General features: G+C 41.8%; 2 protein-coding genes across 4 annotated transcripts; both read right to left on the reverse strand.

Annotated features, from left to right (window-relative positions):
* Positions 1–5,233: 5,233 nt before the first annotated feature.
* Positions 5,234–26,458, reverse strand: LOC311055926 (zinc-binding protein A33-like). Of its 3 annotated transcripts, XM_084072198.1 has the most exons (7): positions 26,360–26,458; positions 23,248–23,313; positions 22,086–22,134; positions 20,916–20,965; positions 15,767–15,836; positions 8,276–8,324; positions 5,234–7,017 (listed from the first exon to the last, which is right to left on the reverse strand). In XM_084072198.1, the coding sequence occupies exon 7, from the start codon at positions 6,942–6,944 to the stop codon at positions 5,529–5,531; it is 1,416 nt and encodes a 471-aa protein (XP_083928324.1). In that variant the 5' UTR covers positions 6,945–7,017; positions 8,276–8,324; positions 15,767–15,836; positions 20,916–20,965; positions 22,086–22,134; positions 23,248–23,313; positions 26,360–26,458; the 3' UTR covers positions 5,234–5,528. The 3 variants fall into 3 exon arrangements, with proteins under 3 accessions (XP_083928324.1, XP_083928325.1, XP_083928326.1); XM_084072199.1 differs by lacking the exon at positions 8,276–8,324; XM_084072200.1 differs by lacking the exons at positions 8,276–8,324; positions 15,767–15,836; positions 20,916–20,965; ... (1 more) ...; positions 23,248–23,313; positions 26,360–26,458 and adding an exon at positions 8,019–8,110.
* A 4,898-nt stretch (positions 26,459–31,356) lies between these two features.
* Positions 31,357–58,886, reverse strand: LOC311055805 (coiled-coil domain-containing protein 171-like; the record flags this gene model as incomplete). Its single annotated transcript, XM_084072074.1, has 24 exons — positions 31,357–31,403; positions 31,772–31,942; positions 32,981–33,139; positions 34,712–34,823; positions 37,244–37,358; positions 37,536–37,650; positions 38,515–38,678; positions 41,038–41,169; positions 43,140–43,250; positions 44,696–45,008; positions 46,311–46,499; positions 48,138–48,305; positions 48,652–48,768; positions 48,862–48,960; positions 49,595–49,684; positions 51,658–51,764; positions 52,378–52,480; positions 52,706–52,844; positions 53,710–53,849; positions 55,129–55,221; positions 56,686–56,832; positions 56,924–57,093; positions 57,927–58,077; positions 58,671–58,886. The coding sequence occupies 24 exons, from the start codon at positions 58,884–58,886 to the stop codon at positions 31,395–31,397; spliced, it is 3,330 nt and encodes a 1,109-aa protein (XP_083928200.1). The 3' UTR covers positions 31,357–31,394.
* Positions 58,887–59,431: the final 545 nt, after the last annotated feature.

The following is a 59,431-nucleotide window of genomic DNA, read 5'->3' on the forward strand; positions in this document are numbered from 1 at the left end:
TATATTAATTTGTAGCCTATTGTGTTAACAATAAGCGTGTCATATTAGTCAGATCCGGAATAGTATTATGAAACTTAAAGCCATTTAAAATATTTATACTATTGGTACACACCGGCTGCTCCCAAATAATTAATTACATCATGTTGCCACAACGCTCCTACAGGCACCCATGGACCTCCAGCTGGTCGACCACAGGGCTGGGCGGTGGTACACTGACATACAGTAGCACATGGGTATAATAAATGGGACAGTTTTAGGAAAGGTCTATATGTACTCACTTTGGCTGTTATTGTTCTATTTCCACCATTCTAATGGATTCCAGGGGTGTGTAAACAGGGGTGTGAAGTTGCTCCATAGTTTCCTCTGAAGTGACGCAGTTAAAGTTAACTTACATCCATATTGTCCCGTTATCTTTCATCATCCACCTTTGTTCAGTAATCCCGAACAGAGCTACACTTTAAGTTTACATCAATCATAGCCTCTCAAACCCAGACACATTGCTGCGAACCGCGGTTTGGGTGGGTTCGGGTCAATCAAATATAATTATTAAAGGGGCTACACCATGAATTTTAACTTTTTCTTCATTTTTGTGTGTTTTTGGTCTCCCCCACCTCTCTTCTGTTCCAACAAATACCCGACTTCGAGCATGCAGGCTTTTATAGGCTATCTGTGGTTTTTATGTAAATTGGTCTGAAAACAGTCCGTCAGATTTGTTCCCCCTGCCTACGTCACGTCTGGGAACAATTCCTCCCGTTTTTCAGTTCTAACCCAAAAAAAATAAATATATATATATATATGTATATATATATATATATATACATATATATATATATATATATATATATATATATATATATATATATATATATATATATATATATATATATATATATATATATATATATATATATAAGTACTCAAATTATTTATTTAAGTAAAAGTACCGATACTGCAATATAGAGATACTCTGTTACAAGTAAAAGTCCAGAATTCAAAATTTACTTGAGTAAAAGTACAAAAGTATTGGCATCAAAATGTACTTAAAGTATCAAAAGTAAAAGTACTAAAATATTTGAAAATAGCAGATCTACAAGCTCTCAACGCGTCGCGATGCGACCGTTGAGAGCTTGTAGATCGGCTATTTTCAAATAGCCTATGTATAAAATAGGGCTAAAGTGTTTAATGTATGTTTCATAATATAATCATTTATATTTGAAAAGTAACTAGTAACTAAAGTTTTCAAATAAATGTAGTGGAGTAAAAGTACAATATTTGCCTCTGAGATGTAGTGGAGTAGGCCTAGAAGTAAAAGTATTGGAAATTGTAAATACTCAAGTAAAGTACAAATACCTCAAAATTGTACTTAAGTACAGTACTTAATTAAATGTACTTAGTTACTTTCCACCACTGGTTGGATGCCTGTATGTTGGATGCCGCACAGAATGTTCAGCGCAGCACCGGTTTTAAAAAAAGAAAAAAGACGCACTGACATTTCCATAGGCTAAATCAATGCATTTTGTGCTCGCATCGCACAACTAATACTAAAACTAACGGGGAATACCAGAAAATAATAATATTTTGACATACGGGAAAAACGGTTAGTGCGGATGCGGATATTTAAATTGGATAATATAATTATTGCGGTTGGATAACGGGCGGATAATTAATTTGTACATTTGGATTCGGGTGACGTGAGAGGCCATCCGCGCATCTCTACTACCTACCCAAAATAACAGACATACAAGCTATCAACGCGCTGCGTCATGTCGTGTCAACAGCTTACAGATCTGTTATTTTGGACAGCGTAAACAATGAGACACGCGCGCCACGGAGTAGCCTAACACTAAACCAAAAATATTACATTACGTGGTCAACAACATAGACATGTAACTTGCTTGGAGCTTTTAATGCAGTGGTTCTCAACCTGTGGGTCGAGACCACAATGGAGCACCCAACGCCTGGTGAGCTTGTAGATCTGCTATTTTCACAATATTTATCTGTGGAACCGAGTCAAACAAAATGGGGGGTCCCCAGTTCAAATATGGTTATTTTGGGGGGTCGATGGCCTGAAAAGATTGAGAACCTTTAACAGTAAACATGAACGTAGCGTTTACGTGGGGAATATAATAATAATATAATATATATAATATATAATATAATATTCACCCGCAGCATGGGTTTAACGAGACAGCAGCCAAAATGAAAATCACACTAGATGATCCGATCATCTTATAAAAAATGTAAGTGCTTAAGATTTTAGCCCAAACCCAATGGGACCCGACCAGGCCCGTCGGCACCGGCTGGGCCGGGTCGACGTTTTTTTAAAATCCAAATAAATTCATATATTAATTAATTTGTAGTGTAAGGTAACATTGGATGTGATTTCTCGCAACTCTTTCCCATCAAACAAAGTAATCCAAACTGTTTTGTACTGCTTATTTTGCTTGCTAAAAGCATGATTTTATTAAGACATGACAGCAATATGGAAAAAACGAAAATATCTCAATTAAAAGTATATTTCGTATAATAACCGAATATCATTCTTAAAATGGTTATGGGGCAGTGTATATATTTATATAGCCCTATTTGCTCCAAGCTGTTTTTTAAATAAAATATAGACTGTTGGAATAGGGTGGAATGACTCCTGTTCTTAACGAATTACCAAGATATAATGAGAAAAAAGGCTGCATACCGCAATTAAGCTTGTTTAGAAAAATGACTGACTGGCTGGGCTGGGTCTAATTTGTCAATTATTAGTCGAGCCGGGCTAAAATATTTAGGGGATATGAAAGCTCTAGTTATAAGTGCTCATGTGCCCTTATAGTTGCTTCTTTTTGTTTTCATAGACCTGCGGTTGCTTATTTCTCGCCAAGGCTGCATGGCAACACGGCTCATGGTCCAACGCACAAAGCCATTGCAGTGTCTGTGTGCACTTGGCGGGTGGTTTGAGAAACAGGCGGGTGCTTTTAGAATCCACTACCCCCCCCCCCAAAGCCGTACCCATGTGTGTCTGCAGAATGGCAACTTAGGGGATATAGCAACAACACGCCCACGGGCACGCCTCCACGCGTAATAACGGAGTCTGCATAATGGGGGACGGGTAGCGCAGGTGCTAGAATAACATATTGGGGCAGCGCAGCTCCATTATCCGTATTTAACAGGTTTAGGGTAACGTTTAGGGGTTTAGCGGGCTGCAGAATAGGGCCCTATATACCTTGCCTTAAGGACCTTAATTGTCGTGCTAGTTTGTAATAGACAACAAACTGCCTCTAGTAAAGTAATTGTTCCTTTTTAAGGAGAGAGAGAGAGAGAGAGAGAGAGAGAGAGAGAGAGAGAGAGAGAGAGAGAGAGAGAGAGAGAGAGAGAGAGAGAGAGAGAATCAAGGCCCCTAAACTTTGTTACAATCAAACAACATCTTTGTGCAATACCGTACACAGTCATATAGAATTCAGTCTTCTCAGCACAACCTTATTAGTAAAATGATAGATATGTCCATATTATCAGTTATCACACATATTATGTAGCACCGTGGTCCCTGAGAAAGACACTTCACCCTAACTGCCCTGCCTGGTTTTAGAACCACTGCTTAAAGGGACACTTCACCCAAAACATTTCAATGGATTAGTCACCCCATAGAGACTTGAATTCATGGATATTGTTTTTGTTTTTTGTCTCATTTCTAAGACAATAATTTGATGCCTGGCAGTGGTTCTGGTAGGAGACACAACGACTCGCTGTGTCTCGTACCGGAACCGCTGCCTACCGGTCCGCTGGTCATCAAATTATTGTCTTAGGAATGAGACAAAAACTAAAAAATATCCATGAATTCAAGTCTATGGGGTGACTAATCCATTGAAACAAAGTTTTTTTTGGGTGAAGTGTCCCTTTAATATACATCTAATATTTATTATTCTATCCCCTACATCTTCAATGTAGGGGATAGAACTGTGTGGAAACAATTCAGAGAATGAATCAATGACATCTATAATGTTATCCTTGTGTGTCAGGCTTTATTTCTTTTTTTAGATCAATTTATTTTGTCAAAGTGGTCTATTCAATCACAAAGATGTCTGTAAATGTAAAAAACAATTTCTTCATATGGATTTGATCCATTTCACTCCAGAAACATGCAGGAAAGACCATTACACTAACTTCTGTCACAACATATTTCTGAAACAAGAACATCTGAAAAGCCTACGGCTGATTTTCAAACATGGCAAAAATAGCTGTATTTATTACTTGAGAGGTTTAAAACATTAAACTGCTCTCTTTTATCTTTCTTATTTGGTTGGGATGCCAGTCAGGTTTCTGTGATGGCATCATAGAGGTATAATATAACTAGAGGGCGGATTGCCCCGCCCCCAGCTATCATTTCAATGAATGTGCTCAGTGGCGTTTTGAAGCACCCGGAAGCCTGCCGGAAGTAGAATTATTGAGTCGTTTTTGGACACACCATAGAGTTATGAGCATGCGCACTAGTGTCCTTTTTGCGTCCTACGGCAGCCCGGTTGCCAAGGAATGAACGCGAGATATTTATTAAATACACTCGAGATGCCTATTTATATGTAAATGCATATGTATTTATGTATAATATGTTTACATATTTATATTTATATATATAAATATCTCTCAGTATGTTTTGCTCGTGCATGTATTTCTCCCCGCCTGCAGTTCCAGCTTTGGCCACTGGGGTGGAGGCTTCAATGTTTCTCAGCAACTCTGGGGGCTTGGTTGGCATGTAAGATTGGTCAGTATGTTTTGTTAAAACCCTACAAAATAACCTACTGTTAAAATGCACTCTACACACTGAATGGCCACATCCAATCCAATAAGAACCATACAAGCACAACAATCCAAACCAATAATAATAATCCTATATCCTGTTTAAAGATGTTTACAAAAACACATTCACATATTTAAATACCTTCGCAAAACAATTACCACAGTCCAAAATTCAATAGAACAAAAAATACATTCAAACTCTAAATTCAACTATGGGGTTTTTGCTTTGCTTTTTTTGTGAAGGTTTCTCAAAGACAAAAAAGCAAATCATGGTCAATTATTTTCAGAATTTTAATCAGTCATTCAGTCAGTCAGTCAGTCAGTCAGTCAGTGAGTGTGAGAATCCAGTCCAGGTGTTAGTGCTGGTAAACAGTGAGCAGAGTGGATATGAAGATGATTTGATCATAGTCACACTCTCACTGATGATTAATGAACACTTTGATAAAGTATTGTCTTACTTTATACAACATAATAACCTGCCACTGCTCTCCTGAAAATGAGAGTGTGTCATTAGTCTCCTGCACTAATGAGAGTGTTGCTCCACTCTCTACATAATATCTATATTCTTAGTTGACTGGAGTCTCAGGGGTCTGTATGTCATCCCCTCCTTTTGCTATGTACACCAAATAGCCGATCTACAAGCAAGCTTGGCCATTTTGGCTGAATGTTCATCCCCAGAATAGGGTTTCATGTGGTTAAAGTGTTGTATAATTGGGTGTTTCTGGGGGCGCACGCACGCACGCACATCACTGTATCTTCACAGAGAGAGATGTCTCTACTTGGCAGACTTTGATATCAATGGTTTTAGCATTACCAGCCTCTCCAATATAAAAATAAGGGTAGAGTTTCTCAGTGAAAGTGTCTTTATGAGTGCATATGTGAGTCATGTCTTCAGGGTCGTAGAAGGACACCTCACCCCTGTCATAGTCCAAATGGACTCTGATCCTCTGAGAATTCCTCTTCAATGGAAGGGTTTTTCCACGTCCATTAGTGTACTTCCCTCTTTTCTGATACAAACACCATATTCCATATTTTTGTTTTTGTGAGGCATATCTCTCTCCCTTCCTGTCAACTGACTCTTTAGCCAAACCTATAGTCCATTTAGGATGGTCTCCAACCTCTACCTCCCAGCTGTGTTTTCCTGAACTGAAACCCTCTGAACCCAGAACACTGGCATACTTAGTGAACCTCTCTGGGTTGTCAGGAAGCTGCTGAGTTTTGCCTGTATTCTTCACACTGGTCAGGTCTTCAGACAGACAGAGCCAGGGGGATGCTGTGTTTGGGTCCAGAATGACAGGAGTGAACTTGACCCTCTCCTTCATCTTCTCCCACACTCTGAAGGTCAGGTTTTCCAGGTGTTTGGCCACGTCTATCAGAGCTCCAGAGACCAGCTGTGGTTCTGACAGTTTACACTGGACTCTGGCACTGCTCTGAGTGTGTTTATAACTGCTGAGAAATGATACATTATGTTTCTGCAGTTCTTGATCTACAGCAGAGATACTGTCTGAGAGAGAGGATATCTGATCCTGAATGATCTTCATCTCTCTGCTGATAATCATCCCCTTCTGCTCCTCTTCCTCCCTCAGAGCTGCCAATCTGCCCTTCTCTTCCTCTCTCAGGAACTGGTGGATCTTTTCAAACTCGGCTCTGATCTGCTTCTCTGTGTTCACCACCTGCTTCCTGTTGTGTTGAACCACTTCACTGTATGTCTGTTCAACCTCTTTGTATTGGTTCCTCTTGTCCTGTAGAGACTTGAGGTCAGGCTTCAGTTGGTCCTTCAGGTTATTGACTGCTTGTCCAATAGGAAGCAGTGTGTGACCAGTGGGGTGAGGGAAGTCACATAAATGACACACAGCTCTCTGTTCTTCCTCACAGAACAGTTTAGGCTCCTCTTGATGTTTACTACACAACACCTTGACTTCCTTCTCAGGTGACACAGATTTATGTGTTTCAACAGAACAGTCAGCTAGTTTCTTCAATGTAAAGTCAATAAGTAGATCCTTTGATATTTTTCTCTTACAAATGGGACAGTTCTTGTTTTCAGTTTGTTCCCAGAATGTTTTCAGACAGTTATAACAGAAGCTGTGATGACAGCTTAGAGATACAGGATCTCTGAAAGTCTCTACACACAAGGAACATTCAAGAGAAATGTTCTCTGCCATTTCCTTTGGTTTGTAAAGACTCACCAGTTCACATCCAACTTCAACTCACTGATCAGTGAGTCTCCAAACAGTGCTGCCGAGAAAACAAATGTTCTGTTGTCAGGATTTGTTCTCAAGTATTAAAGAAGTTTGATTTTCTCTATTTTCTTCAGTATAAAAGTATTCTTCAATGACAAGATTAAACATTTATATTCCCCTCAATGTCGTATAAACCTGTATTGTTGTGTATAAATCTTACAGCTTATAATGGCAATACAGCCCATTTCAGCAATGAAAACATTTACGCATAGCAACACAATGCATTGAGAGCTATTTTCGGTGAAAGTAGCCTCCTGAGGGTCAAAGTGGTTAATGGGTAACCCATGCAATTATAATGAGTAGTTAATCATTATTGTTTGATATAAACATCTTTGTAGTCATATGCATGAGTGATATAATTTATAGTATTTCATTTTTTATTTTATTTTTAAGTTTAATGTTCAGAAATAACTAATTATTGTACCAGGTGTAAAAAAAGAAAAAAAAAGAGGGCCAGGGCAAGTAGGAAAAAAACTATTCTACTGTGGAAAAACAACTATAGCCCAATCTTTACAACAATATACATATGATCAAGGAGCAGCATTTAATTTTGTGTTAGCCGGGTGGTCGTGTTTTTACAACTGTCTAATAGTAAAGATCCATGGTTCTGTAGAAAGTTATTTAAATCATAACTATAACACCTAATGTCAGACATTCGGAATATCTCCACCCATATAAAAATAAAATTAACACAATCACAGAGCCATAATGATGTTTTCACAATTCATCATTACAAAGAACATGACTTCTTTCCAGGAACAAGTTTATTAAGTGATGGTGATTGATTATATGAGTGAATCAATGTGCATGTTCAGGGATGGATTATAAAGCTAACAAAACATAAGTATAATGTGTAAGGCAAAGAAATGAAATGTCTGGTTTTGTTTGGACTCATCCCCTCTAAATCCCCACTGGGATCTTCGCCAACAAACTGAACTAGTTGAATTCACACAAAAGGTTCTCAATGGTTACAGTCTTTCTACTTGTCTACACTACATTGTATTTCAACACACTGAACAATGGTCTTCAGTTAGTTTGATGTGTTCTTTACAGTAGTATTAATGTTGAGAGATTCCACTAGATGGCGATCATGTACAACCTGACAGAAAGAGAGTAATGACACAGATCTATGGAGGGGATAATGACAAAGTAGGAATATTATAATGAAAGTCTTTGAACACAGGGACATTCAAGAGAAGAATTCTCTCCCAATTCCTTTGTTTTGTAAAGTATCTTTAAATAGCAAGACTTACCAGTTCACATCCAACTTCAACTCAGTGATCAGTGAGTTTCCAAACAGTGCTGTAGAGAAAACAAATGTTCTGTGCTCAGGGTTTCTGCTCAAGTTTTCAAGTGTGATTTTCTCCATCAGTATAAAAACTATCCTTCAATGACAAGATTAAACCATTTATATTCTCGTCAATGTCCTGTACACATGTATTGTTGTGTACACATACAACTTCAGATTGCATCACAGCAAAGTTTAACAATGATAATACTGTCAATTATCTTAAACACTTAAATCCTGTACTTCCCATGTACTACACTAAATATCTTCGGATAAAATAGCCGATCTACAGGCTCACAATGTGTCGCAAAACATTGTGAGCTTGTAGATCAGTTATTTTTGGATAGGGATAGGGATGCAAGGTTCACGTGGGTTAGGGGTTAATTATTAATTAACAATTAGATTTAATTGTTAATCATTACTGTTTGATACCATGATGATGACATCATTGTAATGATGGTACCTTACAGAAGTCATAGCCTATTATTGTATTAGGATTCTTATACTGATTTATATACCTCATATTTATATTATGTATGAATTATGTATAAATGATATAAACATTTGGAAGAACTGCTTTCCATGAAATGAAAGCAGACAAATAAAGTAAAGCTATAAAGAGTTATGTCTCCTGTAATAACATGTAAACATAATGAGTAGGAGGAGCAACAGTTCTACACAGCTGTAAAGACCAACACAAACTCTGGAAACACTGAACCAGGGGCGGATTAACCCTTCGTGGTGCCCGGTGCTTGGACCCGGTTCGGTGTCCCCCGGGAGCGTTTTGTCAACGGGGGGTGATGCGCGCTTTTCGCCGTTTATTATTTTTTTCACGCCGTCTGGTGCACCCCCCCCCCCCCCCCCCCCCCGAGGTTGGTGCCCTGTGCTTCAGCACCTCAAGCCCGTTGGATAAGCCACCACTGCACTGAACATAATTAATAGAACCGTGTTTGAATTTTGTATTGTTTCTTGTAAACGTACAGTACACATGGACAGTGTGCGCGCTTGCGTGCGTGTGCGTTGTCACAGCTGATATCTGTCATGTCAGGCAAGAAGAATATGAAACTATTTCAATGTCTTGGTTTGATCGTCTACAGTGTAGTCCTATGTATTGAATACATACTGTAGGAAACAAGTCTTTTTAGTGTTTTCCTTTTAGCCTTTAAATGCTTTAGTACGGTAACCAGACACTTCGCCCTAAAACCATTTCGCCCCCGTTTTTGAGCGGACATTTCGCCCACCCCCAGACATTTCGCCCGGACATTTCGCCCTCCCCAGACGTTTTTCCCAGACATTTCGCCCACCCCCAGACATTTCGCCCGCCCACCTCCAGACACTTCGCCCAGACATTTCGCCCTGCAATTATATTGTGCATAGCTCCGTTTACAACTTGTTCTACTGTTTGATTGATGGCAGTTTGCATAGGAAAAGGTACAAACGCCTTAACTGATCACCAGCTATCTGTGTACTTTAATTGCTTTAATTGGCGGCAGATGGCCCATTCCGCACCTCCTGGATCTAGGTCTATTGAAATTTCAAGACAAAGGAATGGAATGTGACCTGCCTCTGTGATGCATCTGTACTGTAATGACAATAACAGAATAGCAGAATAAAAAGTATTGCAAATGTAAATGTTCCTTTTCTCCTGTCTTAGCGTGTGTGTGTGTATGACTCCTGGCAAACCTGTTCACCGCTTGGCTTGTTTTACAAATAGGCCTAAAACATGTCTACAACCCAGTCCAGAACTGACAGAATACAAACATTTAGATTCTGCTGGATCTTCGTCTGAGGAATCAAGCATGACACGTAAATCAATCAAACAATGCACTGAAAAACAGGCCACTGAGTCGATAATATAATCTATCCCCAGCCTAAATTGTTGTAATTGTTAGATTTGGCTTGAATCATTCTTTCTGAATGATTACACTTGAAAACAAATTAGATTTAGGAATGTTATTCCTAAAGGCTTCAGAAATTAATAAAAAACATAATGATGCATGGACAGTTTAGCTATATCCTGTCTTTTGATTGGCATTTTTGTTTTTTATTTGCTCCGCAGTCACAGCGGTATATGGAGAACGGGGTAAGATGAACCACTTTTTACTTATGTTGACCTCTAGGCAAGGAAAAATTAGATGGAAGTAAAATCTAAACATTTACTAAAACTTCAAGATGTTTTCTATCAATTGAAATCATGAGTGTGCATCTATGACAAATGGTTGTAAAAATATGGGTTCTTAAAAAAAAATGGTAATGTGGTTCAACTTGCCCCAGGTAAGGGGTAAGTTGATCCTAGTCAAGGGGTAAATTTACCCATATGATATTTTGCATTTTGAATTTTTGAACTTCAACAAATAATGTATTCACGTATCAACAATAATTTAATAACACATTTCCCTTTTGCAAATAGTCTTATTTATTGTCTTAATGGTATTTAAACAATATAAAACCAATTAAATAATGTTTGTTATTCAGAACCTTTAATATTTGCAAGTGTTAATACAATATTGAAAACTTACTCTTAAATGAGTGTATTCCTCCAAATGAAAGGTCATACAGCATCATTTGAGAAGCAAATACATAATAAAAAAATATGAATAGTGATTAACATCAGGTCAATTTACCCCAAGGCATTTGGTTCATCTTCCCCCATGGCCACCATTTTGACCTAACCTGGCTAAATTAATGCTTCAGGCTTTTCTTTAGCTAAATGATTCACATGGTTTTATACATTGGAATATCACCAACATGCATGATATATAAGTTTCAACCTGGGTACATTTGCTTTAAAATAAAAAACATTATACCAGAAAAGTAAAACATTAACTTTGACCAGCAAAAAACACTTTTTTTGTGTAGAAATATGCTCATCACTTTGCCCATGTGTCTCTCAACTTCACAGCCAGGTGGAAATGATGGGTGTGTCCTGATTTTAAGGTCACATGACAACTCATGTGTATAGTTTTAAAGATACAGGGGGTGGTTCAACTTACCCAGAGGTTCATCTTACCCCGTTCTCCCCTATCTGTTATTTGTGTGCAATTTGATAAGTCTGACTGCAGCACCCAGTCAGGTTTACACAATAAAATCCAGAGTTTTGATTTAACTCTGGGAGTGTAAAAGACCCTCAAAGCTAGCTTCTTCTCTCTGAGGTCACCAGCCTCAGCACCTGTTTGATGTCCTCGCCGTCAATTTGCAGCAATCATTGCAGACTTGATTGGCCCATCTCAATGGCTGGGCTTGAATAACTGGAGGAGGTGTGAGCTTGTAGACCGTGTGGGGAGGGGGGGTCGGTCAAGTGGTCATTAGAGGTGTTGGTAAGTGTTGGGAGGGGGGTTCTTCTGATACTTTAGTAGGGGGTTCTGATACTTTAGTAGAGATCAATGAATGAGAGAGAATGTAGTGGGTTATGCTATGATATTGTGCCCCCACTTCTGGTTAGTACTGTAGTTACTTCAAAACAAACTAATTCTCCTTTTTTTGTCCTCTTGTTTTACAAATAGGCCTAAAACATGTCTACAACCCAGTCCAGAACTGACAGAATACAAACATTTAGATTCTGCTGGATCTTCGTCTGAGGAATCAAGCATGACACGTAAATCAATCAAACAATGCACTGAAAAACAGGCCACTGAGTCGATAATATAATCTATCCCCAGCCTAAATTGTTGTAATTGTTAGATTTGGCTTGAATCATTCTTTCTGAATGATTACACTTGAAAACAAATTAGATTTAGGAATTTTATTCCTAAAGGCTTCAGAAATGAATAAAAAACATAATGATGCATGGACAGTTTAGCTATATCCTGTCTTTTGATTGGCATTTTTGTTTTTTATTTGCTCCGCAGTCACAGCGGTATATATTATCTGTTATTTGTGTGCAATTTGATAAGTCTGACTGCAGCACCCAGTCAGGTTTACACAATAAAATCCAGAGTTTTGATTTAACTCTGGGAGTGTAAAAGACCCTCAAAGCTAGCTTCTTCTCTCTGAGGTCACCAGCCTCAGCACCTGTTTGATGTCCTCGCCGTCAATTTGCAGCAATCATTGCAGACTTGATTGGCCCATCTCAATGGCTGGGCTTGAATAACTGGAGGAGGTGTGAGCTTGTAGATCGTGTGGGGAGGGGGTCGGTCAAGTGGTCATTAGAGGTGTTGGTAGGTGTTGGGAGGGGGGTTCTTCTGATACTTTAGTAGGGGGTTCTGATACTTTAGTAGAGATCAATGAATGAGAGAGAATGTAGTGGGTTATGCTATGATATTGTGCCCCCACTTCTGGTTAGTACTGTAGTTACTTCAAAACAAACTAATTCTCCTTTTTTTGTCCTCTTGTTTTACAAATAGGCCTAAAACATGTCTACAACCCAGTCCAGAACTGACAGAATACAAATGCCCCTGTATTGCTGATTGTTCAAGATAATTTCAGTAACTGTTGAAAACGGTGTTCAAAACAGTGTTAATGTATAATATAATACAATATAATACATGTGAAAAATTGTAGTTTTTTAAGAGAGGACTGTATGGTTATAGGGGTTGAGGCTATGTCCACCACAGGTTATAGAGCATGTATTCAAAGATCACACTTGATGGCAGTTTATGGGTTTTATGTAGAATGGTAGTTGGCAGGTAGCCTACAAACATACACACACACAGATCAATTCTGATACAATGAACTGTTACCACATGAACTAATATTGCACTATAAAGACATAAACTATAAACTCACTTCGTCAAGAACGCATTCTTAGGTGCATATGTTTGTGTGCACCTATATAATTCAATGTGATTGTCAGCAGTGAGAACTGATGATTAATGTTGCTAGATTTTGCAAGAGAAATAAGCAACTAAACAAGGTATATGAAAACTAGCCCCAAAAGAGGCCACATGAGTGCTAAAGCCTGTATATTGGTAGGTGTTGTGATCTTGTAGATCTGCTATTTTCGAGAAAATGAATATATGTGGAAATATATATATATAATACAATACAATATAATATAATAGCAAAACGCATCACATTCTCTCTCATTCATTGATCTCTACTAAGTCAATATCACCATAAGGTACATTTGGGACTTAGCTTCTTTTTTTTTTTAAACTGTGCTTTTCCATTTAACTTTTTACTCATTGTATTAAGTGGATGTTGTACTGTTAGAAATGCATGTTGGTCAAGCTACCACACCTTTTATGAATTAACTGCAAGCAGACAATATACATGCAAACAGTAAAATATGTCCAAATTCAAAGGGTGGACAATGACAGGGTCAGTTTTAGGATTTAATTGGCACATGTTGGACCTTCTGTTAGCAACTTAGCTCAGTTAGCAATACTTTTTTAACAGATATATTTCAAATTTCAGAAAAGTTTTTATATTCATTGATATTTCAGTATGACAGAGTGGACATGCTAAGCTTGTACTGGATTGACCACTTGACCCCCCCCCCCCCCCACACACTTCAGTAAGTGGTCCCCTGCCACTTCCTGGCCCAAGGTGTGAAATGGGTGTGTCTTGAAATGCCCTTTAAAAGGCAGTCCACCACCAGCACCAGTACAACAGTACAGTGAAGACAGTACAGTGAAGAAAGATGCCACGACAACAGAGAGCTACCAAGACGCCAGCTCGCTTCTCTGACTTTGTTCAGCCTTCGACACAGCAGCGGAAAGCCAACAGACAACAGAGAGCTACCAAGACGGCAACTCGCTTCGCTGACTCTGCTGGGCCGGGGCCAGCCGTGCCTGCCACAGTACCAGAAGCTGTGCTGGCCACGGTACTGGAACCAGAAGCTGTGCCTGCCGCAGTACCAGAAGCTGTGCTGGCCACGGTACTGGAACCAGAAGCTGTGCCTGCCGCAGTAGCTGAACCCGAGGAAGCTGAAGTAACTGAAGCTGAAGCTGAACCAGCCATTGTACCAGAGCCTGCAGGAGCACAAGCGGATGAACTTCAGTATACCATCATAGAGGGCGGTACAACGCGTGGTGGCGTGCTGCTGGTTGACAGCGATGGTTTCCGATACGTCTGTAAGAGCAAAGGAATCGGGAAAACATCCTGGCGCTGCCATGTACGAGGAAAGACGAAGTCGAAGCAATGCCCTGCTACAGTTAAGCAAGTTGGAAACGTTTACACACCAGGACCACATGACCACAACCATGAGGGAACCCCTGGCGTTGAAACTAAGATCAACATCTTCAAAAAGGTCAAGGAACTCTCTCTGGAGAATGTCTACAGATCAGCTGAAGTCATCGTGGAGGGTGTGGTGAGGCAGGACTTGGACGAAGATGCGATGTGTTGTGTCAATCAAATTCATATGGCCAGAAATGCGAATAGACACCGCCAGAAACACAGGCCTGCAGATCCAATCAGCTCCGACTTTGAATTGGAAGAAGCTCACATACCAGAAGGATTTCTGCAGAAGGACATCACCGTTGAAGGGGCACGCCATCTCATATTCGCCACAACCAAGCAACTGAGGCTCCTCCAGACTGTAAAGCAGGTGTTCCTGGACGGCACATTCAAAGTGGTGAAAAAACCTTTCACTCAGCTTTTTAGCTTTCACGGGTTTCTGACGGATGAGGATGAAAAGTCTGTCAAGCAAGTGCCTCTGGTTTACATCCTAATGTCACGCATGCGCAAGCGTGACTACGTTGCAGTGTTCCAGGCCATCAAGGACCTGGCCCCTAACCTGAACGACGACGGCATGGAGATGGTGACAGACTTTGAGAGAGCTATTTGGAGCGCTGCACGCAAGGTGTTTCCTGGCATGGTTGGCCACGGATGTAGTTTTCATTGGGCTCAGGCTGTCTGGCGTAATATCCAGCACCTGGGCTTGGCAGTGCCCTACAAAACCAACCCAGATGTCAGGACACTTAGTACCCCTGTGCTGTTTATATTTTGACTAATAAAGTGTTCACTCAATCAGGTAATATGTGTATGTGTGATATAATATATTCAGTTTAATGTTCAGAAATAATTGATGTTCCAGGTAAAAAAGAAAAGAAGTAAAAAAGAAAAGAGATTTCCGAAAATATTGTTATAAATTATTTTAAGCCTGAAACCAAGCCATCCAGGCTCCTGGTGAATCATGACCATAACATATTTGATTTTGTATCAAAGCATATTTGAATATTAATTATATTATATACTATATTTAATAAATACATTTTTTTGCCAGGATGGCTTGGTTCCAGGCTTAAAACAATTCATATCAATATTTCTGGGGGGGGGGGGGGGGGGGGGTCGAATTATGGGATTTCTATCTGTGGCAACACAAAATTTCCACCACTGATATGCCGTATAGAAAAACTATTCTACTATTTCTGGAAAAAGTTAACTTAGCTCAATCTTTACAAAATATAAATCTGATCTGATTCGACTTACAGTGAAAATATACAGTGTATTTCAACACACTAAAACACTGGCCTTCAGTAAGTTTGTTTTGATCATTCTGTTGTCATAAACGTACCATGTGATGTGTTCTTTACAGTAGTTGTAATGTTGAGAGATTCCACTAGATGGCAGTCATTATTAGCCTCCTGAGACAAAGAGAGAGAGACACAAGAATGGATGAACACAGTGTGAGAAATACAAAGTTACACACAATATGACACATAACTCTGTACACAATATAAATCTGTGTGGTTTCTGGTTCAGGCCTTACTTGTCAGGACCACCCAGGACCCCAATAGAAACAAGCCCCTATAGGGCTTTTTGTGTTATTCTTTTAACAATCATTGTAAAAATCGTACCACTGTACTGTTAACAAAATGTAAATAAAGTATTCAATCAATCAATCGAAAGGAGTCCTGTGTGTTCATGGTCCTTGTCTGTAGACTAAAGGGCCATTCACACTGAGCACTATTGTTCTAAGTCAAGTGGATGACAGAGTTCACACCAAATATAAAATAAAATACAACGGTGAACAATTTACAATTTAGTGTTTAGCAGACGCTCTTAATCCAGAGCAATTTACAGTAAGCAAGGACAACACAACAGGGGCGGACTGGCCATTTGGCGTACCGGGCATATGGTTGTGGGCCGGTTTGGAACCACCACCAGAGACCAGAGAGAGAGAGAGAGAGAGAGAGAGAGAGAGAGAGAGAGAGAGAGAGAGAGAGAGAGAGAGAGAGAGAGAGAGAGAGAGAGAGAGAGGGAACATTGCTTATGAACCATCCATTTAATGCATAATACAGAGTCACCAATGGATTAACATGATTTATTATTTTCATACTTCTAAGAATAATGTCAAATTCACGATGATGAAAGTCACTACGTTTTGTTGTAAAAGGTATAGACTAAGTGTCTCCCTGTCTCATTCAGGATTGAATAGTCCTGATACTCACACATGCATAAACATACATGCCCCTCTCTACCTATAAGAACTCATTACGCCACAAACATCCATCCACACCCTCACATCTGTGAACAGCTTCCTCCTCCATTACCAAGCTCTGCACCATGGCTGACCAGGCCTTCTGCTCAGCTGCACCACACCAGTGGAACAGCCTTACTAACAGCTTAAGGGGACCCTGCACTCTTTTAAGACTAAAATCCTTTTTATCCAGGAAGACCTTTACGCAGAAAGGTGTCAACTCCTCCTGGCTATACAAAGCTTAACATGTAGAGGCTCATTGTTTTAAGTTATATTAAATCAAATAGATGAATAATGGAATGATGGCTGGACCTCAAATGTAAAAGAAAGACTCATGGTGTAACGTCTTCTGTAGGCCTACTTTTTAGTGACTGACCATATTTGTCTCATTATGTTTTATTTCTGCTTGACTGAACATTTCTCAGAATAAACTGAGATCATAGGTCTGGTCAGGAAAGAGAGGAGAACGTGAGTGCATGAACCAGGATCAGCTGAGAAGTACTTCATTGTTGTGGTATGTGGTCAGTGATCCACCAGGGCGCCCCATCCTACTATAATTCTAGTAACCCGGACGGTGGACGGTGGTAGCTGCCTTGGGTCGACTCTTGATCAAACTGCGCATGCGTCGTTGCCAGGTTTCGCGAGAGAAACAAGCAGCAAGGTCTATGAAAACAAGGCCAAACGAAACGAACCCTACAAGCAACGAGGTCTATGAAAAGAAGGCCAAACGAAGCGCCTTCACACGTATACCTTGCCTCTTGGAAAACAGCCGATCTACAAGCTCACAACGCGTCCCCACACCCACCTGCACTTTCACAACCAACGCCAAAACACAATACCACCAATATTGCCCCTAAACCGCTTACAATAGTCCTACATGGCAACTTAGCCTGCTTCCGCACCATAGACCCCGCCCACTCTCTGAGTACAATTCTTACTGTGGAAAGTAAACACACCAGACTTTTTTCGCACACACACGCACACACGATGCACATACGCACACGCGCACTTTTAGACCCAGTCCTATTTTAAAAGTCTGCGTATGTGCGACTCGCGTATCCGCGCGCCTGGTGTAGCCGCTATCATTGATAATCACTTGAATCTAAACAAAAGCGCTGTACGCACACGCTCGATTTGAAAAGCCTGGTGTCGATCGGCCGTTACGGATCTGTGTATGTGTGTGTATGTATGTGTGTGTGTGTGTGTGTGTGTGTGTGTGTGTGTGTGTGTGTGTGTGTGTGTGTGTGTGTGTGTGTGTGTGTGTGTGTGTGTGTGTGTGTGTGTGTGTGTGTGTTTGCAACGGGACCCGGGGCGGGGGGGGGGGCGGTCGAGTAACATGCCTACGCCATTCTCCGTGCTGTGTGTGTGGGTGGGGGGGAGATGAATCTGATCGCACCACAAATTGGGTCCGCGGCCGTGTATGCGTGGACACGCACGTGCGCATGCACGTTAGGGAGCCACGTGTCACAATGTACATTATTTGTGTTTGCGCGACGCCCGTGTGTGTGTTCGCGACGGGAGGATGTACCGTGGTGTGTGTGTGTGTGTGTGTGTGTGTGTGTGTGTGTGTGTGTGTGTGTCTGTGTTTGTGCACGTGTTTGTGTTCTGTGCCTCCACGACGGGATGTGCGTGTGTGTGTACACACGACTACACCATTGGTTCTCAAAGTGGGGTCCGGGGACCCCCAGGGGTCCTTGAGGGAGTTCTAGGGGGTCCCCAGCTAAATGATAGATTAGGCACCAAATGGACCCTTATGGGTCTGTAACTCTGAGAGTCTACAAATGGAACCAAATGGACTCTAAGGGGTCCATTTGGTTCCATTTGTACACTCTCAGAGTTAAATACACATAGACTTTACTATACACTCTCAGAGTTAAATACATATAGACTTTACTATATAAATTGGGGTCCAAGACATAGAAATGCCATTAAATGGGGGTCCATAGCCCTAATGCATGTCAAACTGGGGGTCCTTGAAATTAAAATGGTTGAGATTCACTGCTAGAGCCGTAAAAAAAAAAAGTCTCTTATGGGGGTCCCTGGCATATCTTTTCAAATGGGGGTCTGCGGGCTAACAAGTGTCAATTTGGGGGTCCTTGACATAAAAACGTTTGAGAACCACTGCACTACACAGTACAAACTCACTTTCGATCCCTGATAAACTGTCTGTTCTCAGCGCATAAACCAAACTGCACACTTTGGGTGCTCATATTCCCCTACGGGTATGGTCTAGTAAGTATTTATTTTTTACAAGTTATGTAACAGTATGGCATTACAGTAAGTTGCACAGTAGCTGTTAACTGGGGAAACAAATATATGTTTAAATAAAAAGACAGTAATATATAGTCTCTGTCTGCATCACAGCATTTATATGAATGAGTTTGGAATATTGTATCATTACACACTTGCTTTCTCTGCTGAATGTGTGGATTATTAATGTCACAGTACAGCAGCATTAGATTGTTCTCTGTCATACAGTAGTTACACCATGGCTGATGACAAACACTATAGAGCACCCATGATGTATAAACTACCACACCAGTACTAATGCCCCTTCCTCTATAAACTACCACCAGCACACATTCTAATGCCCTTTCTTCTATAAACTACCACACTAACACACATTCTAATGCCCCTTCCTCTATAAGGAAAAATCAGTTGTTCAATCCTGTTACTTTCAGTTGAGGAAGCCATTCCTGTCAGCCCCCGATCTCGAAAAGGTCATTCATGCTCTCATATTATCACACCTTGACTACTGCAACTCCCTCTACTCTGGTCTTAGCAAGAAAGTCACATCCCGCCTGCAAATGATACAGAACTCTGCTGCTAGATTACTTACGAATACAAAAAAACAAGACCATATCACACCCATACTATCCGCCCTTTACTGACTGCCTGTGAGCTCCAGGAGTGATTTTAAAATGTTACCTATTACTTATAAAGCCCTGCGTGGGCTGGCCCCTATTTATATCTTTGATATGCTGTCCCCTCTTAAGTCTGAGCGCATTCTTAGATCCTCAGATAAGGCCCTCCTGTAGGTACCAAATACTAACCTAGTAACCCAGGGTGACCGGGCCTTCGCCGCCCGGACACCTATAGGCTGTGGAACACACTGCCGGTGCAGCTGAGGTTAGCACCATCCGTGCCTCTGTTTAAGTCACTACTGAAAACCTTCACTAAGTGTTTTTCTTTCTAACAGTTTTCATATGACTGTACACACCCTAATGTTGTTATTTGTTTAATCAAACTGTTTTTCTATTTTTTGTTTTTGTTTTGCAGCACTTTGTAACTTTGTTTGGAAAGGTGCTATACAAAAAAAAAACATTATTATCATTATATAAACTACCACAGTAACACACAATCTAATGCCCCTTCTTCTATAAACTACCACACTAAAGGCCTTTGCAGACAGGGTGCGATTTTTCACGCGGAAAAAACGGACAATATCATTTTTTAAATGAACACATGGTTCTCTATGACCTCATGCACACCGGCTCCGAATTTGCCGTGCGGCAAGTGGCTGCGGTGATACGTTTTTTTTTCCAATCGAACCCAGTTCGATTTGCGCATCTTTTCGCATGCCTCGCACCCTGTCTGCAAAGGCCTTAACACACATTCTAATGCCCCTTCCTCTATAAACTACCACCAGCACACATTCTACTGCCTCTTCCTCTATAAACTACCACACCAACACACATTCTAATGCCCCTTCTTGAGGTGATTTTCGCTGAATTTCAAAACCAAAAGGATTAAGATTTTGGCAGATTATTTTAGAACCAAAAGGATGAAGTCAAATAGTCAAATGATTTGGTGCAGATAGTGTTAGAAAGAGAGTGCAGTAAAAATGGAATCCATCCTATCGTAACAAAGAAAAGTCTTTTTGAAGACGAGATTCTACCATCTTGGTTTGATGTTTAAAAAAAAAACATGGCCGTAGTGGGTTTACACTTAAACTTTGAAGAAATTACAACTTAATCTATGGTGATAGACAATGGTGAGGAAAAAGCTGTTAAAACAGTTACATGGAATAACACAAAACACACTCACTGAGTGCAAAGGGGACACTGGTTCTTAATTTTTCTATAACCATTTCACAAGAAATTCGATTTTTGTTCTGGGACGAAAATCACAAAAATACTTTTGTAAAAGCCAATTCCAATTGAATATCTAATTATACTAAGATCCAGACCGTTCTCTGCCATTTCCTTTGTTTTGTAAAGTATGTTTAAATAACAAGACTCACCAGTTCAACATCCAACTTCAACTCAGTGATCAGTGAGTCTCCCAACAGTTCTGTAGAAAACACAAGCGATTCTGTCAGAATTTTGTTTTCAAGTTTTCATCTGCTTATTATAGAAAATATGAGGATTAAACCGTTTATATTTAGCTTAATATCCTGAAAACCTGTATTGTTGAGATCTTACAGCTTGCAAAGGCATCAAAGCTCAGTTCATCAGTGATATGATTTACTTTGTACCTTGTACGGTAAATGAGTTAATTATTATCCATGCCAGCCTTACAGGCGGTGAGGTGGAGATTATATTTAATTTTACAGTATGTTGTTATATTGAGTAGTCAATCATTAATGTTTAATACTAACATACAGTATCATTGTAATTATGGTACATTACAGGAGTTATATGTTGTATTGTGATTCTTATTTATGCATCTTATTTATAAACATTGTATATGTATTCATAAGTATTTTTTTTCTGTTAAATCTGCTTTCCCTGGAATTAAAGCAGAAAAAGTAATGATAGAAAGAGATCTGGAATAATACGAAAACAGTAGAAGGTGTCAAAGTCTGCAGTTCCACAGAGCTGTAAAGACTTTCAGAGTTAGAGTGTGTGTGTGTGTGTGTGTGTGTGTGTGTGTGTGTGTGTGTGTGTGTGTGTGTGTGTGTGTGTGTGTCCACTTGCATGTGTTTGTCACAAATAATTAGCTGACACCTGTCATGTTTGATCTTCTAATATTGGTGATATGATTTATATTTCATTTATTTAATTCCAGGAGTAAAAAAAAAGCCAAAGCAAGCAAGATAAAAACTATACTGTTTGTGTAAAAAGGTAATAGAGCTCAATACAAAATATAAAGCTTATCACATAATATTGATTTGTGTGATTTTTGGACAAAATCTGTAGGAGTACTGTCAAAAAATGTGTTTTGCACAAATCGGCCTCCTGGTAGCGCTATAAAAGGCCCATGTGAAGAATTTGGGGCAGAGGTTCTGCTGTGGCATCCAGGGAGTGTGTGTGTACAGTTTTGCTGCGATCAAGCCAACGGTGCCAGAGATTAGCTGTCCACAGACGGAGGGGGCGACGGACACACACACGGACGGACGGACGGACGGACGGACACACACACACACACACACACACACACACACACACACACACACGTAACAAATACTCACCAATTCACATCCAACTTCAACTCAGTGATCAGTGAGTTTCCAAACAGTGCTGTAGAGAAAACAAATGTTCTGTGCTCAGGGTTTCTGCTCAAGTTTTCAAGTGTGATTTTCTCCATCAGTATAAAAACTATCCTTCAATGACAAGATTAAACCATTTATATTCTTTTCAATGAATGGTAAATGGTGCATTTATATAGCGCTTTTATCCAAAGCGCTTTACAAAGATTGTGCATTACATTCACCCATCCACAGTTCATACACACACACCGATGGCAGAGGAAACCATGCAAGGCACCAACCTGCTCATCGGGAGCAATTAGGTCAATGTCTTGCTCAGGGACACTTCGACACTAACTCTGAGGGAGCCCGGGATCGAACTGGGAACCTTGTGGTTTCCAGTTTACTCTACCCTGAGCCACTGTCGCCCTTAATGTCCTGTACACATGTATTTGTTCTGTATAAATCGTACAGCTTGCAATGGCATCACATCAAAGTTCAACAATGATAACATTTACTTTCAATTATCTTAACCACTTAAATCCTATACTTAGTTGATCGAATTCCCATGGGCTGCACTAAATATCTTGGCAAAAATAGCCGATAATAGGCTGTGTGTCACAACGCATGTGCATGTGTTTGTCACAAATAATAAGCTGATACCATTATGTACTCGGTCAGAGAAATATGAAATGAGATTTCAATGTCTTGTGTATGTGCATGTGTGATATGATTTACATTTAATTTATTCAGTTTAATGTTCAGAAACAATTGATGTCCAAGTGAAAAAATGGAAGGCAGAGCAAGGGAAAAAAATATTCTACTGTTTGGTAAAAAGTTGACATAGCTCAATCTTTACAAAATATAAATTTGATCAGATATCATTCTATCGTAGAGCAGCATTTCATTTTGTGTTAGCTTGATGGTCATGTTTTTACAACTGTCTAAAAGTTCTATAGACAATTATATTACAATTCAAATAAATGTAACAATAAATGTTCTGGTTTTGTTTGGCCTCATCCCCTCCAGACCCCCCACCCACTAGGATCTGTACTACAGTATACACTGAACTCTTTGATTTCACTCACAACTTAGTAAATGGCTACAACAAATATCTACAGTGTATTTTGCTTTGATCATCATTATTCTGCTTTCATAAACGTACCATTTGATGTGTTCTTTACAGTAGTTTTATGTTGACAGACTCCACTAGATGGCGATCATTAGCCACCTGAGAGAAAGAGAGAGAATGACACAGAGATAGAAGGATGGATGAAGACAAAATGTGAGACATACAAACTTAAACAAACATATTAATATAATGTATTCCCATTAGAGAAAATCCTGAAACATTAGAACCATGCAGGCTACACAATATAAATCTTTGTGGTTTCTGGTTCAGTCCTTACTTAATGAATTGAATAATTAATTCATACTTGAATTGAATACACAGGACCACAATGGAAACAAGCCCCTACGGCTTTTTGTGTGTGTGTGTGTGTGTGTGTGTGTGTGTGTGTACCGTACCTACTGTATAATGCATCATTCAGAAATCAGAAGGACAAAACATTCTGTATGGCTGGATATTTTAGTGCATTATTATAAATCTGGTGTCCTATAACTTTCCAAACAAACAAAACCTGGGTCAGACACATGTGAATAATCCACTGAGAATTACACATAACAAGCCTACAAGATGTGTAGTTTTTATAAAGTGCTTCAGTTCAACTACAATAATTCTGGAAAAAGGCTCCCTCAACACATGGTTTCTGACAAAGGCTCCCTCTTTCTGACAGAATGTGGGAACAGAAAAATGTAGACTATAACAAAATAACATTTCAAATAGCCTATTAATATTTTTAGCGGCGCTGGCGCCGCTCTATACATAGTATAGAGCGGTCCTGCTCTATACCTGGCTTTTCCGTCAACGTTCTGATTGGTCAGGTCTGTCAACGTTCTGATTGGTCAGGCCCGCCAAGGTTCTGATTGGTCAGGTCCGTCAACGTTCTGATTGGTCAGGCCCGTCAAGGTTCTGATTGGTCAGGTCCGTCAACGTTCTGATTGGTCAGGCCCGTCGAGGTTCTGATTGGTCAGGTCCGTCAACGTTCTGATTGGTCAGGCCCGTCAAGGTTCTGATTGGTCAGGCCTGTCAAGGTTCTGATTGGTCAGGCCCGTCAAGGTTCTGATTTGTCAGGCAAGGGGACTATTCATGACATCACTATGATGTCATGAATATAGAATTAGATGTCTATATAAACAATGACTAAATAAACAATGAGTAATATCTAGAAATATTTAGTAATTTAATTTTATTATTCATTTGGCTAAAGTCTCCTTCTAGGTAAGTTTTTAGCGGCGCTAGCCGCTCTATACCTTTAGGTATAGAGCGGATCCTGCTCTATACCTGACTTTGTCCGTGTTCACCGTCAACGTTCTGATTGGTCAGACCCGTCAACGCTCTGATTGGTCAGACCCGTCAACGCTCTGATTGGTCAGACCCGTCAATGTTGGTCAGACCCGTCAACGCTCTGATTGGTCAGACCCGTCAACGCTCTGATTGGTCAGACCCGTCAACGTTCTGATTGGTCAGACCAGTCAACGCTCTGATTGGTCAGACCCGTCAACAAAGTGATTGGTCAAGCTTCACATGACACGAGTGTTTATAAACACATTATAAACACATATCGATGACAAAATGTATCAAAGGCGCCGCTACCTTCACACAGGGTGTGATTTTTCAAATCAAAACAGAATCCTGTATTTGACATTTATATCCATTTGACCATTATATCAACGGTCCATGGTCCTTGTCTGTAGACTTTAATTGTTGAATATCTTGCAGTAGAAATGTAGCACATCAGATCTCAATGCTTGTCTTGCATGTCCACAACTAAAGACTGTCAATACTCTTACAGTCATAACTGACTCTACTGTCACTAACTTAAGACTGGGACGAGAGAGAGAGAGAGAGAGAGAGAGAGAGAGAGAGAGAGAGAGAGAGAGAGAGAGAGAGAGAGTGAGTAAGTATAAAACTGCCATGGTGTGCTGTCTGTTATGCCTCAATGGTGTGTGTGAGTGTGTGAGTGTGTGAGTGTGTGAGTGTGTGAGTGTGAGTGTGTGTGTGTGTGTGTGTGTGTGTGTGTGTGTGTGTGTGTGTGTGTGTGTGTGTGTGTGTGTGTGAGGGGGTGTGAGGGGGGTGGGGGTGGGGGGGGGGCGCCCGAGTTGAAAATATTTGCATACGTGTAGCATAAGTTCAGGCATTGTAAGTGCAACAAAAACATACTATCATAAAAAAGGTTTTGACACAAACACACCAAACCCAGCCAGCCAGCCACACACTCACTCACTCTCTCCTAACCTTTCTTCAGGTTATTGACTGTTTGTTCTAGGAAGCAGCTTGTGACACACAGTTCTCATAGAACAGTTTACGCTCCTCTGGATATTTAGGCCTACAATACAACATACTGTGTAGTAGCTCTGAAACATAACTGTCATACCATGACAGTCATGGACCCACTTGGTCCTGGTTTTCGATTTTTTTTTTTTACATTTACAACTCTCACATGTACATAAACGTTCAGATTTCAAATATAAAGTGCTTACCCCAAAGCCACGGATGTAAAAAAGTTGAGGCGGAGCGCGATAGGTACCCGTATCTCCCGTATTGTTCAATAAAAAGCATTTTAATCCGATCGGCGGCCATTTTTTTTATTTTTTTGTAATGTATCAGGGTGCAATACACCTCCCAACCAGTAGTGTCGCATAGTTGAAAGCATCGGAGAAAATTCAGGGGAAATGGCCGGCGGTCGGATTAAAAAGCTTTTTATTGAACAATACGGAATATACAGGTACTTAGACCTTTAGCGGCTCAACTTGTTACATCCGTGGCTTGGGGGTAAGCACTTTATATTTGAAATCTGAACGTTTATGTAGATGTAGCAGTTGTGGATGTAAAAACAAAAACGAAAACCAGGAACAAGTGGTTCCATGACACTTGTGACAGACGAGCGTCATGTGAACCATGGTTAGTTGTGTAGTAAACTAAACATCCTCCTTTTTGATTCAGCCAGTATCTGTATCTCAGTTAATTGTTAAAGGCTATTCGATATTTGAGTATTTCCCCCTACAATGGGGCAGTTCTTTTAGTTTGTTCCCAGGATGTTTTCAGGCCTTTACAACAGACACACGAGTTCTGTAAGTCTATGAACAGATGTGGCAATTCATTTAAGTAAGAACATCTGAATGATTTGCAAATATCTTTAAACAATAAAACTCACCAATTAAATCACATTTCACTTCAACGCAAGGTTTATGAGTCTCCAAACGTGTAATTGTTCCACTGAGATGTAACACACCTTGTAATGGCGTCAGTTCTGTATGAAATTTACTTTCGATTTCAATATTAACGTGTACTAGCTCCTGCAAAGCTCCTGGGAACAACAAGTTGTCTACTACTCCCCCTACTGGCCATAGACATCTTAACAACCCCTATTGTAAGTTATATTAAATCAAATAGATAAATAATGGAAGCTTATTGGAACAGGACTGATGGCTGAGGCTCAAATAGAAGACAGACTCAGTGTAAAGTCTTCTGTACAGTGACTATATTTGTCTCATTATGTTTCCATTCGGCTTGACTGAACATTCTCCTTTCGCAGAGTAAATTGAGATCATAGGTCTGGTCAGGAAAGACAACAGTATTGAGGGTGGATGAACCAGGTTCAGCTGGTAGAAGGGCTATAGCCTTATTTATGATGTGCTCTACTCAGTGATCCACCCGGACACCAGGGCAGGAGAGTAAGTTGCACAGTAGCGGGGAAAAAATGCAATGGGTTTACCATTTATGATTCAAAATATTATCTTGAAGTGCCTGACTGTTAATTGGGAAAACACATGAAGTTTAAATCATAAAATGAAAAGACAGTAATATAGTCTCTGTCTGATCACAGCATACATACATGAATGAGTTTGGAATATTGTATGCTTTTACGTTTAACCATTTAAACCCCATACGTTGTTGAGCCGAGTCCCTCCCACAAGTCATAAGCTCACAATGTCAAAAGTGGTCCCAGAGTACGGATGCTGCGGACGAAGTGGTTAAAAAAAATACATTAAAAAAACTAATTTACTGTAGGCTATATGTCCACCATACAATCATGCTCAGGTTTGCCGTTTTGGGTAAACAGGGGAGTGGCACAGTGTGAATTAACCATGGAATGAACACAGGAATGACCCTGGCAGCATATCAATGATCCAGGTGTGTTTCATGTTCAGTACTAGACTAGTAAGACTACAACTACTTCTAAACCACAACTATCCAGACAGCAGTAGAATGACTTTGGGAACAAACACCTGACATGAGACAAAAGACATGGTGACAATGAACATTTTTTTCATCATGTGGAATGGGAAATGTATTTGTCTCCTGAGCAACAACTTGACAGCAATGGTGAAGAAAGGGAACTTGGAAAGACACTTAACCACAAACCATTTGACTTCTCCAGCCGAGAAAAAGAAAGAAGCAAGTGAAATCTCAGAGCAGTATTATGCATTTGTGTACCGTACATGCAACTGGATAAAGAGCTGTCATCACATCTGCAGCACAGTTGGTGAAGAAAGAGAACTTCCAGACAAACCACAAATCATTTCACAACATTTTTCGAAAAGACACAGAGGTGAGAATAAGACAGAAGGAACTGAAACCTTAACCATGTGTACCGTGCAGGAAATTTGATGAAGTTCTGTCATCAGTATTTAAAAAAAGGATTTTTGTACAGTTACATCTGCATTATTGTGTAATGTAAATAACATTTATGTTCATAATGTATCTTGCCTTAATTGTTCATTTTAAGGTATTGACTTATTCATGTCGTTTGTCCACCCCTGTTCCCTGAATAGTCTAGGTGAACCCCAGTGCGGACTTAAACACTGGGGCAAGAATTAATTCAAAAATGGAGTTGTATTGCCAGCCAAGCAGAACAAAAAAAGTGGGGAAACAAAGGATTAGGTAAACATTTTAGGCCTGGTTTAGGTTTAGGCTGGTTGGGCAGGCGAAGGGAGGTCCAGGGAAGCCACAAAAGCAGAGCAGGCAACAGGACAGGAATCAGAGAGCTTCTGCAACAAAAAAAAACACACACATTACAAGGACCTGACAAGGAATGAAGAGCAGAGCAGAGCCTAGAGGCTACTAGATTGCCAAAGAACTGTAGCTGATGAGGCTCCAGACTACTCTCCACACACACTCTAGTCATACACACTCACGCACGCATGCAAGGAGATGAGAGGTGGATATAGCATGGGAGCTGATGTAACACTTGTAGAGTATATATACACAACTGAATATGTTGCTTTCTGTGAGAAGAGGTGATTTAGAGAATGTTTAGAGTGAGACCCTCAGCAGACAATGACCATCTTGAAAGAGCCTTCAGGGGCCTTTATTGATCTGGGCCCCAGGCAGTTGACTACTTTGCCTCTTTATAAAATGTATCTCTGTATGTGGGTGATTTTGGTTCAGCTTCTGAAACTCAGCGTCAGGGCCAGTTTTCTAGAGAGGGCCTCACTGACCTTTAGGCCCCCGGGCCTGGGATCCCTGAAGGGGCCTGACAGGCCCGTTCAGGGATCCAGCTCTACAGTCCACTAGGGGATGCAATCACTCAGAAAAACAAACAACACAGACAGCTCCTGGTAAATTGACTCTTTCCTACTATTTATATGATGATATGCCTGTACAGTCATATCAGCTGTGCCTGATGTTGGATAACCTGGGAGATAATCCTGGGTTATTCATTAGGTTTCAAACATAAAATCTTTATCAAGAGAACAGATGTAGCCACTTGACTTGTCAAGGTTAATATAACAAAAATATTTCTAGACATACAGTAGCCAAAATGTGACATCTACCTCTTGAATGGGAATGAACCTACTGTATAGACGGGTTTCATGTTGATAAACATTGAGAGGATATGACCGCGCAGAGGAGGGGGAAGCCTATAGAGGGCGCCATTACGCGCAGCAGCTCTGGTCAAATGTCCATTCAAAAAAGAAATGATCTTCACCGGGTTTAATGAAAGTAGATTAAATTATGCAGTTTGTAATACCTTGTTTACTCAATAAAAATGATTTGTCGGAAATTGGATCTGTTTGTATATAATAGCAGCATTATGCCTATTATGCCTATAATAGCAGAATTATGGCTATCTAACTCCCGAACACAACAACAGAGTGAACGGCGCAACAATTCGTTTCCCCCGAGCATGCGCAGATTGCGCATTCTGCTCTGTGATGACGTTGCGCGGAAATCCGTCTATATCTGTGTTAACAATGTGAATTATGTCTGTCTACCCATTACAATGAATTAAATTGAAAAAACATTATAGGTTGTACCAGTGATTGTGATGTTGATGGACCGGCTGAGTTCTCCTGACTCGGACTGACACCAATAAAGTCCACTGTTGAAAAGGTACACTTCCATGAAACAAGATCCTCCTACACAGAATCACAATGAAAAGAAAGATATATAACATACCTTCTGTGGATCCCCATTCATTGCAGGTTTCATTCCTACTCTCAATGGCCCCGATTCATAAAGAGAGTCGTATATCTGGTGTAAATAAAGTTCCTAAAGGAGTTCGTATTTTTGGTACTCACAAACGAACGTACAATGCAAAAAGGGGTTCGTATATGACAGAGACGTGCGTATGACCAGTGCGTATGACCAGGTGTGATGATTACTCTGGAAGGCTGCATCCAACAGCATCCAACTTCAACGTCACCGGGCTGAACCGTGCTAAACAGTGTTGCCATGTCCGCTCATTATAAGCGAATTTGGGCTTATTTTTCTGTAAAGTTGCTTGTAAATATTGGTAGCTGTGGGATAAGGTTTTTGGGGCTTGTTTCTAAAGTGTAGTTGGTTATTTGGGCTTGTTTCACAATTGTTTAATTGTTTTAACCGGTGGTTCTCAAATATTTTTATATTATATATATTTTTATATTATATACCCCAAGTTAATGCTAATATATCCCTATAAGCCCCATCTGAAAATGTTTTGTGCCAGCTGGAGGCAGATTTGTGTTGTTAGAATGATTAAAAATTCCTCCAAATCTTCCACATTTTATTACACGATTCTTTTTTAAAATAGCAGATCTACAAGCTCACAACGGTTTAATTAAAGTGCTTATAATGGCAAGTGCCAGTTGCTTCTTTTGGGCTTGTTTTCCTAGACCTGGTTGCTTATTTCTCTCAACATCTGGCAACGCTGATGCAAGTTTGAAGTTCAACTCCGCCTCGTCTAAAGATACCAGATGCGTTGTCGCATCGCCTTGACAACTGTTCTGTGTGGAAGCGGATCACGTAATAAATGCTCTCATGTGTAATGAGAATAAAGAAGTTTACAAGGTTTAACCCCATTACCAAATAAAAGGCTAATAAAACGTGGAAAGGATATTATAAGACGCAAAAAGATTATGTTGAAAATAAATCCGCAGGGCATAGTGGAGCGCTTTTATCCGATAATGGACCAGAGCTTATTGATTAAATTAGTTAATTTGGGATATCGCTGTCCGTCGGAATGGGGAATAGTTCTGGACACAGCTTTCATCCACTTCATTTTTCCTCATCAGATGGTAATAGGCTGTTGTGTGTGGCGTTCATGTGATCAATATACAGTAGCCTGCAGTAGGCTTTACAAATTAATACCGCGCACGGACACTGATGCAAGTCAGTCCCTCCGCAGTTTCATTAAGGCATCATAGCCTATTTTCATTATTACGTGACACTTTGGCTGAGATGGCCCGCGAGGGAACTATAATAATTCAGCTCTAAATGCGACTCATAGCCTAGAAAATAAATAAAAAGCGGTGGAATCTACATCATGTCTATATTATGCATAGGCTACACGCAATACATCGTTTGACATTTATTTCTAATTGTTTAGATATGTGTTGACAAATGTTGGGCACATATATATTTTATTTTAGGTTTGCCACTGTTGTAATTGATTTTAGCATGAAGAATAAAGCATTCTAAAGACATACGCACATTTCAGCCCTGGTACGCCAGCCTCTGGGCTGACCTGAGAACGTGCGCACCTGACGCACAAAACACAGACCAAAAAATCTTTATGCATCAGGTGGATATGTACGACTTGTCCTAAATGCCGGTACGTACAAAATATGGTCGCAAATCCCTTTATGAATCGGGGCCATTGGTCTCTCTTTGCACAGACCACCCCAGCACAGGGTTCCCTTCTTCTTCCTCACAGCTCAGTGACATGGTCTCGGATCTGAAGAACTGTGATCGTTCAGAGCTGACACTCAGAGACACTGAAAGAAAGAAAGAAAGAAAGAAAGAAAGACAGACAGACAGACAGATTTAAAATCGGATTTAAAATCAGCGCGGAGAGAATGCGCCTGATCCCATTGGTTCACCGATCTGTCCGTCAGCCCCCGCCCCGTCAACACAACATTACGAGCGACGCCCACTGCACTCTGGTTGGTTGGGGAAATGAAACACTTCCTATACCGGGTACACCGACGCGCTGGTCCAGGCTTTTATTTTTTAGCAAAACTAAACAATAAAAGCCTGGAGATAGAGGCTAGTTAGTAATAGACTTGCACACAAATAACTAAACTAATTTGTCCGTGTTATGGTGTGTGTGTGTGTGTGTGTGTGTGTGTGTGTGTGTGTGTACCTGTGCAGCCTGGCTCAGTGTGCGTTGCGTGTCGGCAGTGTGCGCGTTGAGTTGTGCGGTTAGCGTGCGTAGTTGAGCGGACTGCTCCTTTAACAGAGCCTGAGCCTCCTGCTCTCTGTTCAGCGCCTGGCGGAGCTCCGCGCACACACTCTCAAAACGCTCCACCGGCACCTACACACACACACACACACACACACACACACACACACACACACACACACACACACACACACACACACACACACACACACACACACACACACACACACACACACACACACACACACACACACACAATCAAAATATACTTAAAGTACCACAATGAGTACCTCAAGTAAAAGTACTCATTGTGCAGAATGTCCCATTTCGAAATGTGTAAAAAATCTTTTGAAAATAGCAGATCTACAAGCTCACAATGCGTCGCGATGCGACACATTGTGAGCTTGTAGATCTGCTATTTTCAAATGGCCAAAATATATATACGGCTGATGTGCTTAATGTATGTTTTGTAATAATAATGTGTTCATATCATTTTAGTGGAGTAAAATATTTTATATCTATATAAAAACCTAAAAATTGTACTTAACTCATTCAGTGCCACTGGATGTCTAAGACGTCCAAAAAAAAAATGTTCAGAACCCAAGATATGATGATTTGAAGATTTGCTGCTCCATTCACTCTTTGTTTAAAGGAGTTAAATTACTTATTTTCTATCAATTGCACACCCCATGAAGCCTTGAATTCATGGATTTATTTTTGTTTTTGTGGCATTCCTAAGCCAATAATTTGATGTGTATCCGGTAGGAGACACAAATAATCTACTTTGTGTCTCCTACCAGATACATTAGCCGGTAGGAGACGGGAATCAAATTATTGGCTTAGGAATTCCACAAAAACAAAAATAAATCCATGGATTCAAGGCTTCATGGAGTGTGCAATTGATGGAAAATAAGTATTTTTTTGGGTGAACTACTCCTTTATCTTCTTACTGAAAAAGGCTGTATCTCGGCTCCTAAGCACTTTTTTTTTTACAATGAATTTTGGCTGTGGCACTCAGAGCCAAAATTCCATAAATAAGCTGGGCACTGAATGAGTTAATTACAGTACTTGAGTACATGTACTTCGTTACTTTACACCATACTATATTAGCTCTCATTAAAAATAAAAAAATATATATATAATTTCAGGCAGTGCGGTGGGCAGCCTCACCACGTCACAGGGGTCCTTGTGGCGGTGGTTTCCACGGCTACCCTTGGACGCTCGTTTCAGATTGGCCAACTCCAGCCGGAGGGACCGCCTCTCTACCTCAGCGGAGTGCAGCCGTTGGCTGAAAAGCAGGAAGTGTTGCTGCAGGGAGGAGACCAGAGTCTGGAGGAAAAATGACACGTTTAACACTTTGTTGTTGCGTCGACATTCTTTTCAGGTGAAAAATACGCAGCCATTGTTTTGTCTGAACCACTTATGTAGGTGGGGTGGGGGGTAGCTGTGTGGGTAGAGCCTGGCAATAGGCTCTATGCAAAGCAGCCATATTGGGAATGAATTGGGCCCCTTCCTTACTTCCTTCACAGGTGATACCAATGATACTAATTAAGGCTCGGTTCCATTTAGTGTGGCATAGTGGTTGTCTTATTTTCAAAGACCCCCATAACTCTCAGAGTTACACACCCACCATAAGGATCCATTTGGGAACCAAAATGGAGTGTTTCTAGTGAGCCAACATGCACGATATCAGCACCCTGACCAGAATGGAACAGAGCCTTGATTAGTATCATTGGTAACACCTGTGAAGGAAGTAAGAAGAGGCCCAATTTCTTTCCAATATGGCTGCTGTGCAGAGCCTATCAGAAGGCAACAAACCCCCCCCCCCCCCCCCCCACAGTATAAAGTTCAAGTTGCATGTTCGTCTGTCTGTGGCGGGCGCGCAGATATGCCTATACTGCATAATATGGACTGGACATGTGTGACACGCTGTTAAACACAATAATCCCAGCAAGGACTGCGTTATCAGCCCACAAATGGACATGCCCCATGTCAGTGCAAATCGGCACGTACAGTAAAATGCCCATATATGGACATAAGATCCCTGCCGTCAGTGCCTGGCACTCAACGTGTTAAGTGACTGGATTATGCCCAAATATGAACATATATGTGTCACAGGGAAATTGGCATTCCAGGGAATTTGAAAAAGGAGCGCTCGTTTTTAGGCGCGGGGCTTCGGCGAGAGGCGGGGATTTTAGAGACAGGGTTTTTTACGCAAGTCGCTCCTCCTCGCAAGGAGGAGAAGGAGGTGGAAGCGCGAGGCGGGACTTTGATGCGAGGCGGCGGGAGGAGGAGGAGGAGGCGCGAGGCGGGGCTTTGATGCGAGGCGGACCTGGCTTCTGTTGTTCCCCCCCACGTGGCAACCAGGAAGCTACGCTAGGGGAACGCTGAACACGTGTTCACACGCACACGTGATAATAGTTATTGTCCATGACGGAGGCGCGCCGACTTAGCAGAGCTTGAGGCCGAGGAGGCACGCCCGAGCACCTCCAGGCGCGAGTGCCCGCGCTGACCGGCCGATGGTCTGCTCGTCGAATCAGCGCCGTCCGAGTTGTAAACCGATAGGGTGAGAATAGATCTTTTCATGGATTACTATCCACGTGTGCATGTGTGTGTGTCGTGGATAAAATAAAACAAATGTTAAAAGCCAGAACACAATAAAATGATCTTAACAGTCATGCTTTCAAATACAGAATTCTACAGAATTGCCTGGGGGGGTGGGTGAAAACAAGCGCTCCTTTTTCAATTTCCCTGGAATGCTGATGGTCTCAATACTGACATCATCCAATGCTGGGTACCGAATCCCGATCGCGCCGAACAATGCGACACACCGGGCAAGCAGATAACAGGGTGTGAAGAGAGTAGAGGAATTTTGCTTGTATCTGAACCTGAAAGTCTTACCTTCCTATTGGGCGGTGGAGCTGTCAGTCGAGCCAGACCCCGCCCCAGCCTAACCACAAGTGAACACTGGTTTCCTCTGTAGGGGGCTGGACCAGAAACCACGTCTGATTGGCTGAAAAGATGTTCCAAGAGGTGGGACAAACCTTCCCGAGCTGCTGACGTCACTTCTGGATGGGTGGAGTCTAAAGAAGACGAGATAGTAGGAATTGTGTGTGTGGTGAGAGCACTCTTCTGTCTTTGTGAGGGCATTTGGTCATTTTAGTAGAAAGATGAACATTTTGGAAATGCAGTGGCATTTACTGTCCTCACTTTTCAACAGGCTGTAGAACTACATATTCACTCCCAATTCTCACCTCTTCAGACTCCACCTCAGCCCGTTGCACTTGACCTAGTTTTGGCGACCAATGCAGACTAACCCTGGTCATTTGTTCTTGTGTTTCTGTTGTTTTTTTTACCACAAGGTTAACATGTAATTCAGATAGCATGTTATTTAGACATATGTTCATTGTACCTGATATCCTATAGTTTCAATGTACAGATTATTATTGTGATAGTAGTATATTGTTTAGATTGATTCTAGGTTCTAGGTTTACCTGTGATCCTAGTTTCTGGAGACACTACACTGTCTCTCTGCATTTGATGTATGCGTTTACCTTGCTTGTTTAAGTCTCTCTGGATAAGAGGGTCTGCTAAATGCCTACATTGTACATATGGACAGGACTTAAAGGAATACTCTTCGTAACCAAAACATGAATGACCAATTCATTCATGTTGCAAATGTTAAATTAATCAATAATAAAGAAACTGCATGGCCCATTTCTCACCTAAAATGTTATCAGAAGCTGTTTTGTTGAACCATAAAAGGGGAAATGGAGATTGTTTCCAGGCAAGCTAACCTTAACCCTAACCTCAACCTTAACCTCACAGAAATGAAGCCTAAACCTAACCTTAACCCTAACCTCACAGAAACTATGCCTAAACCTACCTTAATTGACAATTTGGCCAATGTTTGACATTTTTTATGGTATAGTTTGTTGATTATTTTTATGCAGTAATGGTCTTTTGTCTTTTTTTTTTCCCTTCTTTTTTTAGGTATTAGAACCTTTTTAGGTCTTTAAATTCCTTAAATTGTCACTTCACTCTCATCTGGGGACCCCACCCCCCAAATCATGTGGGGACCCCCTTAGGGGACCCCGACCCACAGGTTAAGAACCAATGATCTGCTAAACCAGTGATTCTCTGCATTCTCTTTTTTTTATCAAGGCCCTCAAGTTTGATATGCATTAAGACTACAGGCCCCTATTTGATACGATGTTTATCTCTGAGCCCCCCATCTATCTACACTGTGAGACAGTGTTCATTTAACTCTGAGTGTGTAAAAAATGGAACCAAATGGACCTGTATATAGACCCATGAGGGTCCATTCTAACCCCAGAGAGAAGTTCATGGTTAGAGTTAAGTACAATGTAGTTTTTATCACAATCTAGAAATACTCTGCCATTACAAGTAAAAGTCCTGTAGAGCCTATCAGTGATACATTCATGTGTTCATCACTTTGACAGCCGGTAAAGATGGGGCTGACTTTAACCCATGAAGACCTGAGACCGATTCTACAAATGCCTTCTAAAGCAGTAGTTCTCACACTTTCAAAAATGTCAAAAAATAGCAAATGTAAAAGCTCAAAGCGCAGCACGAAGTGTCCAGCTTTGAGCTTGTATATTAGTGTAAATAGTGTGCTACTATTTAAACCGTGACAGTTCCAGAAACTGTTTTATCCACTGTCCTGGCTCTTAAGGTGCTAAACAAAAAGAAGTTCTTATTCTTGGGTTATCGACATCTGTCAGTCAAGAGTAGTAGACGTCCAAATAAAGTTGAATTCAAGTCTTCCTCTGAAACTGTTATTCACCTCTATTGTTGGGGGGGGGGGGGGCGGGGTTCAGAGCGAGAGAGGGAGATTAAGACACATTTCACCTTATCTGGTATTAAACCACTGACTCATGTTTCAACAGGGTGAATGCTTCTCTCTCCCACGCGGCGCGCCGACACACACACACACACACACACACACACACACACACACACACACACACACACACACACACACACACACACACACACACACACACACACACACACACACACACACACACACACACACACACACACACACACACACACACACACACACACACACACTCCCATGTCATGTGATCTCTGAGGATTGAGGAGAAGAAGCCAAACTGCCCTCTACCCGTTTTCCAGACAGTACGCAGTACAATTGCACAGCAGCACTAAGTAGAGTAGACGTTTGTCCCGAGACCCGTTCTGAAGAAAACACCACGTTGGCTGACAGGATGGATGTACAGAAGACGACTATAGCTGCTTCTCCTGATCACTGCTACGATGGACCTGGAGATGTGGCCTGTGATTTCTGCACCCGGAGAAAACAGAAAGCTGTGAAGACGTGTCTTCAGTGTCGGGTCTCTTACTGTGACGCCCACCTCCTGCTTCACTATCGATCCCCCGCCTTACAGGCACACAGGCTGGTCAAAGCCTCCGGCGAGCTTTGGGAGAACATCTGCTCTCGTCACGATGAGGTGAGGAAGCTTTTCTGTCGTACTGATCAGCAGTGTATCTGTTCTCTGTGCTCCATGGAGGAACACAAAGGGCATGATATAATCTCAGCTGCAACAGAACGGGCTGAGAGACAGAAAAGGTTTGATATGAGCCAGCAGAACCTCCAGCAGAGAATCCAGGAGAGAGAGAAAGAGGCAAAGGTGCTTCACAAGGAGATAAAGAACATCACTGTCTTTAATAAGCTCACCACTTCCACTAAGAGAAGACGATCTGAGGTGAGGGAGCTGATCAGAGACCAGCAGAAACGTGAAGCGAGTCGTGCTGAAGAACAGAGGAAGTGCGTGGAGCAGGAGGTCACTGAACTGGAGGGGAGACATGCTGAACTGGAGCAGATCTCACACATAGAGGATGACATCCATTTTCTACACCGCTACACCTCCCTCTCACGGATCAGCGAAGCTACACACCCAGTGAGCAGCAATGTCCGTCCTCAGATATCCTTTGAAGACGTGACTGTGGCGGTGTCAAAGATCAGGGACGAACTAGAGGACAGTCTTAGAGAGGCAGGGACAAACGTCTCAGAGGGGGTGAAAAGAGTGGATGTTTTACTGTCAAGGCCGCCAGAAAAAAAACAACTAGAGGACGTATTAAAAATTAAAAAAATGAAGAGGGCATTTGTAGTGATCCTTTTCTTTGTAATTACTTTGACACATTCTCTTAGGAGCAGTGTTCAGCCCCAGTCGACACACGGGGAGCGGTTCTTAGGACACCACAACACAACTCCTGGTTGGCTTGAACCCAAGACCAGAGAAGAGTTCTTACAATATAAAGTTCCAATCACACTGGATCCAAACACAGCAAACTACTATCTGTCTCTGTCTAAAGGGAACAGAAAAGTAACAATGATGACTGAAAAACAATCATATCCTCATCATACAGAGAGATTCACCACGATGCAGGTTCTGAGTATAGAGGGTCTGACTGGACGCTGTTACTGGGAGGTAGAGTGGAGTGGAAACCTTGTTGACATAGCAGTCTCACACAAGGATATCAGCAGAACAGGATCCCAATATGAAGTTGTCAACGGATTTCGATTTGATCTAAGTATATTTGCATTCAGTGATATAGCCTTGTCTTTACGGTGTGGGCCAGGTGGTTATAGTTTCAACCACAACAAATCTTTAAATATGATCCCAGGTCCTGTGTCCTCCAGAGTAGGAGTGTACCTGGATCACAGTGCAGGTACTCTGTCCTTCTACAGAGTCTCTGACAACATGACTCTCCTCCACAGAGTCCAGGCCACGTTCACCCAGCCCCTCTATGCTGGATTTGGGTTTTGGCCTGGTGAAGGAGACAGTGCTGAGTTGTGTGACCTTGAGTAGATCAAACCCTGGGGGTCGTCTCTCATGACTCCAGAATCATATTCATAATTGTTTTGTTGTTTTAATCTAAAAGGTCAACATTCTCAACATTCAAAAAGTAAACTGTTCTGTTGATGCAAATACTATAACCTAGTGGTTCTCAAAGTGGGGTCCAGGGACCCTCAGGGTTCCTTGAGGATTCATTTGGACGCCTATACGTCTGTAACTCTTGAGTTATGTGGCTCCTTGAATTAAAAATTTGAGAGCCATCAGAAGCCAGTAGTGTTGTTCCTAAGCTTTGTCATTGTCACTCGATTCATATGTTTATCTTGTCTATTGAGAAGATGTCATTGAATCGGCTGTTTTACTTTAAAATAAATACAGTTAATCAGATGAATCACTTCCTGTCAGTTTTAGGGAACATTTGCAGATTTAAGACGGCAATGAAATGTTGCTCAAAAGGCTTCCTGTTTCAAAGGGTTCACTCAAATAATTGCGTTTAACAATTTAATTGTGTTTCTGTCGTTGAACATTGGAACAGTAGATATAAAAATGTCATTTCTGTTTGGCTTTTAGGCTTTGTAAAAGTGCACAGGGCAGATATGACAAATAACTTACATAACTGAACAACTTTATACTTTATATGAATAGTAGAAATAGCCGATCTACAAGCCAAAACGTGTCACACCGTGACACGTTTTGAGCTTGTAGATCGGCTATTTCCACTATTTTTGAAAATATATGAACATTTTTCAACATGGAAATGATTATGACGATTATGATGATTATGCCAATTATGCCAATTATCTCAATTAATTGCAATTAGTATTTAATATTATGTTCTCCTCTTCATACAATTAATTTCATGCGACAAATGAGGATTATTAATGAGTTTTCTTGTATTATTTTGTCTTGTTATGAAGTAATGATTATTATGTGGGTTTTGATATTCCATGTTAAATAACATTCACTGATGGTGATTATTTTTGTCATGTTCAAACATTATCTGAATAAATTACAAATTAATTCACACTCTTTGGCATTAAATGATACATGTGATGAATAGTAAACAACAATGATACATGTGATGAATAGTAAACAACAATGGTAAATACGTGTAAATACTATTATTTGAGTAAATGTTGGTGTATGACTGCATGTGTATTGTGGCTAGAACCAGGTTTAATGTCCTGGCAGAGACATAATAACATGAACAATAGTACTAGGCCACAATGCAATGGAACTGAAGTTGTACACAGAATATTTAGATAGGGGGTGTCCTAGCTTTATTCAAAGGGGGCCATATTGGAAAATATGAACCTATTAAAACCAGGGAGATCTTAGCTATACATTTGAGTGTGTGTGTGAGAGAGACATAAAGTAGCAGATCTACAAGCTCAAAGTGTGTCACGAAGACGCGCTATGAGCTTGTCGATCTGCTATTTTTGAAAAATCTTGAAAATGTGGGCAAATCCTTTAATACCCTATACATAGGGGGGGGGGGGGGGCTCTGGAATAAAATATTTAGCGATGGGGGTCCGCGGCCAAATACATATGATTTTGGGGGTCCTTGACATGAAAAGGTTTGAGCACCACTGATATAGCAGCATATGTTTTTTTTCTTCAGAAAACCGATTTAGAAGACATCTGTAGACTCTGCCTCAGGTCTTAATGGGTTAAAATACCTGGGGGCCGACTGTATCTCCTGTCATACTGTCCCTTTGGACCATAACAAAATCACATACAAATGCAGCGCACTACATTTGATTTAACTACAGTGCAATTTCAATAGATGTCTGTTGGTAGAGTAGCAAAATGTAAGCCACTTACACAGTATCTCTGCTGGGAACAAGAGAACAACTATCTAGCCTTTTCTCAGGCTTTTCCCCCCCACATGCATGAATGCACTGCATTCCAAAAAGATGTCTTTTGATTAAATGGTGCTGTAGCCAAATGTAACCAGATGTGAAAAGGTCTTTACAAATATTTTTAATATAATTAAAAAAAAGCCTTTCTTTCACACCTTGATAATTAAACAACACAAGGAACAAGCAGTTCCTGAGAGACAGCCCATATGCCCAGTTTAGCTTCAAAACTCGTAGAAACTTCGATGCATATAGGGTACAATAGCGCCTTAAGTTAGCCGTTCTTTAACACTGCATAGGGAGCGACCATGACCTGGTACCTCACACATTTAGAACAAACATGGGAACATTCTCATTCTACTACTCCCTGACACCATCCATTAACCCAGCACGTGTGTCATTTTTAGATTTCTATGGCTATTGAAAAATATCAAATATACAAGCTCATAGCGCGGCACCGAGTGCTGCGCTATGTGTGTGTGTGTGTGTGTGTGTGTGTGTGTGTGTGTGTGTGTGTGGTTACCAGTGTGCGTTTGCACCTCCTGCAGTTGTGTCATGGAAGAGAGGATGAGAGAGGAGAAATGTTTGGACCGCAGCCAGCGCACAAACCCTGCTCCACCACCTTCCTCCTTTTCTTCATCATCATCCTCCTTATCTGGAACACACACACACATACAGTACATGAACTTACAATTTGAAAACACACGGAAATGTCCTATACTCTTCTCTTTGGGCGTGTGTGTGTGTGTGTGTGTGTGTGTGTGTGTGTGTGTGTGTGTGTGTGTGTGTGTGTGTGTGTGTGTGTGCATGCGTGCGTGCATGTGCGTGTGTAGGGCTGTCAGAATCATAACATTTTACTTGACTATGACTATTAATTGCCATATTCAATTGTGTTTTTGGCAATAAACATTGGAACATTTCTGTTTAACTTTGTAAACCACAGGGCAGATGTGACAAATAACTTGCATATACAAAGAAAGACAATGATCTACAGTATATACCGAAGGCCACAATAGGCCATCACTTATCAATAGCACAACAGCTGATCTACATCTACAAGCTCACAACGCATCACATCGCGCTATTTTTGAATACGTTTGAAAATATATGGCCTTTTTTTAGGTAACACTTGCTATGCCATGTCTACATGGCATAACAAGTGACATTCCCATGTCTATGATGCATTATAAACATACTTATAATGTATTATAATCTGCATTATAACACTGTATAATTATAGTTATAAGAACTCATTAATGCTCATAATGCTTTATAAGAATAATCATCATAAAGAATTATATAATGACTTAAGGTCAATTATTATAATTGTCTCTATAGTTATTTAAAGCAACAAAGGACCACTTATAGTGACTTATGACAGTATTATGCATTTTAACAGTGATGACAATGCATTATAAGGTGATTATAAAGCATTATAACATGATTATATTCAGGGGTGCACATAACTGGTGCGCAGGTGCGCATGCGCACCCAAAATAAAAAATGCGCACCACATCAGGCGACGCGAGGCGCTTTTGCGGACCAACAGCTGGGACAGGAATTTCCAAGCTTTATTTTTTAGCAAAACTAAAAAATAAAAGCCTGGAGATCGAGACTAGGAATTTACTTCCTGAAGCCACACTCACACAATCACTCTAAAGCACCCGTCGGCCCCATGTACTGCCATTAGGCACAGGGGTAGAGATATGACTCGCGTCGCCTCGCATCGCCTCGCATTGCCTCGCTGCGTGCACGCAGCCAGCAGCGGCTGTTAGAGGCACTCGTCACCGATGATGAACGCACGTCCCAATCTGGCGGATAAAACCAGCGCAGCACAACAGGGCACCAACCTTGGGGGCTTTATCTAACAGCGTGAGGAAAAAAAAAACGGCGAAAATCGGCGGAATTTAGAAGCAGAGCGTCCATTTTTTCTCGCCCCCCCCCCCCCCCCGTTGACAAAACTGTCCGGGCTGAACCCCCCCCCCCGTTGACAAAACTGTCCGTGCTGAATCCCCCCCCCCCCCCCCGTTGACAAAACGGGACGGGCGCCATGCGCACCAAGTCACATGTCCAGGTGCTCTTCTGCGTACCAGACCTAAAAAGTTATGTGCACCCCTGATTATATTGTCTTACAACTATGATAATTAACATGGGATGCATAGAAAGTGTCATTATAAACTGGTTTATAATGTATTGTGATTGCATTACGAGTGCTTATAACTGTAATTATACAGTGTTATATGCATATCAGATTGCATTTATACATGACTGTATAAGTCATTAAAGCATGCTTTATATTATAATGTGTTATGATTATTGTTATAAAGCATTATGACTAATGCGTTCTTATAACTGTGTGTGTGTGTGCGTGTGTGTGTGTGTGTGTGTGTGTGTGTGTGTGTGTGTGTGTGTGTGTGTGTGTGTGTGTGTGTGTGTGTGTGTGTGTGTGGGTGTGTGTGTGTGTGTGCCTACCTGTTGTGGGTGTGAGTTCCCTCTTGGCTGCTGTCTGCCCACAGACGCACACACACACCGCCTGCCTCCCACCATCCTCTTCCCCTCCTCTCCTCCCTCCCTCATCCTCTCCTCTCCTCATCCCTCCATCCTCTCCTCCTCTCCTCTCCACACGGAGCGCCACGCTGGAGCTCCTGGCTAACGCTAGCAGCCTGTTAGCCGCCAGCACGGCGCACACCCCCTTCCTCCACCTCCGCAGTCCTCTCCCCGTCCTCTGCTCTCCTCCTGCTAGGGGCGGAACAGTTCATTGAATTAATCATAAGATAATTTAACCCATTTAGACTTGTTTTAACCTTATACCTTTCATTACGGGAACACAACCACAGCATGTAATAGGCTCTATGCACAGCAGCCATATTGTGAAGACATTCACAGGTGTTGCCAATGATACTAATGAAGGCTCTGTTCCATTCTTGGTCAAACAGAGTCAGGGTGCTGATATTGTGCATGTTGGCTCACTGGAAACACTCTGTTACACCAGTGGGTCTACAGTTGGGGTTCAGGGACCCTCATGGGCTTCCAAATGCCTCCTTATGGGTGTGTAACTCTGAGAGTGTACAAATGTTTTTGTACACTCTCAGAGTTATGGGGATCGTGGAAACCACTGTGCTACACTAAATGGAACAGAGCCTTCATTAGTATCATTGGTAACACCTGTGAAGGAAGTGATAATATTGCTGCTGTGCATAGAGCCTATTTTAGATGATGCTATATAAATATATACTAGCCCATACCCGGCAATGTGCGCAGTCAAACTATATGCAGACTTTTGGGTTATGATGAGCTCGGTATGCATAGGTCATTGACCATTAGCACATGCAGGTGACAGCAAGGTGTGGTGAGTGTGTGTGATAACCCGGTCATTTACGACCCTAAGTGTGCTAATAACACAGTTATTACGCAGTGTGTGTGTGTGTGTGTGTGTGTGTCAGAGTGTGTGTGTGTGTGTGTGTGTGTGTGTGTGTGTGTGTGTGTGTGTGTGTGTGTGTGTGTGTGTGTGCGTGTATAAGCCAAGTCTAGCAAGTGGCTAGAGATCCCATAGCCTGCTGGGCTGTAACCATGACAACAGAACCCATAGCCCAAACGCCGAACGCTAATAAACATCTTACATTTCGGGAAAGTGAAAAACGGGCCACGTCACTGTGTGCAAATGCTAATGGTCAATGCCATGTGCAAGTTCAGATCAATTAGTTAACCCACTGAGCTGAAACATGCAGAACCTCTGCTAGAGGCTGAGAAATGTTTTTTTTTATAGTGAACATGGACAATTCTGTAAAGTTGTTCAGAAAACTCGCTCACAACGCGTCATTTCGTGACACGTTGTAAGCTTGTAGATCAGCTATTTCTGCTATTTTTACATCCATACAATTATTAAATATGTCAATAATTTCTTTGCATATTTCAGTTATTTGTTATATCTGCCCTGTGCAATTTTTGATTACGACGCCTAAAAGGCCTCAATGGCGTTCCAATGTTCAACGCCAAACACACAATTAAAATCGTTAATCGCAATTATTTGAGTGACAATTAATCGTCAACTTAAATTTATTTATATTAGTGAGGCCCTTTTTTTATTACACAAAAAGTGTGCCTCTCCATTATTCAATGAATCGAAAAAAGCAATCAGTAGCATAACCGCTAAGAAACATAATGAATAGTTGCAGCCATACTTCCTGTGTCTCCTCCTGTCTCCTCCTCTCCGCCCAGGGCCTCCACCAGTCTCCTGACCTCCGTCTCCACTCCCTCTCTCTCCTCCAGGAGGCGATAGAACAGGGTGCGCTGTGCGGAGAGGGCGCCCGCGCGTCGGTAGGTGTGCACGAGCGCGCCGGCCAGGAGCGCGCACGTGGCGAGGAGCGTGGCGCGTGCCCCTCGGCTCCGGGTCAGGAGACCCCGCAGGCGTGCGAGGTCGGAGGTCGCGGCGGAACGCTCGCGCTCTATAGAGGAGACGCGCAGGCGGAGAGACTCCACCTGAGAGTGATACAGCTGAGAGAGAGAGAGAGAGAGAGAGAGAGAGAGAGAGAGAGAGAGAGAGAGAGAGAGAGAGAGAGAGAGAGAGAGAGAGAGAGAGACAGAGAGAGAGAGAGAGAGAGAGAGAGACAGAGAGAGAGAGAGAGAGAGAGTTGTGTATGTAGGATGATTGTCACCTGCTGTGCACATGCCAGCTGTGTCCCATGTCTTTTTCTGATTGAGGTTTTCTAATCAAGCTTCCAATGTCATTTATGATGTCATCATTTTTATTAAAAGAAAAATATATAATAAAATCCCTGATTTGAATAATAAACTGACTAATCATATTACATTTTTATTTATTTTTTTGTAATTAAATCAACCTTCTTAATGTATATATAATAATATGCAATGTTTATATGCAACTGTGCAGAAAAACTCCATTGCATGTTGAAATGTGTATTTCATCAATCTAAATCAGTGGTTCTCAAACTTTTTCTCGTCAAGGACCCCCAAATTGATAAATATTTGTCCGCGAACCCCCATCTGAAAATATGTTGCGCAGAAGCAAAGGTTTGTGTAAAAATGTTCACCAATGTTCAAGATTTTTGATAAATAGCAGATCTACAAGCTCAGAGCGCGACACTCGGTGCCGTGCTATGAGCTTGTAGAGTATAAAAGGTTAAAGTGGTTAAAATGATTGTGATGCTATGTTCAACTACTTTAGCTGGAGATCGCCTGGAACCCCCCCCCCCCCCCCCCAATGGTGAAAACCACTGATCTAAATCACGCAAAGGAATCAAACTTGAATCATGCGGATCTCGGGATCCACATAAGAACGGAGTTGCTCCAATGTGGATCTCTTACCAGCCTGTGAAAATAGTCATCTATTATGTCAGTTGTCTATGACTTGTGTCTATGATGTAGTCCATATTTGGCCAAGGTTTCAATGCAATCAGAGCTCCAATAACTTCCATCATGAAATTAAAGTTAATGCATACGATCGATCTCCCGAAAAAACAGAGAATGTCTGTGTCTTTCTCAGACCCGCGGGCCGACAGATACAGTACAGGTTTTTTTTATGTTTTAATATGTGGATCTTTATATCTTTATTATATTAAAAAAACGGTGAAAAAAGTGTTGTGGGTGTACTTGTGTGTGGTAGTAGCAGTGTGCATACACCGTTTGGCACTGATAGGTCCAGTGCTGATTAGCTGTGTGTGTGTGTGTGTGTGTGTGTGTGTGTGTGTGTGTGTGTGTGTGTGTGTGTGTGTGTGTGTGTGTGTGTGTGTGTGTGTGTGTGTTTCAGCAATCTGTGTGTGTGTGTGTGTGTGTTACCTGTGCTTTGTTGTGTAGTTGTGTGACAGTGTGCGTGTGCTGCTGGTCCATCTCCTTCCTGTGCGTGTCCCAGGCCTGCTCCCTGTGTCGCACGCTCTCCTCCAGACGAGACAACACACACTGCTGACTCCTCTGCAGCTCACGCACACACACACTCTTACTGTCACACACACTCTGCAGCTGCACCATCTACAGAGACAGAGACAGAGACAGAGAGACAGAGAGACAGAGAGACAGAGAGACAGAGAGACAGAGAGACAGAGAGACAGAGAGAAAAGATGAATGTTAAATAATTTCTTTATTGTCACTTTTTTTATGAACAGCTTGGAACTATAGATAGGCAATGTGGATTTAATCACAATATACATTTTGGTCTTGAGTGGCTCATTGTCGGTATTCGCCCGAGAACGAGGGAGTCGAACCAGTAGGTGTAGGAATAAAGCTACCAGCATCATGAAGGATGCCACCCACCCTGCTCACGGTCTGTCTGCCCCCCTCCCCTCGGGCAGCAGGCTGTGTAGCATCAAGGCCAGTACCACCAGGCTAAATAAATAGCTTCTACAGTACCCAGAAGCTGTGAGAATCATGAACTCTTGACCTTGAACTCTGATGATCATTGCATTAGTGATCTAGTGATCTGTGAGAATTACCCGTGAACTCTGCACTAAGAAATGAACTGGAATTCTTTTTGAATGCTGTTTTTTTTCTCCAGTGCCCATACCCTAGGTGGGGTTGGCGAAAGGGCCTTTCTGTGTGGAGTTTGCATGTTCTCCCCGTGTTCCCTAGGGTAGGTACCCTCACAAAAACATGCAGTAATCCTAGTCACTATACTGCCTCCCCCTGGCCAGCCGGGGCGCCTGATGGAGGGGAAAGGAACTGGTTGGAATAACGTGTTCCTTCCACGCGCTACGTCCAACCAGGGAAACTCTCCCCTGTCAGGTGACAAGAAGGTCAGTTGGCTCTCATGCATTGAAGGAGGCATGAGCTCGGCCCTGGCCTCCCTAGGTTGGCAGAGGGAAGGTAGTGCCCAGGATTACATAGACAATTGGCACTGGTTGTAAAAAGTGGGGTTACAAAATCGTGGGATAAAAATATAGTGAAAAAAAAAAATGCTGTTTTTAATGTTGCTGCTTTTATACGGTTGTTTTTTATTGCACTTTTAGTTTTGTAGTGTTTAGGTGTATTTTATTTATTCTGCCATGACCAGGACCTAGGTAACACATTTCGTTCTGTAATGGAATGACAATATAGCTCCTTGAACCTTGAACTCTGGTTAATGGTAACCTGGCATGGTAACCTGCATGGCAACCAGCCAGCCAATTGCAGGCTATGGGATTTATAACTTAATTTGAGGTATTTTTCTGACCCAAAGAGTTCAGATATAATCATGATCACACTCATAGAGTAAAATCCTCAGTGTTCATTTATCCATGTGTAACTCTGAGTTAAAATGTAGGTTAAGTGATTTACTTTGGTTAAAATAAGTGTTAAATAGCTCTATATTCTGATAGTACTCATTGCTATAGAGTGTTTGTTCAGTAAAAGGAGTCTCCATGTCTCTCCAGCTCTTTAATAAACAGAAGATGCATTTTCAGTGCTCTCTCCTGATTGGCTTACATTTTGTCACCTACCTGAAAATGTACTATAGGCCTATTCTGTTTACTAAAGAGCTGGAGAGACCCCTGTGACCGAACAAACGCTCTGTAGCAATGATTACTATCAGAATATAGAACTTTAACCTTTTTAACAAAAACAAATATTTGACCCAAAAAATATCACGTACCCTACCTTTAAATGAACACTGAGGAGTGTACGGTGTAAACTCACCGTGTCATTGGCTCTGCTGAGGTCAGAGGTCAGGGTGTTGACCTGTTCTACGATGACGTCACACAGCTCCGAGCACGAGAAGTTACCCAGCATGCACTGGGAGGCGTCCAACAGCACACAGCCCGCCACCAAACGCTGGTACAGAGAGTAGAGGAACGACTCACGCTCCTACACACACACACACACACACACACACACACACACACACACCATGTTTAGTTCTTCAGTATTTAAGCGGTTGCTTGGGTAGCACAGGGATAAAGTTCCTGTCCACCACCCAGGGTTTCCGCTAGGCAACTTTGGGGCCGGCCACCTTGGCCGACAGGCCATAGTATAATTAGTGTCACATGCATGTTTGCAGATACATGCATTTTGATACCAATACTTTTGTACATTTTGAATTCCGGACTTTTACTTGTAACAGAGTATTTCTACATTACAGTATTGATCCTTTTACTTAAGTAAAGAATTTGAGTACTTTTCCCACCACTGATACAGATAAACCTGTGGGTACCTTGGATTCTTTCTGGAAGACTTCTGAGACACGTTGGAGCTCCGCCTTGCCCTCCTCCCTCTCTCTCTCCCTGTCCTCCCTCTCTCTCTCCCGCTCCTCCCTTTCTCTCTCCCTCTGTTCGCTCTCTCTCTCCCTCTCCTCCCTGTCTCTCCTTCTCTCCTCCTCCCTGCCCTGTCGCTCTGTCTCCAGGGTGAGCTGGGCGCTCTCCACTTCCACCCGGAGCCTGTGTGTCAGCGCCGACGAATCAGAGCTCTCCTGGCGTAGGTGCGTCACTTCCTCCCTCGTGTTGGCCAATAGCAGGTCAGATTCCTGGGGACATGTGACAGATGAGTCCAACGAGTGGGAGGAGTCACAAGGACAAGTCCTGTAAAGTCACTTTAGCAGTCACTTGATGCTTAGCTGTATGTTGACGTTTTCCCTCCCTCGTTCCATTGGTTTGTTTTTAATCACATTTATAACCCATTAATAAACCTATTTTTTCTTTTTTTTTTATAAAAGTAGAAAGAGCTCCAAATGTACAAGAGCTCCAACTTGTTGTGAGCTTGTAGATCTGATATTTTTGCTCTTTGCTGTACGACAAAGTTTGGAATAATTTATGTATTTCTTTGGGGTCATTTTATTTTTTTCATGTAAGGAATTTTGTTAAAACGCTGAGGTTTTTCTTGAATTCTGGGAATGTCAGCAATTTGGGGATTTTTATACTTCTTTAAAAGACAAGGTTAAGTTATACAGAAATAAAGAAAAACATGGATCGGTGGTAGAAAAGTTCTACAAAGACTTGATCCAGAGGACTGGGCGGCTCAAACTGTGACACATTTGGTGAAGTGGATGAGAGGATGTACCTCAGAGTGTGTGTGTGTGTGTGTGTGTGTGTGTGTGTGTGTGTGTGTGTGTGTGTGTGTGTGTGTGTGTGTGTGTGTGTGTTTGTGTGTGTTTGTTGTACCTCAATGTGTTTGAGTTGCTGTGAGTTGATGTGTCTGTGAGTCTGGTTGTCCTGCTCCAGTCTCTCTGAGGCACACAGCAACTCCTGGAGCTGACGCACACAATCACACACACGCACGCACGCACGCACGCAAGCACACACACACACACACCATAGTTAGAGCAAGAAACAGCTAAACACTAAGATGCAGTAAGACAGCTACAAATATACAGTAACAAACCGTTACACAGTGATATCAAAAGAAGCTATGGGAAAATGAACCGGAACAGGAAACCTGGGAGTACATTTATGCACATAACTTATTGATTAATACTACTAGTCCATACCCGTCGGGGGATATGAGCACCCAAAGTATATGGAGTTTGAGTTATGCGCTGTGCACAGATAGTATACCACGGATGGAAAGTGACTGTTGGTACCTGCAACAGTTCCAACACACGCGCGTGTCCCATCGCCGCGTCCCCACACAAACATACACGGCCGAACGGACCCGCACGCGTCGCGGCATCCTGGACCCACACACACGGCCGGACGGACCCGTCGCCGCTTAAGCACGTTCTCTGTGTGTGCTTGTGGAAGAACCGCACACGCGCACGTCCCGTCGCCGCTTAGGCACGTTCTCTGTGTGTGCTTGTGGCAGACGGCAACAGTGTAACACAGTGGGTCTATGGATTCGACGCATGCGCAGTTTGATCATTCATCCCATAGGTCGGAAGGCCATCCCACAGCTGGGGAGTCGTAACCATTCTTTTACATAAAAACGCTAATAAACAGCTGACATTTGGGGAAAGCGAAAAACGGGCTTCGGTGTTCCGTGCACATGGTAATGGTCAATGGCTGTGTGCAAATGCAGATCAATTGGAGGAGAACTGGGCGATTTTTTGCACACAGCACAGACAGCTACAGAGGCACAGAGCTTTGGTTAGTTATTGGAGGATGTCAATGATCTATTGCTTGTAGATTGTTATTTTCGCTACTTTTAACACGTAAGAAAGAAAGAAAGATATTGTCACAATATGTGTGTACAGGCACTTTAGTCCAGGGGCCAACACTGATATTTTCACAAATTGGTACCACCTAAGGTGACCGTAAAGTTTTTGTATTTTTGTCTTCCTACATGTCTCTAGTTTATATTTTGGTATGATAACCCTTCCAATCTTGTAGCTTAATGGCAGTTATCACTACCTACCGGCTAATGTATCCGGTAGGAGACACAAAGTAGAATCTTTGTGTCTCCTACCGGAAATACACCCAGGCATCAAATTATTGCGACAAAAACCAAAATATATCCATGTATTAAGGCTTCATGGGGTGTGCAATTGATAACTTCTCAGATTTTTGGTGTTTGCAAAAAGACTGCTTTCCATAAGCTTGTAAAAGTTGACCCTCCTTCGGTCTAGGGTGGTCATAGCTGAATGGGTAGAAAGTCCCCCTGGGAAACTTAAAGGAGGAGTTCACCCAAAAAATGATTCATTTTCTATCAATTGCACACCCCATGAAGCCTTGAATACATGGATATATTTTGTTTTTTGTCGCAATAATTTTATGCCCGGGTGTATTTCCGGTAGGAGACACAAAGATTCTACTTTGTGTCTCCTACCGGATACATTAGCCGGTAGGTAGTGATAACTGCCATTAAGCTACAAGATTGGAAGGGTTATCATACCAAAATATAAACTAGAGACATGTAGGCAAAAAAATACAAAAACTTTACGGTCACCTTAGGTGGTACCAAAATATTGCTTGGCCCCTGGACTACTTGTGTGTATCTGTTTGTTAGTGTTGTGTGTATTGGCAGTAGTAGTTGGACAGTAGTTGTGCCTTGACGACCTTGCAGGCTTATGTATAGGCTAAAAAGATGTAGATAGAATGTTATGCAGACAGATACCAGGTCATTCATTTGTAGACCTGGCATTTTAGACCTATAGATTTTTGGATATTATACTGTTTAGACTGATGATAGGTTCTATGATCCTAGATGACCATTTCTTTTTTTTGTTTTTTTGTTTCCCCCCCATGATTTTGTAACCCCTTTTCACCCGGTGCCAATGTTCTTTGCGTACCTGTGTGTTAGTGTTGTCCAGTGTGTGTTGGTAGTAGCTCAGTGTGTTCTTCAGTAGTAGTAGAACAGCATCGGTGTGCGTGTGTGTGTCCTGTCTATCTGCAGCCTCTGGAAACAAACAAGTCAACATCACAGCAATCTGGGAACCTGAACAATGTACTGTATTGTAGTGCTTCGAAAGCACTACGTAAACACCACTAAAAACTATATTATATTTTATACTTTGGCCACTCAAAAATAGCAGATATACAAGCTCATAGCGCGTCACTTTTTGCCGTGCTATGAGCTTGTATATCTGCTACTTAAAAAAAAAAATCGTGAAAATTTGTGCACATCTTTGAATCTTTATTTTTAACCCAATAAGACCTGAGGCCGCATCTGTGTCACTTTTAGATTTGAGCTAAAAAGCATTATTTTACACTTTGGCGTCGGTGCCGCGCTATGAGCTTGTATATCTGCTATTTTTTTTTAAATCGTGAAAATATGTGCAAATCTTTGAATATACATATTCTTTTAAAGCGAACATTTTAACACAAATCTTTGCATCTGGGGGTCCCTGGAACAAAATAATTTTAGATGGGGGGTCGGCGGCCACATACATATCATTTTGGGGGACCCTGACATGAAAAAGTTTGAGCACCACTGGTCTAAACAACATGCTATCTAAATCTCATTCTGTTCATTGGTGGTCAAGGAAAAACTAAACAAAAAAAACACTTACCTGCGTTGTGTGTTGTTGCAACGTTGTGTTGCTGTAGTGTGTGTTGGATCTGGTTTATACAGTTCATGTACGTCTCTTCTATAGAGGACTGTGTCTTCCCAGCCTACACACACACACACACACACACACACACACACACACACACACACACACACAACTTAGTGATGGAGAATACATTAATGTCTTTAAAAACAAACAGCTCTTGCATATGAATGAGTGTGTGTGTGTGTGTGTGTGTGTGTGTGTGTGTGTGTGTGTGTGTGTGTGTGTGTGTGTGTGTGTGTGTGTGTGTGTGTGTGTGTGTGTGTGTGTGTGTGTGTGTGTGTACCTGCTGTAACAGTGACAGACAGTGTGTGTGTTGTCTCTCCTCTTCCTCCAGTCTGTCCATCAGCTCAGAGCTCCTCTTCCTCTCTGTCTCCACGGCGACGCTCAGCTCACATCTACACTGATCGTACTCCTTCTGCAACCTGCGCACACGCACACACACACACACACACACACACACACACACACACACACACACACACACACACACACACACACACACACACACACACACTTTAAAGTCCTTCCATTTCCAACTGGCATCCAACATTTTCTAAACTTTTGACTAAACTTTTGAATGTTACATAAAGTTCAGTTCATGTGTTTATTTTGTATCTACATCAAAAAGTTAGCATTTTATTGCCTTTTTCTTCTCTTATAATAAATATGTTATCACATAGAAACTACATAAAATAAAAGCCTTTCAGATTGATTAGAAAATGTTGCACTTTTTGACAACATCTTGGTCCAAACATTGGTAATCGGTGGTCTATAGGACAGTGGTTCTCAAAGTGGGGTCCGGGGACGACCAGGGGTCCTTGAGGGGGTTCCGAGGATAAAACCGATAGATATCGGTCTGGCTGTAGTTTGCATGGATTAAAGCAAAATAAAATCTCACAACTGAAAATGTTTGTTATGACCAATAATTGTGAAACAGTGTGAAAGGAGACCCCCCCCCCCCACACCACACAATATGTAAAACTATGAGGGTTTTAGTAATATTGTTCCTGCTATTCTACACACTGCGAACCAGGTGAACACATCAAAGATTGAGGCTTTAAGATTTTATGGAAGATGCTCTTCTGAACATATGGCTAGTTTGACCACTTCAAATGCTCTAACGTTAAAATTATAACCGAAAACAGACGATCTACAAGCTGTACATCGTCTATTGTCGCTGCGCAACATGCTTCCAAATCCAAATGACTGAGAACTTGAAATCCATGAGTTTGGATGCAAACTACAGTTTCCATCATGTGTGTTTTGGATGGAAGGAACTTGTCTTACTTGTGGTGTGCATCTCTGTCCAGACCAGCAGCTCTCTCCAGCTCTATGAACTGACTCCTCAACATCTCCAGGCTGGAGAGCGCCTCCTGGTGGCCACACCGCTCTACTGACACGGCCGCCTCTAGGTCTCTGATACGCAGCTGCACACGCACACACATACACACATACACACACACAACATAATTTAGTTTTATAACAACACCAGAGTAAGGATGAAGTCTCACATAAGGTTAGAGAACAAATAGAAGACCCGATACCACATGGATGCAATGCTCTGCATTCTTTTCTTTCTCTCTTTCTTTAACAGGGGCCATGCCCAGCAAACTAGGTCAGAGTCACCCTGGGCAAGACCTGGGATGTTGGTTGTCTAGGAAGTTGACAACCGGAAATGGTTGCATTTGGCGGAAATACCGCCCAAGGAAATGACGTTGATGCTTTACAAATCTGTTAACATTCTCCGTGAATGAAACGAGTGTTGTGATTGGTCCAAAAATATCGTTTCCGGGGGAAAACTCTGACGAGTTAGCTATAGGCAGGGGCGGACTGGCCATTTGGCGTACCGGGCATATGCCCAGTGGGCCACGCAAAAAACAAAACAAAAAAAACGGACCCCCCCCCCCCGTTGACAAAACGGTGTGGGGGCTGGTTCGGACCAAAATGCCAGGGCTGAATTTTGGTCCCAGTCCGGCCCTGGCTATAGCTAATTTGCATCTCTGGTCTCTTACTCAGCGAGTCTGATTGGATTTGATTCCCCGCAGGCTGGATCATTTGCTGAATGTCATTAATAGATAACTAGCACTTTATCATTTGTATTATAAATGACTTGCAGATTGATTGAAAAATGAAAGTCATTAAATAGGGGCAATAATAGAGACAACAGTGTGCAGCCCAGCACACTATGTCCTCCTACTGTATGTATCCACATGTTCCACACAGTAAAGTCCTCAGTGTTCACTCATCCATGTGTAACTCTGTACATTTGTAGGCCATCAGAGGTAAATTAACACTGAGGATTTTACTGTGCAGCTCTGCACTGATTTGTGTAGAATCAGTGGTTCCCAAACCTTTTAGCTTGAAATCCAAAAGAGACATTTTCACTACTTCTTAAAAAAGGGTTTTATTTTTGGAATACCTTTGATTATTATTATTTTCTATTAAAAAAAGGAAAAGAAAAAAGGGATTTTTATTCCCGACCCACTGTTTGGGAACCAGTGGTCTACATGGACTTCTAAAATCAGTTAACTACAGTACTATGGTGTTCTACTGCCACCTACTGGTGATTTGACTTAACTGTCACATCACATCTCGCGCCTCACTGAAGCGTTTTGTAGTGTGTGTGTGTGTGTGTGTGTGTGTGTGTGTGTGTGTGTGTGTGTGTGTGTGTGTGTGTGTGTGTGTGTGTGTGTGTGTGTGTGTCACCTGTATGATCTCAGAGTTGAACTTGGTCTCCAGGTGAGCGGATCTCTCTGCTTCCACGTTGGATTGTAAACTCTTCGCCTTCTGACCTGACAACTACAAACAACATTCACATCACACAGCTGAGTTGGATGGAACAGACAGACCTCCCTCACAAATTAAATCAATTTCAATCCATTTTTACGCTACATCCAGTCCGGATCTTCTATCTAATTCGTCCAAACAGTAAAATCAGCAGGGTCAAGACATGCTATTTTCAAAGGCAGACAATTAATGTCAACGAGGTCGCGATAATGGAGATAAATATTCTGTACCTACTTGAAAAAAGTAAGAAAATCGATAAAATCACTGGCAGTGGGCAAACGCAACCAGAAATAAGTCTGGCAGTGAATGATTCAATCAAACAAACTTATATTTCTTATTGACATAATGATTGCTGAGATATTTCTAAGATCACAGATCGGAAAACAAAGCGATTTGTTTGATTTTATTGGTTTTGAACTATCCAAAATCCAATTCTGATCCAGGCGGGTAGGGATTCAAAGTGTTTAACTCTTGGGCCCAGGGAATTTACATTTTCACTTTTAAATGCTGTGTCGGGTTTCATAATCTTATGCATTGGCAGAATCTGCTTTGGTTGTGTTCATTTATGTACTAAAATGGTGTATTTGAGAGCTGATTCACTGCAATGTAAGTCAATGAGGAGAATCATTTGTGAATGATCAGTTTCTAATCAATGGAGTAACCTTTGAAGATATGTCACTAATACAGTACCGTATTTGGAGTTACATCATGGCAAGGTGACACAACCCAACCTCTACCAAAGTGTCATTATGCTTTAAGGCTACACTATGTAACTTTTCCTCTTCTACCCCGGATTTGAACCTGGTTTCCTGTGCAAATGCAGATTTTTTTTACCATGGAGCTAATAGAGCCTGGCTGCTTGCTGACCATCAGCTCAGAATTTGTGTCAGATCCTGTGTCTAGGTGAGACATGACCTTTGACGCAATCTAAATGTCTCAATAGAAGAACAGGGAGACAAAATACAACCACCCCAATTGTAAAAGTTATATTGTATTAACATACTCTACCATACAGATTGGACAAAATTACATTTTATTCATTAAAAAACTAAGTTACATAGTACCGCTTTAACTATTTGCATTTGATGTTTAAACATTATATTTTTGATATTTTTGTAAGTTTGGGTCTCAGAAAGACACCAAATGTCATATTTGACTCTGAGCTGAAAGCGTTTGGGAACATGTGGCCAAGAGAGGCTTCATCAGAGCATTCTAATAAAACATGGTGGAACTAAATAAAACTCATGCATTTGTATCTTTTGGTGGAGCTCCATAGTCCATATTCACACGGCGGCCATTTTAGAATTTAACATTGCGTTGCTGTGGCAACTAGGGTGGCAACTTGGGTGGCATTTCATTGACTTAATGGCAATATGGCCGCCGTGTGAATATGGTCTATTAGGCCAGCAGCAGCCATCAACCAAATCAGCCTCTCTCTCTCTCTCTCTATCTCTCTCTCTCTCCCTCTCTCTGTACCTCCAGTTCCTTCCTGCTCTTCTCTTCTCTCTCCATCAGGTATTTCAGTTCGTTGGTTTGTCGTCTGAGGGCCTCGCTGTCTCTCTCTCTCTCCCTCTCCACCTCCTCCAACCTCCTCTTCAATCCCTCCATCACTTCTTCCTGCTCCTGAGAACGAAGGAGAGAGAGAGATGCGAGAGAAAGCATGTGTACAAAAACGCAGAAAGATCGGATGTGCGCGCACGTGTGTGTGTGTTACCTGCAGCAGGGTGTGTAGTTTGTCGTTCTCTGTGTTGACGCTGAACAGGAGCCTGTCTCTCTCCTCTACTTCCTGTTGCAGTGCATGCTGGTCCTGCTGTCGGGACTGTCTGGTGACCTCCAGAGCTGTCTGAAGGTCACACACCGTCTGCTGCAGCTCTGCACAGCGCACTGCTCACACACACACACACACACACACACACACACACACACACACACACACACACACACACACACACACACACACACACACACACACACACACACACACACACACACACACACACACACACACACGCAAAAAAGAACAAGTTGTGTATGTGTACCACTGACATAATGAGTGTTTCCCAGTAATTAACCACAGCATCCCTATAGTGGGGAAGGCTTTCGTTGAAAATAGCAGATCGACAAACTCACAACGTGTCGTGCTATGATCAGCCATTTTCAACGAAAGCCTTCCCCACTATAACAGAAAACAGAACGTACACTAATATGGAGCCTGAGGGACCACATGGGGTTTAACCCAGTAAGACCTGAGGCCGATTCTAATGTCTGTTGCTATATCAGTGGAGCTCAAGCTGTTTCGTGTCAAGGACTCCCAAAATGATATGTATTTGGCTGCCAATCCCCATCTCAAAATATTTCATTCCAGGGACCCGAGAAGCAAAAATAGCATATCTAGCACATGCACGAGCGCACAGCAGAGCTTAAATGACTTGAACTTTGACGTAACTAGAACTACTGCAAAAACAAAACCTTAGGTTCTCAAGGACTGTTGCACATGTGCAGACAAGAATCGTATGGTCTTATTGGTTCAGAGCCAAGATTGTATGGTCTTGGCGGCGCGGCGCGTTTCGAGCTTGTAGATCTGCTACTTTTGATGCTTTTGTGTGACACTGTAGTATGACCGGCATGTCGTGACACAAACAATAATAAATATACCAGTAAATATCCAGCATTTCAAGCAAGTGGAGAAGGGGTGTTTCTAGTAGAAGTAGAATTACCAGTGAGTGCGTCAGTGTGTTCGGTCAGATCAGACAGTTTAGCAGCGTGTCTCTTCTCTACAGTCAGTTGATATTCCAGGGTTTGTCTCACAGCTTCTCCTCTCTCCACCTCACACCTCAGCTTAGCGAGCTGGGACTGGAGACTGGACGTCTGAAACACACACACACACACACACACACACACACACACACACACACACACACACACACACACACACACACACACACACACACACACACACACACACACACACACACACACACACACACACACACACACACACACACACACCTTTAGAATGACCATTTGGAAATACACATAAAACAACATTTTAGATGTTCATAATTTGCGTGTTAGTATGAAGTCGTGTCCCACTCTGGAGAAGGACAACAGACACTACATGAAAACATTATCAGGATTATGATGGCGATTTCAGGGATATGTTGGACAGACTAGTGGCAAAAACATAACACAACATAGCTTGGTGGAGGTTTAACAATAAAATAAGAAGATTAAACATCCGTATTCTGGAAAAAATAGCAGATCTGCAAGCTCACAATGTGTCATTGCAATGCATTGTGAGCTTGTAGATCAGCCATTTTTGGTGAAGAAGTTTTGTGTAGATGGAAAAAAGCAGATAGACAACTCTGGTCTGGTTTACTAAGTTTTGAGGGTTTAAGAGGAGGAGAAGGAGATGGAGTAGAAGAAGAAGAAGAAGAAGAAGAAGAAGGAGTAGTGTGTACCTCCTGGTTATGTAGGGAGATCAGCTGTAGCTTGTCTTTCTCCAGCTGGTGAACTCTCCACCTCAGACCATCCTCGTTTCCCTCTACACATCCTTTGGTCCTCCCCGTCTCCTGCTGCTCCTCCTGCATCCCGCCTCCTCTCCCCTCTCTCTCCTCCTCCTCTGAATGTCTCCTCCTCTCCCCCCCACCTCCTCTGCTTCTATCTCTCGCCTCCATCTTCATGCCTCCTCCTCCTCCTCTCCTCTCTCCCTCCTTCCTCTTCTCCTGCACCTCCTCTGGAGCCACTCTACCTCTCCTCCTCTCCTCCTCCTCCCCTCTCCTCCCCCTCCCTCTCTCCTGCTGTCCTTTGGCTTTCAGGGTGACGGTGACGTCTTTCGGCCTGAGGAAAGAAGACAAACGTCACACAGTGTAAATGTACCTTTCATACTAATCTAAAGAGGCTAGAGTTTCATTAACACTGATACATGTTACCATATCTACATCAGGGGTCTTCAACGTTTTCAGGCCAAGGACCACCTAGCTGAGTGAGAGATGAAGCAGGGACCCCCTCTATATTGTATAAAATTGTGTTTCAGATTTAAAGGGGTGGTGCCATAGTTTTGCACTTTTTCTGTTTTTCATGTGTCTATGAGGTTGATAGAACTTCATTAAGCCCCCTGGTGGTGTTTTTATGGTGTTTTATGTCTTCTCTGACTATTTTGAGTTTCTTCCTGGAGGCTGAAACCTTGAGGGTCAAACGTGCCAATAGAAAAACAGCGCTT

The sequence above is a fragment of the Gymnoscopelus microlampas genome, assembly GCF_963454915.1.
Source record: "Gymnoscopelus microlampas genome assembly, chromosome: 11".
In the NCBI taxonomy this organism is placed as follows: domain Eukaryota; kingdom Metazoa; phylum Chordata; class Actinopteri; order Myctophiformes; family Myctophidae; genus Gymnoscopelus; species Gymnoscopelus microlampas.

What these genes read in the sequence shown, in the direction of transcription:
- LOC311055926 (XM_084072199.1), bottom strand. Translation starts at nt 6,944, where the DNA reads ATGGCAGAGAACATTTCTCTTGAATGTTCCTTGTGTGTAGAGACTTTC.